Here is a 72,089-nt window from a genome sequence, read left to right on the forward strand (position 1 = left end):
TAATATTTCCCCCCCGAGTAGGTTTATGAAGGCTATGCACCAACTCTTGAGTTAGAGTAATATTATAAAAAATGCTCCTCCCTAGAATAAAGGCCCCTTGTTCCAAAGACACTAACCGTGGAAGAAGAGGAGAGAACCGAGTAACAATAATTTTCGAACAGATTTTATAAAACACCGAGCACAAACTAATAGGGTGAAATTTATCAAAACCTCTGGGAGCAATCACCTTCGGTATCAATACCAAAAAAGAAGCCGAGAAATTTCTTGGAAGAGAAGCAAAAAATCCTGCATTGCCTCAACAAGATCCTTGCTAACAATATACCAGCAAGCTTGGAAAAAACCAGAACCAAAGCCATCAGGACTCGGACTACTATCCACCGGAATGCCAAACAGGGCCTCTTTTACATTTTGGATTGAAGCAAGCTGCCCCAACATATTATTCTCCTCCTCTGTGATAATCGGCTGAATTAACTCAACTAAATTTGGGTCCTCCTCCACCTGTTTATGCTCCAGGAATTTCTTGAAGAATTCGACTGCCCCCTCATGCACCTCTTCCGGGCTCTTAAGCCATGTACCATCATGCAGCTTCATTTCACTAACCCCCTTGCTTCGTTTACAATTGAGAGATCGAAAAAATTGAGCCGAACCCTCCCCGTGTGCGAGCCAACTCTGTTTTGCTTGTTGGCGGATTCGCACTTCCTCACGATTGTTCCATACGTCGAGTTCAACCTTGGTAACCAGGAAATCTAATTCATCCTCCTCATTAGACCCTTCCTGTAGCTTGGACTTTAACCTGGCCAACCTCTCCTCCAGATGCTCAATCTGATTTTTAATATTTCCAAACACTTCACGATTCCAAACTCGGAGAATCGGTTTCAACCTTTTTAGCTTCCTGGCTAACTTCACCATGCCATGATCTTCAATATTATCCTCCCATGCCGCAGTAATACAGCTCAAGAAGGATTCATGAGTCACCCACATTTGATGAAATTTAAATGCCGGAAACCCATACAAACTCCGAGATTCCTCCAACCAAATCAAAAGAGGTGCATGATCCGAGGTACTACGAGAATGATACTGCATAATGGCACTGGGGAATATCTCCAGGAAGGCAGCATTAACCAAAGAACGATCCAGACGAGACCACCTACGAGCCAGCCCCTCATGACCATTGCACCAAGAAAACTGGTTGCCTTCATACCTCAGTTCATTTAAACCTGCAGAGTCAATAAACTCATTGAACTCATCCATCGCAGCAACCGGCCTAGGATTTCGCCCCCCCTCTCAGAGTCATATCTAATCACGTTGAAATCACTAGCAATTAACTAAGGCATCGCATCAACCGGCCCCTCTACCAGACACTGCCACAAAGCCCTCCTCTCAATAGGAGAACATTTTGCATAAACCAGTGAACAACACACCCTTCCCTCTCCATTAGACACATGCACAGAAATATGTTGCGATGATACGTCTAACACTGAAACCTGTAACCCAGAAGCCCACAAAACCTATAGCTTACCACCCACATTTTCATTAGACACACTACATGCCATATTTAATCTGCTCTGTAACACCCTCATGCGATTCGACGACAAAAATGGCTCCGCAATAGCTACAACACTTGGCAAAAGCTTTCTCACTAAAGCACTTAAATCTCTTTTGGAATGTAGTAACACCCCTCAAGTTCCAGAATAAGATGTTCGACATTACAAATTAATTTTTAAGGGCTTGCTCACACTTTCATTTTAAGGTTGCTCGGGCTTATATTTTCAGAATCCGAACTGCATGCTTTGCCTTTCCCTATATTCTCAACGCTCAAATTTATTTCTAAATTCGACTGCACTATCACATCATTTTCCAGGCCACCATTCTCCACCACACCATCCTTCGCTATCTCCTCTGTTGGCCCCAAAGAACTCTCCTCCACCTCAATATGCACTCCTGACCCCATACCATCACAGACCCCCCACCACCTAAAACCTGCCCTGCCTCTAGCTCTCCCTTTTCCCTCCCATTCTCATGCCCCTTGAATATACTAACACCAGCCCTATCCTCCTCCAAACCAGACCTCCCATTTATTCCTTCCACCTGCTGAAAACCACCTTGATCAACTTTATCCCCCTCCACTTGCACCACTGCTTCCGATTGCTCCACTGCTCCAATTGGTAAATCCTGCTCCAATTGCACCACTTTTGCCGATTGCACCACTACTCCAACTGGTGAATCCTGCTCCAATTGCACCACTGGTTCCGAACTAGCAGGACCAAAAACCACCAATTGTTTTTCTTCCACAACAAGTTTCGTCGGATCTTTGTTCTCACTCTCCTCCAAACTGATCATAGCCTCCTTCATCGGCTCCTAGGTTGGTTGGACCTCAGACGTACCCACCTCTTTGCTACATCCAGCCTTGCCATCTATTTTTTTATCCTTTCTGCCCCAGATCTTCCGCAACTTACCATCCCCTCCTTGAATTTTCGTACGCTCCCTAGAACACATTTTCAAATTATGTCCTTGCATGCAACAATGCATACAAAACTGAGGAAGCTTTTCAAAAACCACAGCCTGCAACCAGCTTGACGGCTGATTAGGGACACCAATCCAGAATTCGTCCATAGGAGGTTTAGAGATATCCATTTTAATGCATACCCGTGCACCATCCGTCCTCGTAGCACAACGAGTGCAATTATCTCGTCGGATAAACTGACCTAGTGGTAACGTAATATTCCTTAAGAACGATTCATGATAGTAATTCGGAGGAAGCCCAAGAAGAAAAATCCATACCGGAACGAAAGCCAGTTCTTGCTCTTCAACATATTCAGGGGACCAATGGAATACACGATATGGGACACCGTCAATTTCAAAAGCTTCACGTGAAAATCCTTTTATAAAATCCTCTTCATTTGACAAACAAACAAAAACTGATCTAGGATTAGCCATCGCCGAAATCACTGGTTGAAAAACCAGCCCCCAATGCCACCAACAAAATGCTCTAATATTGTCCAGTGATGGCCGCCTACGCAGAAACTTCAAAACTAAAAAAAACTTAAAAGGCTGGGCAGAGCGATCTATCTCTTCCTTCGTAAAGGAAACGTAAGGCACTCCTTCAAACATCTTCAAAGGACGAAGAGGCACCTCCACCTCAGGAATGGGCTGCGGTGTTTGCGCCACCAAATCAGCATACGAACGGGGACGAGCCGGGGCACCCACGGCAGCCCCGGCGGCATCCATGCAGCGAAGATTCAAAGAAAATAAACCCTAGCAGAGCCTACAGGACACGTCAGCAAAACACCAAAATGTCTTGAAGAATTAATCATTATGATATACTAATTACGTGCTTAATAGACTTTTGTCATTTCAAAATTAAAATGGCTTGAAGAAAATCTGGCCTCCAACATAGTTTGGAAAATATTATATTCTTCCAAAAATGTTTCAGTTAGGTTTGGTTAAGCCAAAAATCTTTGCATGTGCCAAAAGTACTTTGGAATATTAAAAATGACTAAAAAAAACAGCTGAGAAAAGTAATATCTAATTTTTTTCCTATAATTTTTCATATATAAAGATATATATCGTACTTTTTGGCTGGTATTTTACAAGAAAATTTTTTAAGAATCCATGACTTTGATGATCTCTACCATTTATCTACGATAATATGCAATTATTATGAATGTGCCAGATTGAATGATTTTCATGGTCTATAAATATTTTTTTTTCTGATAGAATAAATATTCTTCATTGATAAATCAAACAGTTACAAATTTATCCACCCATACAATTTGCGTTAAAAATTCTAGACAAGAATTCCACTAGATTGCAATGTCTTCGATATGCCTTTGAGCTGCTGCATTCCCCATTCTTCAAACAGAGGCCAGGCCTCTTCACCATGTGGCAGCTGTGTTACCATTGCTAATGAATCACTTTCTAATATGAGTTCCTCAATGCCCAAGGCACAACTGTAGACCACTCACCATAGCCAACAACTCTACTTCTATCGGGTCATTAACTTCATTTTCCTTTTAACTAGCAACTAGTAATATTTCACCTGTTTCATCCCTGAGTATAATTCCCACCCCTGCTCTGTACTGATTTGGGAGAATGGCTCCAGCCACATTTATCTTCAGCACTTTTGGTGGTGGTTTTGCCCATCCAAGTGTGGAAGTTTTGTTCTTCTCAGGTTTCGTCTTCATATTCTGATGTACCTTTAGCAATGATAAGGCCAGCTCTAAACACTGCTCTGTAGCTTAGTAGCTGTTATCTTGCCCTCATGTACGTGCTGATTCCTTCTATACCAAAAACTCCATGCCATCATCACAAAGGCTTCCAGCTCCTCTTTTTTGCGTGTTCCATTTATCTGTGAGGTAATCTCCATAAAACTCTTACTACTCATTATGTCCTTGACATATGGGGCTAGTGGGGATATATTCCAGCATTCTACTAGTTGCTGATAGGAAACTAAAGCATGTGAAACACCCTCAGGTTCTTGGAAATAGATTGACAACAATGATCCACCAACACCTTTCTCTTCTTCAGATTGCATCTTGTAGGTAAGCTCTCCTTACATGCTCTCCATGCAAAAATTTTTATTCTATGAGGCAGTCTCATCTACCATAAGGCCTTCCACACGCTCTTAAATAAATAAGTGCATCAAGAGACCCACCATAAGTAATCTTGTAGGACCTAGATCTGCACATATTTGCACATATCTCTTCAGATTCAGATTCAGATTCAGCTTAGGTGGCATGATTAGAATGTTTGATTTTTCTTCCATTCCTTTACATTTACATCTTGTGGTTCCTCTTAGTATAAGTGCAGTGCAATTTTCACCAAATTTGGCTATGATTTTGCCAAGACTGGTTTTGGATAGTCTGCAAAGTGATTTGACAATCGACTAAACTGGATGCTACATCGAGTGTTACCATTCACTTCAAAAAATACAAAATTAAACATTTCACCATAAAATGATAAATAATCATACGAACCTAATGGTACAATTCGTTTCATAAAATTCAACTCCTAAGTGCTCCAAATAAAATCAATAGATCTTCATGCTTAAGCACTAAAGCTAATTCTACATGCACGACGTTACACTTGCCACTTGGATGGTGTCGAGCGGTGGAATATATTGTTGCTCCTGTTAACAAATTAAACTTCTTATTCACAGTGGCAATTTTGAATTTAGCTAAAATTTTAAAATTCTTCTTTATATTCAGGTCAATAATGACGGAAACACATGATTGCATACATTTTAGCGCAATGAGAAAGTTACTTTTTAATTTAATGAAATGATATTCATAAGAAAAATCAGTTTTGAAAATTTCTTGAAAGAAATATAGGATAAAAATTTAGGATAGGATACTAATACAATTACTCTCTATATATATTTATTTTTTTGAAAAAAAAAAACTAGGCAAGCCACAAATAAAACTGATCATCAATTATTTCTAATTGAGTTTGTGAATTTTTTTGAAAAATGTTTAAAATCGTTTAAAAAAATTTTGAAACAAAAATTTGCACGTTTAGTAAGAACGACATTCGATGGCTTTCCTCGAGTAGCGTTACCTCTATTATTTAATTATATTCTTATTTAAAATTCCAAATTCGAGTAAAGAAAAAAAAAAAAAAAAACCAATCGTAATGCTCATACAAATGAACTTTGGAAAGAAAAGATAAAAGGGATTGACCGACCACTTGCTACTTTGTGTTTTTTGGCGTATGGCAAACAAGCTTTTCAGAGCTAGATGTGGAGTGAGAGCAGATTTACATGCCAGCTTGGATGATCTCTTTTCAATTCGGATACTAATATTTGAATAAAATTTTTTTATAACAGTAAAATAATATTATAATAATAATAAAATAGTTTAAAAATATTTGAAAACAATTTATATTTTCCAAACGTAACCTTAAATGTATTTTAGAAGCCATTTAGAACCGATCAACCCAATTATAACCTAAAGTTTCTTACAATTGACTTTGAAACTTTGAGTTTATAAACAAAAGTTGTAAAAAATTATAACAGTGTTAAGTCCATAAAAATACACAATAGACTAAAAGAATATATTTTCTCAGAATTTTAAATTCAAATTCAATAGATAAATTATTTTTAGCAACTATTTATCAAAATATATCTCAACGGGAGGGGGAGTTTAAAAAATTAGGAGGGCCGAATACTGACTTTGTATACAGTCCACCTTATAAAAAATAGCATTTCAAAATTCAATTTTTATCCGAATCCGAAAATTGAATTTAGCAGTTCCGCCCCTGCATTACATATTCTATGACTAGGTGATGTAACGAATGCCGAATGGTTGAACTTCTCAAGTTTCATTCTAACTACATACAAAGAAATACAAGGCCTGGTTAACTCCAGTTCAATAAATATATATTTATATATATATATATATATATATATATATATATATATATATTTATATATAAAGAGGGGAATACTTGCACAAATGTATATTACAAATTAAACTGATACAAAATTTGCACATTCTAAAGAATTTCACCAAGAACTGCAAATATTATATTCATGCAGGAACCTTTCTGCAATAAAAATAAAAAATAAGAAAGTCAAAAATTATATATTTTTAATCTTCAAGAATAATTAATTGTTTAAATAAAATCTATTTATAAAAATTGGCATTTCTACACTCACCGAGGATGTAGCCCGAGACATTCTCCTTGATAAGGCCATTTGGTGTTTTTATTATATATATTCTTAAATATCTTTTAAAAAAAATGCACAATACCATTAAAAAATATTTTCTTAGTCACTAAATTTAAGAAAAAAAAAATGAATTATCGAAAATATATCGATGGCCCAGGCGTTTTCCTCTGAGAAAAGGTGTTCCAGTGAGCCAAAAGATTAGAGGACTGATAGGTGCACCGGATCCCGTGCCCCAAGTATCCAAATTCCAAATCCTACGTGTAATTATTAATTTCGTTAATTTCCTCAAAATGTGAAAAAAAGATACAAATTTATGATTGCTACTTAATTTACTAGAGTGGCTCTAGAGCCACACATGGGATTCCAATCGGGTTCTTGACATAGCAAAATTTCTCTTTCTTTTTTTTTTTTTGTTTTTTTTTTCATGTATCACTTTTAAATATTTTTTTAAAAAAAATTCACAACATTATTAAAAATATTTCTTTAATTACTAAATAAAAATAAATAAAACCCTTTCGATTTCCTCGTCGGGATCCTCCATCTAAAAGAGTAGCAATTCTCTTTACTAAAAGTGTCCAAATTTAGAATATTACAATATTTTTACCATGGCATGTTTTGGGAGGATTATGAATTAGAAATCAAATTAGTGGTGCTGAAAATATGAAACATGTAAAATAATATACTTGCCTTTCTTTGAATAGATTGCTGGCAATCAAACTTGTTTGTTCTTCCAAAGCGAATGTATGGTGCTATTCAGGTTATTCTTCCAATCGGTATGTGATTTCTCTCCTCTTGTTGTTGCTTGGACACCTTTTAGCTTTGGTGTGCTTAGGACTCCGTGACTGAAAGTTTTCATCACAGGGCATTCTCCTACAAATACTTCTTCCAAATACGGGAACATAATAGAATAACTTTCCGAGCAAAAGCTTGTGAAGTTTGGTAAGCAATCAAATTTTAAGCAAGTCAATTTGCTGAATGTAATCACCACTTTGGCTTGATCATTCCCCTTCGCCATAATTTCTGTTATTCCTTCGCATGAGCTTACACTCATTTTTTTGAGCTGCACCAAGCTTTTGGCTGTTGGGTATGTTATTAAATGGATCAATCCATTACAACTCAATATCTCAAGATCTGTCAAATTGTGGAAACATACCGAGGATGGCACTAAACTTTTCAATTTGTGACATTCTGACACTGCTAGAATTTCCAGTACTTTATGAAAAACTAGAGATTCCTGGATGTCTTCTTTCCACAAATGTGTCAGCATTCGTGCTTTAGACACCCTAAGCTCTTTTAGTTGTGGGAGTAACATGGCATGATTTCCTGGCCCAATAAATTCTTCAAATGGGAATATTTCATGCCAATCATTACAGCTCACAACAAGTTTCTCCAGATTCTGCAAACTTTTTAGTAAATTAGATGGAAAAATAGCTGATGTATCATGGTTGCATTGCACCTCTAGAACTTTTAAGTTGCAGGACTCTATAAACAGCTGGTCATGCCATGTGGTCATGTCATGAAGATCCGAACTCAAGACCTCCAATTTTGGAAATGTACCCTGTAAAAGATCAATCAAAGTTAGCATTCATTTTTCTCGAGAACTGTGTATTATGGAACTATTTTTCTCGAAGGAGGGAAGAATACAATATGACTCATGCTATTTCAAAAATTTAATTGATTGGCATCTTACCTCTTCAACCAAGAAAAGAGGATGTTGAATGGAACTCTCAAGTAGACACTGTTGACTTATTTCTTGAAATCTTGAGAATTTAGAAGCAAATATGCTAACTTGGTCACATCCCCACGCTCTCAATTCTTTCAACACTGGCAATTCTAAATTATGAGCCCCGGGGGAAATCCACTTGAGTTTTCGCAATGCCTCGAGTGCCAGAAAAGTTAGTTTAGGGAACACAAGTCTCCCTTCTGCTTCTTCCATATCAACAATGACCTCAACCCCGCAACCCAATACCACAAGAGATTCCAATTCCGTGAGAGTTCTGGCCATGGAAGCTGGAAAGAGACATTCCATGCTCTCGCACCCGATGACACGTACACGACGTAGATTTTGAAAGCTCAAAATATCACGAGGATCCTTATTCGATATGTGCTTCAACTTGGGCAGATGATCCAAATATAAGTGCTTCAATTGTGTGACTGTTATAACATTTGTTTCTTGAAAACTTGGCCCTTGTAGGTCAAACACTTGTTTTAGAGAACTGCAATGGACTACATTCAGCAACTCTAGACTCTGGAAGACTTTAAACATATGAAATGGAAAGATGCTATTAAGATTTGCACAATATTCAACACCCATATTCTGAAGTTTGCAAAAGGAACCTTCTACAAATTGGGTATTCCATATAACTTTCATGTCATCCATGTGGGTGATTATCAGTATTTCCAAACTAGGGAATGCGACCTGTTGGAGTAGAATTCATCCAATAAGAGTAAAAAAAGTGACAAATCTAAGCATGCATCATAACTTCACATAAATCAATATATATATATATATATATATATATATATATATGTATATATATATATATATAACATGACTAGTTGAGGCTATATTACTTGATCTTGATCAACCAAGAAAAGGGGTTGGTGACTTGAGATATTGCTTTGTCGACTTTTTTCAAGTGCCTCTTGAAAGCTCATGTATTCTGAAGCAAATATCTCAATTTTTTGACATCCTCCCACCCATATCACTTTCAATAATGGCCATTCTGAAGTGTGCACTCCTGGATAAAACCACTTGAGTTTTTCCAGCCCATCAAGATGTAGTATACTCATACGAGGGAACACAAACCTTGGTGTTTCTTCTTGATCTCCTCCTCTTGTGACAATCTCCTCAATCCCACAATTGCATATCTTAAGAATCTTCAATTGCGTGAGACTTGTAGCCACCAAGACTGCTGGAAATAAACTTTTCAAGCTCTCACAAAATGTAACCTCAAGTAATTGAATATTGCAAAAGGAATCTGCTGTGACTTGGTCGTGCCATATGGTTATCAAGTTATCCATATGTGAAATTGTTAACGTCTCCAAGCTTGGGAATGCTATCTGTGAATTCAACCCAATTAATGTGTTAACATATTATATATTCTCATCCACCAAAGCATCTATTTGATTAATTTTGATCTCTTTTAGCCATGACATCCAAATTAACAAGAAACTGAAGTGTTGCAATCCAAAATAAAATGCCAAACAGAAACTCAATAAATCCAAACTAGAGAATGCGACCTGTAGGAGTAGGATTCATCCAATAGGTGTCAAAATAATGACGAATCTAAGCATGCATCATAACTTTACATAAATCAATATAACATACCGAGTTAAAATGGCAAAAGATTTAGAAGTTTATAATCACTTCTGGAGTTTTTCATCCACAAAAAGACATTATTCTAGTTGAGAGGCTATTACATCTACTACTCAAATGTGAACATCTTAAAGGACTTGTTGAGAGGCTATAATTACCTTATCTTGATCAACCAAGAAAAGGGGTTGGTCACTTGAGATCTTGCTCTGTTGACTTTTTTCAAGTGCCTCTTGAAAGCTTATATATTATGAAGCAAATATATCAACTTTTTTACATCCATCCACCCGCATCGTTTTCAATGATGGCCATTCAGTTAATTTTTACATGAAGCGAACTCTTTTTTCCACACTGTTTCTTGATGATTTGATCGGTATTCAGGCAAACACAACCCAAGTTATGGAGTGGTCAAGCATTCTTATCTCTGTTAGCTGAAAATTTCTTTGGAAAAACCCACCCGAAAACTAAGACAGGTTTGGAGTGTATACATGCTGTTGATACAAAGAGTGGAGACTATACTGTCAATAGTGCTTATAAATTCTTCGGAGGTGTGGAATATGATGCCGGACATACTGAGTCTTCAGCTACAATAGCTCAAAAGAATTTATGGAGAGAAATATGGAGACTCAACATTCCTAGCAAGGTCAAGGTTTTTAGTTGGCGTGCTTGCAAGAATGGCTTACCTACAAAGGTCAACTTGAAGCAAAGACATGTGAGGCAGAAACTGCATGAGGCTGTGATTACAGATGACATATGCAGTTTTTGCCTCACATCAGCAGAAGATGTGGTTCATGCCCTCTGTAAGTGTCCCAGGTTGCAACAATGTTGGGAAAGTCATGAGTTATAGTCTATGTTGGAAGCGGACTTCAATGGTTTTGAAGATTTGGTCTATTTTATTCAGGCTAAATGCAGTTCTACAGTTGTGGAAAAAAATTTTCTTATGGCATGGGGCTTTTCGTATAGCAAAAACCAAAAACTCTTTGAGGCCAAGGAAGTGTAGCCTATCATAGCTGCTCACAATGCTCTTGCCTTGGGTTCTGATTTCCATCGTAGGAAGGGAGACAAGAGAAAGCCATCTAGTATTTGGTTGTATGGGAAGGGTCCATTCTCGATTGAGTGAAGTCTATTGTCTGGTTAGACAAACAAGGGCTGTAATGTGTTCTTTCATTTTTACTGAAGTTCATTCTTCTTATAAAAAAAAAATGCACTTTTATAAATGCATTAAAAAACATGTAAGTAATTTATTGATATTTATTCATTTAATTTATACAAAATAATCAAATTTGAGTATTCTTTAATAATGATTAATATTGTAATTAAATTTATTGTTCGTAAAGACTAGTTAATTAAATTTATCAACTTAAGGAGGGATCAAAATGATTTTATAATATTGGGATGCAAATGTGAAAATATTAGTCTCTTTACCTCATCATCATCCACCAAGAAAAGGGATTGTTGAATGGACATCTTAGACCGCCACTCTTCAACTGTTTCTTGAAAGCTCACAAGTCTTGAAGCAAATATCTCCACTTTCTCGCATCCTTCAATCCACATATTTTTCAACATGGGCCATTTTGAAGCATACACTTCTTTGTAAAACCACTTGAATCTCTTTAAATTTATAAGATTCAAATTAGTTACTTGAGGGAACACCAACATCCTTGCTACTGGCTCTCCTCCTCCGCCTGCAACAATTTCCTCCACCCCACAATTCACCATAGACATTCTTTTCAAGCTAGGGAAGGCAGCCTGTAGAATTAAATTATTTGTATCAATTAAAAACTCCAAATATTTCTACATATGCTTCGACTTTGAAAATATGAATAATTAAAATGGGGGAAAGAGTGTAAAATGGCACAAATTTGGGAACAATGGTCCCTTTGAAAATATTATTTGCCATGCTACATAACACTTAACAAAAATATGCCAAATTTCATATTTATGCTTACGCAATGAGCTTTTTTTTATTTCAAAATCCTTTTAGAAAAGTCCCATGATCTTATGTTTTCAAATCTAACTTTTATGACCCAAGACAAAGGTGTCTTCAACCAAAACCTCAATAGAGGCATGCAATTATAATTTGGCGGCAAGGGATGCCTATTGGTCCGTAGGCCACTGGCGTTAGGAATGTATATGATTGATACGGAATATATGCTTTGTCGACACATTTATATGGACTCGTGTCAGTGTGTGAAATCTTTTGTGAGTAAGTACTATCTGATATACCTGATGGTGTAGAAGTGGCATGTGAACATCCCGGTTACCCTCCTTAATGATTTCTCCGCAATCAGTCATGATTGAACTTTTTGTGCTTAAGAAGCTTACGAGCTTTGGAAGGTCCTTCAGTATCAAGGTTTGCAGTCGATTGACCAATATCATATGATCTCCATATTCTATTACATCTTCTTCTTCTTCCACAATTATCGCACCCATGTTGTCACACCCACATACTTGCAATTCTTCAAGTAGTGAAAGGCCACTTGCTATGGATGATGAGAAGACGAATCTTAATTTCTCACAATTTTCCACCTTCAGAACTCTCAAGTGTTTAAAGGATTCCGAGGGAAGTTTTTCATGACATATTTCTTCCAAACTAATTGGTGTCCTCAGGTTATGAATATGCTTAATCTCTCCATTATTTTGGATCTGGAGATGCTTCAATTGTTGAAAACCTTCTACATTTAGTCTAGGTATAACACTCTTAACACCATTCAACTCATCTAAATGAAAAACTTCCACACTCTTCAATAGCATTTTGATCCAACTTAACTCCAACTGAAAGCTTGACTTCAGCTTGAGCGTTCTTGAGGATTGAGCACCATCAATCCAGTGCCAAACATCTCCTATGCATATCTCCAACTTTTTAATATTGAAGTCTTTCGGTAGTTTGCTGACGTCTGGAATTTGTATCTCTAAAGTGTTCAGAAGTGACAAATCCTTTAACTCAGCAAGGTTGGCATTTTTTCTTTCATCAATGAGACCTTCAGACTCCCATTGAACAAAGCTGTTTCCCATATACAACTCTTCTAATTTGACCAAGCTTGATATGACATTTGGAGGAATCATTTTAAGGTTAGAACAATTACTCAAGTCTAACAACCGCAAATGAACCAATGACCCTATTTCTCTTGGCAATTTTGAAATATTAGAGTCAAGAAGACTAAGAACAACTAAATTCTTGAGTTCTCCAATACCAGATATGTCTTCCAACATACTACATTGATCCAGACATAATGTTTGTAGGTTTCCAAGGAGAAGAAGAGACGAAGGAAGTGATAAAAGTTGCATTTTCCTCAAATCTAAAACTTTGAGCTTGTCCATACCTTGGAACAATGTATCCGGGATTTCCAAAGAATGACCTTTCTCGATTTCTCCACCAAGAACAGAGAATGCCTCATATCTTTTGAGTGAATCTTCATCTGGCCATGCTTTTAGTCCACCATTGTCTCTCATGACAAACATCTTACCATCCTTTGATCCAATCATTGTAGCGACATAACGTACAACATCATGCATGGAAAATTCCCTGGTGCTATCCGAACTTTCAAGTAGCAAACAAGAGTCTTGTAGAGTACTAAGTAAACTATTTAGTCTATGTCTTGCTTCTTCCAATGTGACAATGCCTTCGAATAAACCCAAACCGAAACCATATTTCAACAAGTCCTCGTAGAGAATATAGTGGCCTAGTAGAGCACAAAGCAAAAAGATGGATTTTTGCTCCTCTGTAGCAAGCTGATCATAACTCAGCTTTATGCAAGAAAATGCGGGTGACAGTATTTCTGGGGGGGTGTCTGCAGGAGGGGGTCTTTTTAGTCGCAACTCCGCATCCTTCCATATAGTCAAGCTCTTACCTTTCAATGCCTTAGAAACTGCTGTAAGTGCAATGGGAAGACCTGCACACTCTTTAGCTACCCTAATTGCTACTTCTGACACAGCAGGATCCTTGAAGGAATCACCCGCCGTGTTTATAAATAACTTCCACGCCTCTACTTCTACTAAACTCTTGAGTTCAAAATTCTTTTTGGTGCCCATCTCACGAACTAATACATCTCGATTTCTCGATGTCAATACTACTTTGCATCCTTCAGAAGGAATTCCTATGTCTTCCAATCCAAGTTGCTCCCATATATCATCTAGGATAACAAGTAACTTCGTCGTGTCTTTTGTTGAACTCTCTTGTTGTAGATCTGCTCTTCTGATTTCAGTTTGTTGACAATGAAGCTGATAATCCAGGGTAACAGGTAACTTCGTCGCGTCTTTTGTTGAACTCTCTTGTTGTAGATCTGCACTTCTGATTTCAGTTTGTTGACGAAAAAGCTGAACTTGATGTCGCATGACCGCAATTTCTCCTCGAATTCGACTAAGCTCTGATCTCTCCTTTACAACCTCCAGAATAACCCCATTGAAGAGCTTTTCTTCCTTTGCTCGCCTCACAATTTCTTTCATCAATGTACTCTTTCCAACTCCAGGCATCCCCCACACACCAATCTTTTTTACATTAGCATCTCTCAGTGCCTCTATAATTTCGTTCGCAACTGACTTTCTCGACTCTAAGGTCACGTAATTCTTGTCTCTTGTAGTCACAATATGGTCTTGTGAGGCAGGAAGATAAGAAACTCCATTGAAGTTTCCATTTTCAAGATGTTTAACTATATTTCTAGTTATCTTATTTACTTCTTGGCTCAATTGATGTCGTTGCTTCAAGTTCAGGCATGTCGCATGAGAGCTCCTCGTCTTTGCTTCTTCTTCATGTTTGCGAAGTATCCTAGTGGCCAATGTTGTAATTTCACAAACCTCTTTCAACCACTTGTTAACATCAGAATAAATTTTCTCACCCTTTCTTAAAGCATCATTAACGGACTGATTCACTCTTTCTTGAGCATGTTGCAGCTTCTCTTCCTGTTTCTTCAGATTCTCTATGTTGCTGTTGTAGTGAAATGAATAGCATAGCCACTGTCCAACAAGTGCAACAGTGTACTCTACTATTTTCGCTGCAATTGAAATAATGATCTCCATTCTTGTTCCAATGGTTTTTGGATTTTTGTGCAAGTAGAAAAGCAACCAAAAAACTATTGTACCAATGAGAGATAAGAAAAGCAAAGATGAAGAGAAGAGAGAATGGGAAAATCAAGATAGATCGGATTTTGGCAGTGAGAGTACTTCAAAGGAAAATGCATGAGTCCAACAGAAACAGCCTAAGTAGGGGCGAGGCTTTCATTCCACAAGATGATGAGTGAATATTTGTAGCAAGCAATACACCTTCAGGAAGAATAAAGAAATGATGTGGTCGCCCAAAATCAGGGACAGATCCTCCAGGTAGTACATTGTGTGCTGAGAATTCAAATTTGTGTACACATTAGGAGCTGGTAAGATTATAAAAGTCTTCACTACAATAAATTTTGAAAACCAAATTGGAAATATAACTGACAGATAATGGTGGAAAAATCAAACCTTTACAACCAATAAATAAAGAAAAAAATACAGCTCAAAAGGAAGCATCAAAGACGAGAAATGATAACGACCCACCAAATTAAGGTCTTTTTAGACAGCAAAACTATATTAACTTATTTTATTTAATCGTTATAATTTTTTTAAACTTTTAAACAAAATACAATATACAATTCAATTTTTTAAATTTTAAAATAAAAATAATATTAATAAATAATATTCAAATAATATTTTATTCAAATTTCATCTCAACTCACTATTTAAACTAGACCAAAATGAGTTTTGATTTGATTTTTCACTATCACAAGTCGTTGGTGTCCATCGTTGGCATCATTGTGGTCCTTGTGAATGTCATGCTATTTGATAAAGAAAATTCTACTCATCATCTTCACATCACACACTGTACATAATTTTTTTTTTTCATTTTTTTCTCTTATCAAATGTGTGATGTATGGATGATGAGTAGAAAAAATCACTTAGTTTATAAAAAATAAAACTAAAAATAAAAAATAAAAAAATTTAGAAAAATAAAAATAAGTGTAGTGTGTGGTGTGTAGGGATGATTTTCCTTCTTACACAAAGTTTTGCTACTCATTATTCACATACACCACACATATCACTTATTTTATTTTAATTTTTTTAATATCAAAAAAAGAGTTCTAATTTTTTCTAATGTCTACACACCACAAGTAGTAATATCTAATTTTTTCTATAATTTCTCATATATAAATATATAATGTGTGTGTATATATATACAAAATTGTTATTCGTTTGTCTCACTGTATTTTTTTACCTTTTACTTTTATGAAGCAAATATATCGTATTTTTTGGCTGATTTTTTTAGAGGACTATATTTTAAGAATCCATCACTTTGACCTCAAATGTCCAATCATAAATTAACTCAACTTTACTGTTGGCTCGAGGGAAAAATCAACGCACTTAAAAACATAGTTTCATGGGTCGTATGATTTATTTCAAGCCTTTTTGCACTCTAGATGACCGTTAGGAAAGCTGTTAGAAACTTAGAAAGAAACTCATAAACATAATCATCAATCCTAGCTTGCTTTTTTTTTTTTTTTTATAAGTAAAATAATTATATTATCAAGAGAAGGCAAAAGCCTGATAAAAAGATTGGTGACTAGTTCTAGGTTTGATCAATGGATATAAGGAATTCATGTAACCCCAATCCATTGAAGTCAACCGCTATGGTCGGAGTACAAAGAGTTCTAAAGAAAATAATTATATTATTTTGAAGTCAACCCCAATCCTAGCTTTTTGGAGTAATAATACACTTGTTAATATATAATTGCATACTTTAATATATATTGTATTTAGTATGGCTCTACTTTTTTATGATAGTATTAATTTTTGTAATTATTTAGAGTTCTTCTTCTTCCTCTACAATGAATTCTAAAGAGATATATCGTGTGCGGATCTAGAAACTACTTACAAGATTTCATATTGGTCATGATCCATGTGTAAACCTTTATCACTATTTTGATGGGTCTCATGACCCTTATTTTTATCATTTGGTCACTCTTTTTTCCGCCCTACTTGATTAGATGCAGATATCTGAGAAGCCAAACTAATTGATATTATTTAAAAAAACAATACCCACAAGACATTAAGATGAGACGATGATAATAGATTATGATATAAATTAGTTAACAAGGGTCAGGAGCAGCATGAGTACGCTAAAATTCTCTCGCTCTCCGACAACCTTTTCCTCTCCTGTTCTAACATGGTAGTTTTGACCGATGATCCACCTAATAATCTAGTACTCTTTTCTAAAGACTAAGCCACCAGTGTACATAACAGCATCCATCATCATTCCAATTCTCAGAGTAGAACATCTATGAAAACTTATCAGATTATAATCAAACAAGAAACATTCACAACATACATACAACATAGCCTGCTGTTCGGATGCAGACCAGGTAAAATTAATTTCAAACCAAAGAAACTTCATTAAACGCTCCAACGGACCAAGCATAAAGACGTGCAGAAGTGAGAAGCATTTACAAAGTAGATGTTACTCATACCGAGTTATCAGCTGATCCACTAACGGAAATGGGTAAAGTCGGGTGCCAATCAACAGTTAATGTTATAGCAGCACTGTGTGGAAGAGTTCTCAACCCACTTCTTTGACAACGAACCTGAGCCAAAAAATAGAAACAAAAACTCAGATTAGAACAGGAGCACCACACCAGACAACGAAAATGATCAATACAGCTTCCATCTACTTTTGTTTTTCCCAATAATCACACCTAGTACTGTTCCCGCCAACCCAAAAAAAATTTTAATCGACGATCTACCACACAAACCCTACCTAGCATCTCATAAAATCAACCCGGCCACCTAATCAGATAAAATCACAGAGTATTGTCCCTTACTGTTGCTCGGTGCTTGTAGAAAAAGATTCCACGATCCAATCTAGCACAGAGAGCAAGCGATCGAGAGAGTCTGAGTCTGAGAGAGAGAGAGAGAGAGAGAGAGAGAGAGAGAGAGAGAGAGAGAGAGAGAGAGAGCAAGAGAGAGAGTGAGTTCTAAGAGATAGCTGAGAGGGTCGAGAGAGTGAGACAGAGAGAGAGAGAGCGACGAGAGAGAGACGAGTATGAGAGTTCTGAAGGGATCACCAGATTTAATACATGACGAGTCCTAATTATAGAGATGGACACAACTAGAAGCACCTACGTACGTACCTCTCGATGCCCAACCACGATTGATCCATTACCAATCATATTATTATTATGGCATGGTATAATAAATTGACAATATCATATTATTTGTACATTGAGAATAATATAATATTATTTGTACATTGAGAATAATATATAAGTAGTCAAAATACATAAACGGTTAAAATAAGAGAACAAAATAAAAATACATAATGGCATTATTCTTTGCCCAAAACTTACGATAATTAGACATTTACGGAGACTTGTACAAGACAGAAATGCATATCTAATTTAAAAGCACCAATGTTGTGCTTGTTAGGATGCTTTGACTTAAAAACTTTTCTTTTATTGGATCTGATGCTAAAGACTTTGCTTTTTTATTTTTTTTTAAATGGAGAAAGCAGCTTCACTAATCTTATGGGTAGGCATTTTTTCTTCCTTCAACGACTGCACGCCGTGGCATTAGATTCCAACGTTAGATTCGAGATATTAGTGGCATGCACTTCATAAGATGTGACACTGACCAATAAAAATTTGCTCCTTTATAAGATTCGATTCTTAATTCAAATCGAAGAACACGTGGTCCAGAATTGATGCCTTTTCTTGTATCATGTAATTTATGTCTATTCAATATTCCCAAAATTTTTTACTCCCTATCGGTGCATATTATTCTCCACAACTTAAGATAATTGTGTTACTTTTAAAGAAAATTATTAAATAATCTCAATGATGATATTGTCAATTTATTATAACATGCTATAATAATATGATATGGCCGAGTTTGAGACCTGATGAGATGGAACATGATGCTCTAAAATGTGAAGCAAGCTCTTAAAGCTTATCTGGATACCCTTCTTAATCGATGCATTACCAAGGGTTGAGATCGGACGAACGTGTTCTAAAAGCACTACGCTAATTCTACATGCACCATGAATTAAACTGTGTCGGTGGAATATATCGTTGCTGCTGTTAAACAACTCTAAGAAATAATCACGAAATTTCTTATTTACATTGGGCTTTTTGAATTTAGCTAAATCTTTAGTATTCAGCTTGTTTATGTTCGGGTGATCAATAGTGAAGAAAACACATTACATACATACATTAATTTTAGCACAATGACAAAGTTATTTTTAATGTAATGAAATCTGCATATTCATAAGAAAAATCAGTTTGAAAATTCCTAAAACAAAAATATTGGAGAAAATTTTAGGATAGTGATACAATTACTCTCTATATGTGTTTATTCTTTTCAAAACAATCACTATAAAGTCAATAAACATGGTTACTCTTTATCTTAAACGTTTTTATACTTAATCATATAAAATAATATGATAAATTTTAAATAATTTTATAAATTAAGCATTTACATTAAAATTATTTAAAATTCTAAATGTGATCAAAGGAAATAATATTTGAAAAAAAAAATGAACGGCAGTCTAGCATGACTTTATTTTGGAAGCCATTTAGAAGCAATCAGCACCAAGTGTCACTTTCCTAAATATATTTTCTAAATTTCTTCCTCTTGTGTTCTTCCACCACCCCCCCTCTTTCTTGGTTTTGATGTTGCAAAACCCAGGGTCTTAATGGACCACATTTTATTTCTTTTCTCACTTAAACCAAGGCACAGAGGCCTCTGAACTTCTACTAATTAAATATAGAGAATTTGGAGAAAGAATCGAAATCTTGCATGTAATTTTAACTTATTTCCACAAAAGTGGGGATAGATACAAATTTACTTTTGCATCTTAATTTACTAGAAGTGGCCAAATTGAGAATATTACAATTTTTTTATTTTTTATTTTTTTTGTATAGGACAATATTTTTATAGGCAAGTTTTCGGTAAAGGTGTAAATGTGGATTTATAATGCGATCAGGGTACCTGTATCGATTAACCCAGTTATAAAAATCGTTATCCGAATATTTGGCTTTGTAAAAAAAAAAAAAAAAAAAAAAGACCTTAAAGATGAGGACTAGAAATGCAAAACTATGTTATTTTATCTATAAGATCATTTAAAAAAAAAATATATAATCCGGTTATGAGCATTGGGTTTTAATTTCGAACTTGCATTATATAACCGTACCCGTATCTAAATAGAGAGACAAATACGAAATCTAGATACCTGCCCGGGTTCCAAACCTAAGTAAGAAGAAAAATAGCTTGGATGCACAGGCCTGGTTTTAGGAGGATTATAGATTAGAAATCAAATTAGTGGTGCTGGAAATATGAAATGTCTTAAATAATAAATGACTTGCCTTTCACCTAATAAACTGCTGACCATCAACTAGTTTGTCCTCCCAAAGCCAATATATGGTGGTATTCAGGTCATGCTTCTAATGGACATATGCTTTATCTCCTCTCATTGTTTGTACATTTTCTAGCTTTGGTGTGCTTAGGACTTCATCACTGAAATTTTCATCTCAGGACATTCTCTCACGATTATTTAAAAAAAAAATAGACAGTATCCCTAATTTTATTAATAGCACTCACTTTCGGCGAAAGAATACCGTGAACAAAGCAAGAACTTGGGGTTACAAAAATCCCAAACCAAGTTCTAAACAAATTATAAACTATATTAACTATCAATACAATATTAAAATATAAACTACAACAACCAAGGTAATAGGTATCAATACAATACAAGAATATCTATATTAAGAGCTATAAAACAAGACACTAAGATGTAAAGTACAGGAGTAACAACAATCTAATAAAGCACATGGAAATTAATAGCAACTACAATCTATGTCAAGATTTAGACAAACAGTTAGATCCAATTTTAATTTACCCCATCACATACACTTCGTTTAAAAGCCATTTAGAACCAATCAGCGCAAGTGTCACCTTCCTAAAGTTTCTTGATTTTGAAGCTTTCCTGTTTGTTAAAAAATAATTGTAACTATGTTAAAGTCCATGAAAATGTTAATGCACAATAGATTAAAAATGCACAACCAAAATGATCAATACAGCTTCCATATTTTTTTGTTTTTTCCAATAATCAGACCTAGTACTGATCCTGCCAACCCAAAAAAACTATTTAATCGATGATCTAAAACGAGTACAAACCCTACAATGGTTAGGATAAAGCTGTAGTATTAAAAATGGTCGGTGGTACATGTTATGAAAGTAGATCAAATTAATGAAGATAGGCACATCCTCATTGGTTACACATTTCAGATGATAAGAGATGAGATGTTTTGTTGAAAGTTGAATAAAATATTATTATAATATTATTTTTATTTTGAGATTTGAAAAAGTCGAACTGTTTATTATATTTTGTATGGAAATTTAAAAAAATTATAATGACAAGATGAAATAAGATAATTTAAGTTTTGGTAAACAAATGGCATTATGACACTGACACCGGATAGTTCAAATATGACACTGATGTTGTCTGCAAAGAGGGTGGATTGAGGATATAAGAGGAAAAGGCACTTGTGTATAGTCAATAAAAAAGGAAAAATGATAAGATTACTACTATTTTACTACCTATTTACTACTCATTTTATATATTTTTTTTAATTTTTTATTTTACTTAATGATTAAGGAAGTGACTATTAGTAAAATTATATATTTTTTTAATTTGTTCTTAATGGCTAAGGATGTTAAAAATAATACTTAAAAGAAAATGATAAAAAAATAAAAAATTCCTAATACCTTATAAGTAGTAAATGGGTAGTGATAGGGTAGTAAGTCTATCACTATTCGTAAAAAAATAGGGTGAAAAAATGAGTGACAAAATGATAAAAATAAGTGTGTCATGTGATCCAGCAGTTTGCACATAGATCACGACCAATAAAAATAAGCTGGTGTTGATAATGAACAAACTATTTATTTAGTACAATTTGATTTAAATAAAAAAAATCTTAAAATCTGAATCTAATAATTTAAATAATATATATAGATAGTGTATTTTATATATTGATAAATTAAAATAGTTTAATATTTTAAAATAAAAATAAAGTTGAATCAATAAAAAATATATATGTTTGGTAATCATACAAACATGTTATGTTTGTTTGAAAATAAATTAAAAATGTGATTTCTGATTTAGAAATGAAGATTATTTAAATTTTTAAAAATTTTGTCCATATTCTTGAAAATTTAAAAATTATAATTATCTTAAAGTTGTATAATTTTCCAAGCGTAGCCTTAAAGTTATTTTAGAAGTCATTTAGAACCTATCAGCAGCAATTATAACCTAAAGTTTGTTGCAATTGATTTTAAAACTTTGAGTTTATAAAAACAAAGTTGTAAAAAATTATAACCGTACGTGTTAATTCCCCATGTGGGACCCTTTTGTAAAACGTCAATTTTTTCATTGAGTCACAAATGTGTGCCTTTCTTTTTCAAATGATCTGTATAGATTTATTCTCCCTAAAACTACTAATTTATAGTATTCTTCAAAGGATTAACTACACTTTATAAGATCTAATTTGCTTAAATTGCCTGTTGGCTCAAGCAGTGGCAGCAACCCCGAAATCACAATATTTCCGAACCATTTTTTTCTTTCCCGCTCTACTAGGAAAAATTACAAACTTACCTATATTCAATGAAACCCATCGAACAAGTCAAAATTCAAAAACAAGTGCATGTACACATGAGGGGATGAACCAGAAAATTATCTGGTTGGGGGTTGGGGGGAGGGGGTGTTAAAAAAATTAGGAGGGCCAACCACGATTGATCCATTACCAATGATATTATTATGGCATGTTATAATAAATTGAGAATATCATATTATTCGTACATTGAGAATAATACATAAGCGGTCAAAATACACTAACGATCAAAATGGGATAAAAAAAAAAATGGAAGGACATATCAGCATTATTCCATCAACGACTGCACCCCGTGGAATGTCATCATTCTGACCAATTATATGCTACTCTCCAACATTAATAGATTCGAGATATTAGTGGCATGCACTTCATAAGATGTGACACTGACCAATAAAAGTTTACTCCTTCATATGATTCGATTCTTAATTCAAATTGAAGAGCACGTGGTCCAGAATGGAGGCCTTTTTCTTGTAATATAGAATTTATGTCTATTCAAATATTCCCAAAAACTTTTACTCCCTATGGGTGCATATTATTCTCCGCATATAACAATCAGGTATCGGTCAAATATCAGATTATATGCGGAATGGTTCAGTTATAATACGGTCAGTTATGTTTCTGATTTAAAGCCTAAACAGGTCGAGTCTAAAAAACAGAGTAGGTTCGGTAAGTGACTTTTTTGTTCATCTTATTAATACGTAGTAAGAAAGAAGAGCGATACTAAATATAGTATTAAAATATACAAATCTTTAACAAATATATTGTTACATCATAAATGATAATGATAATGTGATCGAATGACCGTTGTCAACTCTTATGCTTAATTTGTTTAAAGAATAAAAAATTCTTATGCTTAATGTCTCGGGATAGTTTGGATACTATAGTATTTTGAGAATAACTCTATTACTAAATATTTATTATTTTATTATTATTTTTCATTACTTTTTAATACCATTTAATATTTCATCATTATTCTTTTATTAATATTCATAAAATATCTGAGATTACCACACTACTCAAACGCAACCAAAACTTTAAACTCTCTCTACTCTTTAATTTCTCGAAGGGATTAAAAGATTAGGATAAAATTGTGGTATTAAAAATGGTCGGCGGAACACGTTATGAAAGTCAATCAAATTAATGAAGATAAGGTTTGCACATAGATCATGACCAATATGGAATCTTATAGGTAGGACCTATGTCTGCGCATATATCTCTTCAAAAGACATTATAGAGTTTGGAAATATTATATGAAAAATTTATAAATAATAATAAAATATTTTGTATATAATAGTAATATAGTTTAAATTAAGATATTTTATGAGTATTTAAGAATGGATAAAAAAAATTAAATTAAAATATTGTTGGAATATAATTTTTTTAATATTATTTTGTTTTGAGAAAAAAGTTGAATTATTTTTATGTTTTATTTGAAAGTTTAGAAAAGTTATAATCGTTAGGTAATGATTAGATGAACAAATTGATAATTTGAAATTAAAAAATATATGTTTAAATGATATTTGAATACTGACATGAGATAAAATTAGATGAAACCATCTCAACATCTATATTGGACTTGAAAATTTTCAACTATTTTTCCTACTAAAATTAGAGAAATGATACATCATAGAAAGTAAAGTACTAAATACGGTATCAGTAATCTTTAACAAATATATTATTACAATAGAAATAATAATGTGAATGAATGACGGATTCCCTTCTTGGCTCTTTTGCCTTTATTCCGAAGTTCCTTTTTGATGAGTTTTTCTATTGGCGTAATTTGTAGATTAAAATGAGTAGAAAGTTTTTATTTATAGTCGGTCATGATAATATACATACACAAATTTTTTATTTAGCATATTTAAATAAAATATTTTAAAATTTAAATCTTATAAATTAAATTATATAATTTAAATAATATATTTTATATATCGATAAATTGATATCTTTAACGTGATATATTAAACTTATTTAACAATAAAAACAAAGCCGAATCAATAAAAAGTACATACATCAAATAACAGAGCATCGAGCATCATAGTCTACAACGTCACCATCGGTCGAATCAATAATGGGAAGTAAAAAATATGACGACTCGGAGGAAAAAGCAAACACTTGCAACCAATAAAAAAAGTAAGACGGAGATTATAAAAAATTAAATTAAATTAAAAAGAATTTAAAAAAATAAAAAATAAAACAAAGCTAAAACAAGGGAAATGCTTATCCTACAGATCCGCCACCGCTTGAGTTTTTTTATTTTTATTTTTTTATTTAATAGTTAAGTAAATAATTTTTAATAAATTTGTAATTTTTATTTTTATTTTTTAAAAATATTTAATAAGTTTTAAAATGTGTTAAAAAGTTAAAAATTTTTGCCTATTCGATACTCTATCGGTGGCCTCTTTAGGAGTAGCACCACCCATCAAACAAAGCACGACAGATTAATCTGACTTTTCACTGTCACAATCCGTACCTGGTTGTCCAACTTGGTGGGTGTGTCATTTGACAAATATTAATACTTGTACAAAGTTTTCACATTGGAATTTATGAATTTTAGAAGAAATTAATTAAAATAATCTTCTTTCATATTTTAATTGTCCCTTTCATTCCGTTCAATATTGCTCATATGGACTTATTACAAGTTTTTGTTTTAAATAGGTAAAAGTTTTCCTCTAAATCCGCGGGTTGAGCATATAAGAAATACATGTCTTTTTTTATTAATTAAGGGGCAGGCACATATCAATTTCAGTTTTGATTATTAAAAACATATATTCTAATTATGTGCTTAATAGACTTGGGAATATTAAAAATTAAAAATGTTAACTATTGCTGCTGTGGGAACATTTGTAGATGGAAACTTCCTCCGAGGGGTTTTCTGAAACTAGGATTGGGATGATTTTAAGATATGGTAATGGAGAGGCAGTGATGGCAACTACAGTTTTAGAAAATTGTAGGTGGAACAAATTATGAAATTCGATCATAGACACAAGAACAGTAAATCAAATATTACAATAATGCTGTTCGGAAAATGGGTGGATAAAGAATCTCGGAGAAAAAAACACATATCTATAGCCAATCAATAAAGATAGGGGTGGGCAGCGGGGCCCCGCACCCCGCTATCCTGCCCCCGTTCGCCCTGCCCCCGCATGGCAGGGCTAGCAACACCGCCGCACCCCTCATCTAGTTCCCCTAGCGGGGGCAGGGGGCGGGGAGGGCCCAACCCCGCCCCACCCCCTACATATATATATATATATATATATATACAAAAGCATAAATATATGTTTATCTATATAAATATAAATATATTTTTATATTTTACAAATTGTGTATATATAAATATATATATATATATATATTACAATTTATTAGACTTGTTTACAAAGTATACATTAGCAAATTTAAAAACTATATAGTTTAAAACTATTACACTACAACTCACATAAAATATGCACTAGTAAATTTAAAAACTACATAATTTTTAAATTATAGTCATATTTACAAAATTTAAATTTACAATTTGGATCTAAAAATATATTTTTGATCACTTTTATATCTAGAAATAATTTTTAAATATAAAAAAAAAGTAATAATTTTTTAAAATGAAAATGAGACGAGGCGGGGCGGGGAGGGGACTACCCCGCACCATATAGTGTGGGTAGCACCCCTAAATAAAAATGGGCGGAAAAATTAGTATCCAAATGACAAAAATAAGTGCATCATGAGACCCACCAAAAGTAGTCTTGATTGCGCAAGTGTTGCATAATTATTTTTAAAAAAGTGAATAAATACGAGATCCATATTAAAAAAAATTAATTTTTTAACAGTGAATCTCACTATTTTTCAAAACGATTATACGATAGTTACGCATTCTACGACTGTACGTAACATTACTCTTAACCAAATTGATCAATCAGTGATAATTCAATATTTTCAATTTTGTCAAATTTTGAAGAGATATTGAGGATGGCACTAGATTTTTTAATTTGGGACATCGTGAAAAACGTATTTCCAACTATTGAAGTTCGTTGCTAAACATGTCTCTCTCTAGCATCATTTGACAATATTTTTGCGGCCAAATTTAAATAATAAAATTTGTTATTAAAAAGTGTACAATTTGATTGAAAATTTAAATAGTAAGACTCACATATTTTTTAAATATTATCTCATCTTATTTTATTATTTAAACACATATATTTTTTTTATAAATTATATCATCTTATTTTAATTTAAAAATTTTATTACTATTTAAAATATCTAATTTTATAAAATTTGCATGGTTTATTCAAACGAGTTCGCTTTAGCGCCTAAAAAGCAAAAGTTTTTTTTTTTTTTTTGTCAAAAAGTAAAAGGCATTTAATAATTGGGCGCTGCTACAGGGGACTGTATTGCAGTCCCAGCATGGGAAATGGCCATACTATCCCCACTTTTGAGCATAAATTTACAGTATTACCCTTACCTAAATCTAAAAGTGGGCATTTGAAATACATGTGCGTGACTGACTCTGGACCCGTTTCCCTCTCCCCTGTGCGTGATTGAATCTGGACCCGTTTGTTGAAGGCAATACACCATCGATGGAACCACCACCTGCTCCACCATCGTTTGCCGATAACTTCCTTGGTAAAAATGTAGTTTCCTGCTGTTTTACTATTTTACATTGTAATAATTTGTCATTCTTGTAATGTTTTTTACTAACCTAAACTCTCAACATCTTTTTTCTTCTTCTTCTTACTTTTTATTTTTTTTATTTTTTATTTTTTTGGGAGAGGGTGGGAGGCAGTGGCTAAAGTTTGGTTCTTAAAACTTGGGTGTTTGCATGAATCTGCGTTTGGTTATTGAATGTAGTGGTTGAGTATGTATGGCACAAGAGGTGGTGGCTGGGTTAGTGGGTTGGGTAAAATAGAAGCCTAAAGGTAATGGTAGATGTATAAAAAAGTAGGAATGTTGTATAGGCTTTGCTTTGAATGTTGTATAGGCTTTCTATTTGCCATTTTTCTAGTCGATTGTCTCATAGTTGGTTTGTCAAACTTACGGTACTAGTGTTTGTGCATAGATGATGTGTATTCTCATCTTTGAAGAAAGGAAATTTTATGCTTATATATTCGGCATAATGGGAGGAGCAAGCAACAAATTATTTATATTTTTTCACAATAACAACATATTCTAAAAATTTGCTTCATTTCTACTAATGCATAGTAGGTTATGTGTTTTTCTTCCTTTGTTGTTTTTGCAATTCTTATACTGGTGATTCTTTTGAGGGTTGTTATATATATTCTTTTATATGTGTATACACAGTGTATACATGATTGTGTATTAAGCTTGGTTAATGAGATTGGATATGTGGTCACGATATGTCATGAAGTTCATAAAATAGACATTTATTTTCCTTTTGAATTCTAATGATTTTAAATGTTGTGGAGAACTCTAATTTTTTTTATTTTGATTTTTTCATTTTCATGTTGTGCTTAAATACTCCCAGATTGTTCTTGATGGAGAAAGGGGAAGAATGCACTTCTGCTAGGCGACCTCTGTTTTTTGTGGAAAACAGTAATTATATGGATACGCCAACGCCGGGAGATGATGAGGTAGTGATTGATAATCATGGTGTAGTGTTGGGGAAGGATGATGATGTGGTGGTTTTAGAGTCAACGCCGGGAAATGATAATGATGGTATTTCAGAGCCAACCTCAGGAAATGATGATGATGGGGTTTTAGAACCAACGCCGGAAAATGATGATGATGGGATTTCAGTTCCAACGCTGGGAAATGATGATGGTGATGGTGGGGTTTCAGAGCCAACGCCGGGGATGTTTTTTAAAACTGAGAAAGAACTCATTTACTACTACAAGCAAAATGGGAGACAGGCTGGATTCGGCATAATGACACAAATAAGTAAAAGGGAAGATGATGGGAGTGTTATATATGTAACACTTGGTTGTGCTCGTGGTGGTAAGGCCAGAAAAAGTATTACCAACATTTCTAAATCCCGTCCAACAACAAAGACTGATTGTAAGGCAAGAATTAATGCAGTTTTGACTGATGGTGTCTTACGTATAACTACTGTCTGCAATGCACATAACCATGGGTTAAGTCCACAAAAGGCAAGATTTTTTAGATGTAATCGCGCAATTGATGATTCCGTAAAGAGGCAATTAGATATTAACGACAAGGCAGGCATAGGTATGTCCAAAAGTTTTAACGCATTGGTTGTCGAGACTGGTGGTTTTGAGAAACTTCCATTTATTGAAAAAGATGCCCGGAATTATATTGACAAAGCTCGACACCTTAGACTTGGCAAAGGAGGTGCTGATGCACTTCATGGTTATTTTGAGAGAATGCAGTATAAGAATGATGGGTTTTACTCATCGATGGATTTGGATGATGATGGTCGATTAAAAAATGTCTTCTGGGCCGATGCACGCAGCAGAGCAGCGTATGAGTATTTTGGGGTTGTTGTGACATTTGATACAACATACCTGACAAATAGATATGGTATGCCATTTGTCCTGTTTGTTGGTGTTAACCACCATGGTCAGTCAATACTTTTGGGAGCGGGTTTGATATCAAGTGAAAATACTGAAACATTTGTTCGGTTATTTGACACTTGGTTGAAATGTATGGATGGGAGGGCGCCAAAAGCTATCATTACTGATCAAGACAGGGCCATGAAAAATGCTATAGTAATAGTCTTTCCAAATACTCGACATAGATACTGTTTGTGGCACATAATGAGAAAACTACCAGAGAAGTTGGGTTCACATGCTGAATTTAAGTCTGGTTTAAAAAGTGGATTGCAGAGATGTGTTTATGATTCTCAGACTTCTGACGAGTTTGAGAAGTCTTGGGAGGTATTTACTGATACCTACAATTTGAAGGAAAATGCATGGCTTCAAAGTCTCTATAGTGAGCGAATGTATTGGGTTCCTGTATACCTGAAAAATACATTTTGGGCCGAGATGAGCACAACTCAGATGAGTGAGAGCATGAATGCCTTCTTTGATGGATATGTACATTCAGGGACTACATTGAAAGAATTCGTCGATCAATTTGACAATGCACTGAGGAAGAAAGTAGAAAATGAGATGACAGCGGATTTTCACTCATTCAATGCCACAGTACCTTGTATATCTCATTTACCCTTGGAGAAAAAATTTCAGGCAGTGTACACGAATTCGAAATTTAAGGAAGTGCAGTCAGAGGTAATGGGGATTATCTACTCTCACTGTGTTATCATAAAAACAGAAGAGGCTATTACCACGTATCAAGTAAATGACAGTAGAGAGGTTGAAGACGGCATCAAGAAGTCAACTGTGCAGGCGTACTTTAATGAAGAGGAGTGTGAGGCGAAGTGCATGTGTGGGTTATTTGAGATGAGAGGAATTATATGTAGGCACATGCTTTCAATATTCGCCGTAAGGGATGTCCAAGTGTTGCCAGAGAAGTACATTATGGAGAGGTGGAGGAAGGACATTAAACGTAGATATGTTCTCATTCGAAGCAGTTACGATGACTTGAGTGGTAAACCAGCCGCTACTCGGTACTCTGGATTGATAAAAATATGTTACAAAGTAGCTACAAATGCATGTGAAAGCGAAGAAAATTCCCTGGATATGACAGAGAATTCCCTCCCTTTTTTGCTTTCTCTTTTTCTACCTTTTCTCTTTCTCTTTTCATCATCTAGTTTTGAGCTTAACAAAAGTGATTATTTCATTCCTAGTTATTTAAAGTTCAGTGCTTTAAGATATATTTTATAGTCTGCACAATATTGTGAGACCAGCTTTTAATCATCCACATTCCTTTACGTCTAGAGAGAGAGAGAGCGAGAGGCAAAGCTGCATCACATGCAGTCCACTTTCACATGCAAAGCACACAAGGACAAAATTTCCCTCACTAACAAGAAAAGCATAAACCCACATCCCATAATATCTGACACAAAGCCTCTTCATGAGTCTCCTCAACCGAAATATAAACCAGATAACTAGTTCCTCATTATATTGCTACCTTCACCTAGTCGCCTAGCTCCCTCAACAATGTTTTAATGCATTTTTTTTTCTCTCTATCCAAATTAAACATATTAATAATGAAATCACAAAATATTCAGAAACTCCTAGGTGTTTGACTGAGAAATTCAGGCCAAAGTCAGATTAAAAATTGTAGTTGCAAGGTCTCTGTTGGGTGCCATCTCTAAAGGCAAGATAACATCATTTTGAAAAAAAATATGTTCAAAATGTTCAAAGCCCCCCACCACCAAAAAAGAAAAAAAAATACCAAAACCTTAATTATGAAACCACTAAAATACAAGTACTCCTTAATTGGCACATTTAGGAAATACGCCCTAAACAATTAATACTTTCTAGTCAACATTAATGTAATTAGATATAAACATATTCATGGGAATGATAAATACATATATGTATACACACACACGAGGATCGATCTTTATGTACACATGCATGCATTAATTAGCATTATCAAAAGGAGTCGAATATTATACTCATACTCTATCATGAGGTTATAATAATTACGTATACAAGTCACCATATACAAGTCATTGTATGTAGCAGCGCCCCATCATTTTATCTCTTCCACTGTAACAAACCCAGCTGGATTGAGAAAAAGTCTCTCTACTAAGCATTTACACAAACAGTTGGCATGCATTACGGGTAACATTTTGGGCTACATTGTTTCAGCAGTCTCTAATCACCCATTATACAACAATGTCCAACTGTTTCTAGAATAGCATAGCTTAACAATACACAAAATCTACAAATTTTGTTAAATATACTCATAGATTTCGAAATTTTTTTGAAACCAAAGGGATAGTATCACACAGATTCAAATTCAATACCAAAATCAGAGGAATGGGAAGGGAAGGGATACTCGAAAGGATTTACCGTATTTTCAAACCCTTAGCAAACGGAAACCGACGTACCAGGTGGCGACGGCGACGAGCGAAATCTGGGCAGTGCCGTGATGGGGCTAGGGAGGGCCGGGGTTCGTTTGATGTGCAGTGATAAATATGAATTGTTGCATGATTTTCCTAGCTATAACCATTGTCTTATTCAGGACCTACGTTCTTGGAGGGTGATTGTGATGGGTGAGCAGCAAGCTGGATTATATTACCTCCTGCAGGATTTGGATTTTTCAACAAACTCTAAGGTTACCACAACACTTTCTCATGTCATTCATAATGTTTCTAGCCACTATCCTTTTAACTTGTGGCATTATATATTAGGTCATCTTTCTAGTTCAAGATTGTTAGTTCTGAGTAAAGATGTATCTGAAATAAAGGCTTCGAGTTCTTTTCCTTGTACAATATGACCTTTGGCTAAACAACACAAACTTCATTTTCCTTTAAGCCAAAGCGTGTCCTTTTCTCCTTTTGAAATAATACATTGGGACATTTGGGGACCTTTTTCAGTACCCTCCCTCTCTTGATGGATCCAAATATTTTCTTACGATAGTTGACGATTTCTCTAAATGTAGTTGGCTTTATCTCGTGCATGACAAAGGGCAGACCTGACAATTAGCTCATTTTTCTCCCTCATTGAAACACAATTCAACAAAAGGATCAAAACTCTTATGTAACAGCCCGCTAGAAATTCAATTGTGGAATTTCTATTGATTTTAGGAACCTCGTGAAGACTTTATAAGTTTTCACGAATCCATTAATCATATAGGTTTTTGTCTAACTACATAGTTAGTGTTATTATTTACTATAGTGTGTTTTTGATTATTGGAGATAGTTAGAAGTGTCAAAATGTATTATAGTTTGTGCCATTAGACTCGGAGGGTTATTTAAGGTCTTATGGCGCAATAACATTTTTTCATAATTTCGGGCGAAACGTCTGTTCAAAACTGTAGATATTATTGGATAAAAATATCTTAAGCTAATTTTGTGGATATTATTGGATAAAAATATTTTAAGCTAATTTCGTGGATATTATTGGGTAAAAATATCTTGAGTTGATTTTTGTAGATATTATTAGGTAAGAGAGTCCTACACTCCACTCTCACTCCGGTAAGAGAGTCCTACACTTAACTCTCACTTCGGGTAAGAGAGTCCTACACTTAACTCTCACTTCAGCCTCATCTCTTCCATATCTCATCCACAAGTATCTCCAGCTACCCCTCCCCACGAAATTATCTTCATTTACGCTTTCCATTGAAAGAATATCAAACACTCTCTCTCGGACAGCTTTTAGGAGTTCTTTTGCACACCCATTTCGAAGCTTTTGTAAGTGTTTTATCATAAAGTCTCCTTCATATAAGTTGTTCCTCTTTGAGTCTAGTTTCCGTAGATGTATTTTTCGTATCATTCCATGGTCATTTGGTCAGTCAAAAGTATTTTTAACCATGGAAAGGTCATTCTGGGCGTGAATCTGGAGAGTATGTCATAGTTTGGAGTTTTTGACCAAGCTAATGGATAGATATTGGTCCGAAATTTTTATGGAGTATTGTTAACATGTGTATATGATTATTGGTTGATGATTTTTGCATGATTAAAGGTTTTGATGAAGGATTTTCTTAGATTTAGAAACTTAGAAACTGGAAGAGGAAAAACAGTTTCTGTTTTGAGAAAGTTTAACTCTTTGGTGGTCTAAACCTATTCCAATGACTTTGATAATTTTATTGGAGGATCATAAGCATCTTATATACATGTTATATTATTATTTTGAAAATATTTGATGTTAGTTTCAAAGATATGAAATTTTATGCAAAGAGATATTCAAATAAGCCAAAGTGTGGATGTTCTTGACTAAATTTATGATTTGGTTAATTTTTAACCATGTGATTTTGAATTAGAAGCTTATATATGTTTTAGGACATCTTTTTAAACCATGTGATGGTTTGGTTTGAAGATCACATATTTATAAGTCATAGATCAAAAGGTTGATCAAAACAAGTTGGAAACAAAAATCAATGGAAATAGCATATGGGAATTTCGGCCCTATGGAGTTTTAATGGTTGTGATTAGTTTTAAATTTTTCTAAATTGATATTTGAGTTTAGGATAAAATTTACATGAGGAATGTAAATTTTGGTGACTTTTGGAATTAGTGTGCAAAATCCTTAAGTTATGGGTAAAACGGTCATTTTCCTACATGTAGAGAGTAAAATAGAAATTTTACTCTTTAAGTTAGTATTTTCCATATTTCAATTTATTAGTGATTTAGTGCTAACTTTTAGAATCACTAATTACAGTTCCTCGTGATCGCACTTGAAGTTTTATAAGAAACGCAGAGATCGAGGTAAGTTAGCTTTTAACTTACTAGCAGTCTACTGTGTATGTGTGCTAAGTAAAGGAACTACAATGTATGTATATGTGTTATTATATATGTCATGCCATGCTAAGTTATCACGTAATTGTCTGTTATACAGAATTTATTCTGTCATCAGTTTTTATCTGTTACATAATATATTCTGTCATGTATTATTGTACGTTACAAGTACGTCATGCTAAGTATGCCATCTATTACATGTATGTCAAGTCATGTAATATTCACTGTTGCAAGTATGTCATGTTAAATATGTTGTTTATTATATGTTATGTCATGTTACGAAATGTTTCTATCTCAAATTGGTCATGTCTTTCAAGTCATGCTAAGTCAACTTTATGTAGAATACATGGGGCCACAACAACTGTGGAGTATGTATTTAACTGCATTGAGTTTGTGTAGAATACATGGGGCCACAACAACTGTGGAGTATGTATTTACACGTAAAATACATGGGGCCACAACAACTGTGGAGTATGTATTTTTCATGTTAAGTCAAGTTTATGTAGAATACATGGGGCCACAACAACTGTGGAGTATGTATTTAACTGCATAGTGATGTGTAGAATACATGGGGCCACAACAACTGTGGAGTATGTATTTAAGTGCATTGAGTTTGTGTAGAATACATGGGGCCACAACAACTGTGGAGTATGTATTTACACGTAAAATACATGGGGCCACAACAACTGTGGAGTATGTATTTTTCATGTTAAGTCAAGTTTATGTAGAATACATGGGGCCACAACAACTGTGGAGTATGTATTTAACTGCATTGTGATGTGTAGAATGCATGGGGCCACAACAACTGTGGAGTATGTATTTACACATAGAATACATGGGGCCACAACAACTGTGGAGTATGTATTTTTCATGTTAATTCAAGTTTCAGAGCAAGTTCATGCTAAGTCAAGTTTCAGATCAAGTTCATGTCAAGTCAAGTTCAGTTCATGTTTCAATTTAAGTTATGTCAATTATGCTATGTTGTACGCTAAGTTATGTTTTAACTACTTATGAATTTGATTATGCATTTATACTTTTACTGTCATCCATGCATCATTAGCGTGTGTGGAAGTTTTTTGTTAACTTGCTGAGATTTGTAATCAAATCTCACTGTGGTAGTCCCAACTACCATTCCCCCCGAATGGTATATCTTGATACAGGAGCTGAAGGAGGATCGGAAGCTGACCAACTAGACACAGTCGACTGAACAACGGTGCGTCGTTAATGTTAATATAGTAGTTAAATTACTACTTGTACGATGGAGTTGCATCTCCAGTACTTTTGGATCATAACTACTTTGGACTAGTGCTGTGATCTTAGTTATTCAATGGATCTTTATGTATGAAGTATGTTTTAAGCATTTGGGATATTTTCAATTTGGTGCATAGTATTGCTAAAGAAAAAAATTATCCGCTGCGAATATTGCATAATGTTAGATGCATGTTAGGAACATTGCATCTTATATGTCATGAACGGGGGCAGGTAACCTTGTGTTGCATGTCTCGACGCTTCAAATGTCCGTCCGATCCCAAACGGAATTTGGGGGCGTCACAGGGTGGTATCAGAGCAATACGTCTCTGGGCAGTAAATCCACATGTCCTTAGGAAATGCACCAAATATTAGGCTTGAAATTTTTAGTCGTCAGTAGGCTGAATTTTTTAAGGTATGAAAAGTAGTATGTGGTTTTAATACATATACTCGTGTGTGTCAAGAAGGGACACATGACTCGTGGTAGAATACCTCGGAATCCTAAGGGAAATAACAATCAAGAGGATCAAAATTTCCCAATGGATGAAGAATTAGCTGAGGTGGTAAATTTGCTGACCAACGTGTTTAGACATCCACAATTACGGCAAGTGCACATACCCATTAGAGTATATGATGTCACTCAGATAGACGTAGATACTGGCGCCCCAGGAACTGCAAGAGCTGGCATCGTCACTGGTATTTTACTAGGACCTATGTGTGGTTAAACATAGTTAAGGTTGAATTGATTGCAATTGATGGTAGTATTGCATTATTGTTATTTTGGAGTATGTCAAGTCATTGGGGTTAGTAAATTGTACACTGTTTGGTTCAAACGAATCCCTGTTTCTAGTAATTGTGGTAGTTCTTGAGAATTCAGCTTAGAAGCTAAATTGTTACCCTAGTGGTAAGAGTAACAATTTTCATTAGAAGTATTATTGTTCATACCAATGTAGATATAGAATACCTTTTAGTAATATGAGAAAGGATATTTAGGATTGATGAATGGTATTCCACATATTTGGAGAATTGTTTTGATTCTGAGAATACGATGGAAATTGTGTTTGGAAGAGTAATTTGATTAGAAGAAGCTTTAGCCTTAGTAGGATTCATTTATGATAATAGTATTACCACGCCGCCAGTAAATGATTTCTGGCAAAGCACTATCTTTATGGATACATAGACCGATCTTCTTTTGGAGACTATTATATGGAGAGTAAAATCTTAATCTTGAGGATTTATGTGAACAATAGGAATAAATCATTTGGAGTTAGAATAAGTGATAACTCATGATGGATAGAAGAGTTATGACAATCATAAGAGATAAAGTCTCAAGTTTAAGTCATTAATTGGTTAGTTATCAAAGTACCACCTAGGAAGAGGACTGATTGTTGCGATTATAAAGAAGTAAGTTAGTCCTAGACCAGTAGAACTCCTTGAGGTTTTTATTAACTTGAAGATTACCGAGAGTTTGGATATGCATGATTAAATGCATATTTATATGAGTCATTGGATCATGTCATATATATGAAAATCCCTGAAAGAAATAAAATGGAGCACATAAAACATCTACCAGAAAATAGAAACACAAATATGAATTTTGTGAAGTTTTATTTTATTATCTCAAAGCAAAATTACAGAAATTTGAGGCTCTTTGCCTCAATCCTTAAACGCTCTTGCTCTTCAAAAATCTGCATGCCTTTCCTATCTAAAGGAGTAGCCACTCGAAAAGAAGATTTAAGCAAGGATTTTAAATCTCTGTTATCTCGCTTTAGTGCTTCTATCTTCATGTTGGACTCCATAAGAAGCCGTTGAAGGATAGCAATATTCTCATGGAGTTTGTCAACCCCACCAGTCCTGGATTGTAGTCGCTGAGAATATGCGACAATGGCTGATGAGTATCGAGTACCGAGACTCACAAGCTCGTAGATAAGTTTATTTTCTGACTTATTAGTCAGATCATTATTAGATTGCATAATAGCACCTACGGAAGAAGCAGAAATAACTGGTGAACGAGGTGCAGAATACCTCATGTATTGGTAATGAGAAGATTGCTGAGCCATTGCAAAATGAGAAAGCAGAAAGAGATTGCAGAGTAAGAATGCAGACTAATTTCAGAAAAGTGAAGAAGATGAGATGCGAAAGAAGATGAACTGAATAATTCTTTTATAGGGAAAATTATGACGAATCATCTCTCGTGAAGCATTTCTCTACAAGAGACAAGAGCAATGTAGTATCATAGCTGCGGTGCCTGACAACTACAGAAGAACAAAGTAGTGTCATAGCTATGCAGCATCTGACAACTACAGAAGAGCAATGTAGTATCATAGCTGCGGCGCCTGACAACTACAGAAGAGCAAAGTAGTGTCATAGCTATCCGGCGCCTGACAGCTACAGAAGACCTATAAAAATCATGCGGATCAGAGTTGTCTGGTCTAAAACAGAGGGCCACCGATTTTAAAAAAAAAAAAGAGAGAGAAAGAGAGAAAGGATAACGGCTTAATTTTGATGAATTCTCTACTAACTTTGGTATTTACAAGAACACTTAAAGTATATGGCCTATGTTTTTCTAAAGAAGAGTTTCGGAAGATTATTTAATTGAAGTTTTAGGTTTGGAGAGTGTGTCAATACAACTTGGCCAATCTTGTGGAAAGAGGTATAATATAATTGTTGGTTAAAGTAAGAGAGTTTAAAAAAAAAAATGGCATAATCTCAAAGGTAGATATATACGGGATAGACAGCAGGTTGGTAAGCAATACCTATTCCTTAACTTGTTATTTCTTACTTACTTCGATTTCGAGGACGAAATCTTTTTTTTTAGGAGGGGAGATTGTAACAGCCCGCTAGAAATTCAATTGTGGAATTTCTATTGACTTTAGGAACCTCGTGAAGACTCTATAAGTTTTCACGAATCCATTAATCATATAGGTTTTTGTCTAACTACATAGTTAGTGTTATTATTTACTATAGTGTGTTTTTGATTATTGGAGATAGTTAGAAGTGTCAAAATGTATTATGGTTTGTGCCATTAGACTCGGAGGGTTATTTAAGGTCTTATGGCGCAATAACATTTTTTCATAATTTCGGGCGAAACGTCTGTTCAAAACTGTAGATATTATTGGATAAAAATATCTTAAGCTAATTTTGTGGATATTATTGGATAAAAATATTTTAAGCTAATTTCGTGGATATTATTGGGTAAAAATATCTTGAGTTGATTTTTGTAGATATTATTAGGTAAGAGAGTCCTACACTCCACTCTCACTCCGGTAAGAGAGTCCTACACTTAACTCTCACTTCGGGTAAGAGAGTCCTACACTTAACTCTTACTCCAGCCTCATCTCTTCCATATCTCATCCACAAGTATCTCCAGCTATTCCTCCCCAAGAAATTATCTTCATTTACGCTTTCCATTGAAAGAATATCAAACACTCTCTCTCGGACAGCTTTTAGGAGTTCTTTTGTACACCCATTTCGAAGCTTTTTTAAGTGTTTTATCATAAAGTCTCCTTCATATAAGTTGTTCCTCTTTGAGTCTAGTTTCCGTAGATGTATTTTTCGTATCATTCCATGGTCATTTGGTCAGTCAAAAGTATTTTTAACCATGGAAAGGTCATTCTGGGCGTGAATCTGGAGAGTATGTCATAGTTTGGAGTTTTTGACCAAGCTAATGGATAGATATTGGTCCGAAATTTTTATGGAGTATTGTTAACATGTGTATATGATTATTGGTTGATGATTTTTGCATGATTAAAGGTTTTGATGAAGGATTTTCTTAGATTTAGAAACTTAGAAACTGGAAGAGGAAAAACAGTTTCTGTTTTGAGAAAGTTTAACTCTTTGGTGGTCTAAACCTATTCCAATGACTTTGATAATTTTATTGGAGGATCCTAAGCATCTTATATACATGTTATATTATTATTTTGAAAATATTTGATGTTAGTTTCAAAGATATGAAATTTTATGCAAAGAGATATTCAAATAAGCCAAAGTGTGGATGTTCTTGACTAAATTTATGATTTGGTTAATTTTTAACCATGTGATTTTGAATTAGAAGCTTATATATGTTTTAGGACATCTTTTTAAACCATGTGATGGTTTGGTTTGAAGATCACATATTTATAAGTCATAGATCAAAAGGTTGATCAAAACAAGTTGGAAACAAAAATCAATGGAAATAGCATATGGGAATTTCGGCCCTATGGAGTTTTAATGGTTGTGATTAGTTTTAAATTTTTCTAAATTGATATTTGAGTTTAGGATAAAATTTACATGAGGAATGTAAATTTTGGTGACTTTTGGAGTTAGTGTGCAAAATCCTTAAGTTATGGGTAAAACGGTCATTTTCCTACATGTAGAGAGTAAAATAGAAATTTTACTCTTTAAGTTAGTATTTTCCATATTTCAATTTATTAGTGATTTAGTGCTAACTTTTAAAATCACTAATTACAGTTCCTCGTGATCGCACTTGAAGTTTTATAAGAAACGCGGAGATCGAGGTAAGTTAGCTTTTAACTTACTAGCAGTCTACTGTGTATGTGTGCTATGTAAAGGAACTACAGTGTATGTATATGTGTTATTATATATGTCATGTCATGCTAAGTTATCACGTAATTGTCTGTTATACAGAATTTATTCTGTCATCAGTTTTTATCTGTTACATAATATATTCTGTCATATATTATTGTACGTTACAAGTACGTCATGCTAAGTATGCCATCTATTACATGTATGTCAAGTCATGTAATATTCATTGTTGCAAGTATGTCATGTTAAATATGTTGTTTATTATATGTTATGTCATGTTACGAAATGTTTCTATCTCAAATTGGTCATGTCTTTCAAGTCATGCTAAGTCAACTTTATGTAGAATACATGGGGCCACAACAACTGTGGAGTATGTATTTAACTGCATTGAGTTTGTGTAGAATACATGGGGCCACAACAACTGTGGAGTATGTATTTACACGTAAAATACATGGGGCCACAACAACTGTGGAGTATGTATTTTTCATGTTAAGTCAAGTTTATGTAGAATACATGGGGCCACAACAACTGTGGAGTATGTATTTAACTGCATAGTGATGTGTAGAATACATGGGGCCACAACAACTGTGGAGTATGTATTTACACATAGAATACATGGGGCCACAACAACTGTGGAGTATGTATTTAACTGCATTGAGTTTGTGTAGAATACATGGGGCCACAACAACTGTGGAGTATGTATTTTTCATGTTAAGTCAAGTTTATGTAGAATACATGGGGCCACAACAACTGTGGAGTATGTATTTAACTGCATTGTGATGTGTAGAATGCATGGGGCCACAACAACTGTGGAGTATATATTTACACATAGAATACATGGGGCCACAACAACTGTGGAGTATGTATTTTTCATGTTAATTCAAGTTTCAGAGCAAGTTCATGCTAAGTCAAGTTTCAGATCAAGTTCATGTCAAGTCAAGTTCAAATCATGTTTCAATTTAAGTTATGTCAATTATGCTATGTTGTACGCTAAGTTATGTTTTAACTACTTATGAATTTGATTATGCATTTATGGTTTTACTGTCATCCATGCATCATTAGCGTGTGTGGAAGTTTTTTGTTAACTTGCTGAGATTTGTAATCAAATCTCACTGTGGTAGTCCCAACTACCATTCCCCCCGAATGGTAGATCTTGATACAGGAGCTGAAGGAGGATCGGGAGCTGACCAACTAGACACAGTCGACTGAACAACGGTGCGTCGTTAATGTTAATATAGTAGTTAAATTACTACTTGTACGATGGAGTTGCATCTCCAGTACTTTTGGATCATAACTATTTTGGACTAGTGCTGTGATCTTAGTTATTCAATGGATCTTTATGTATGAAGTATGTTTTGCATTTGGGATATTTTCAAGTTGGTGCATAGTATTGCTAAAGAAAAAAATTATCCGCTGCGAATATTGCATAATGTTAGATGCATGTTAGGAACATTGCATCTTATATGTCATGAACGGGGGCATGTAACCTTGTGTTGCATGTCTCGACGCTTCAAATGTCCGTCCGATCTCAAACGGAATTTGGGGGCGTCACATCTTATATCTGACAATGGCATTGAATTTCACATGCCTGACTTCTATGCCTCCAAAGGTGTTGTTTATCAAAAATTATGCGTTGAGACACCTCAACAAAATGGAGTAGTTGAAAGAAAACATCAACACAACCTGAATGTGGGGTGAATGTATTCTCACAGCAGCCCCGACCCCACTTTTATACAAAAAATCACCCTATGATGCCCTATTTTCCAAACTCCTCACATATTCTCACCTCAAAGTCTTTGACTGCCTATATTTTGCTTCCACTCTCTCTCAAAATTGCCATAAATTCGATTATCAAATGAGAAAATGCCTCTTTCTTGGATACCCTTTCGGAATAAGAAGGAACAAGGTCTTTGATCTTGAAAACCACTCTTTCTGTCTCACGAGATGTAGTAGTCTTTAAGAGCATTTTTTTTTTCCAAACATCATCCAACCCTAGTTCTTCAGAATCCTCATACCCCATTCTTCCCCATTCAATTTCTAAAATTTTTCCTCCCTCCAACCTTTATCCTCCAGTTCATTCAGGTATGCCTCCTTCCTCATCCTCATCTTCCAATACCCAAGAACCTCGTTGCTCTTCTTCTCTTGCACCAACTCCTTTAGTTGCTGTTCGGCACTCATCTCGAGCTCGCAAAGCACCCACTTACCTGCAGGATTAGCAATGCAAGCTAGCTACTGCCCATGTTGTCTCAGATCCTTCAGATCAAGGTGCTGGTAAGTCTGCTACCTCTCATTCTATCTCCAAATCTCTCTCTTACCAGAAACTATCTCTTTCCTATAAATCAATTGTTTTATCTGTTTTACACATCCTAAACCCCAAACCTTCAAGCAAGCTATCCAACACCCCATTGGCACGTCGCCATGGCTGCTAAAATCAAAGCCTTAGAACTCAATCATACTTGGAATCTCACCTCTTTACCTTATGGAAAACAACTTATTGGCTATAAACGAGTTTACAAAATTAAATATAACTCTGATAGTAGTATTGAAAGATACAAAGCGAGACTAGTTGCAATAAAGTTATACACAAGTTGAAGGTCTTGATTTTCAAGAAACCTTCTCTCCTGTGGCTAAACTAGTAACTGTGAGATGTCTTCTAGCTATGGCAGCCTCTCAAAACTAGTTTCTCCACCAGTTAGATGTGAATAATGTATTCCTTCATGGTGACTTGGAAGAGAAAGTGTATATGGAAATACTACCTGGTTTTTCCCATGAGGGGGAGCATCAAGTATGCAAACTGAACAAGTCCTTATATGGGCTTAAACAAGCCTCTCATAAATGGTTTTCCAAACTCTCCTCAGCTCTCTCCTCTTATGGCTTCATTCAATTTCAAGCTGATCATTCCCTATTCACCTTACATGATTCAGAGCACTTTAACATACTTTTGATTTATGTCGATGATATCATTCAGGCTGGCATTCACCTTCTCTCTATTAAAAATTTAAAAGTGTTTCTTGATCAGATGTTCAAAATCAAAGATCTTGGAGACTTAAAATTCTTTCTTGGTTTGGAAGTGGCTCGGTCTGGCAAGGGTATTGCCCTTAATCAACTTTCTTGAGGACTCAAGGTTTCTTGGTTCCAAGCCTTTTAATTTTCCAATGCAACAAAATCTGAAACTCAACAAGGACGATGGCCCCCTTTTACAAGATGTTTCTGAATATTGCAGACTCATTGGACAATTGATTAACTTGACTATCACTAGACCTGATTTGGCCTAATCAATTCAGGTCCTAAGCCAGTTCATGGATAAGCCTCGGCAACCCCATTTAGATGATGTTCATCACATAATACAATATCTCAACTCTACTCCTTGCCAAGGTTTATTATTTCCAGCAACCATCACTCTTCATCTCAAGGCTTTTACCAATTTTGATTGGGCTGGTTGCACTAATTCAGTGTGTTTTGTCACAAGCTATCTTATTTTTCTTGGTGACATTCTCATTTCTTGGAAGTCCAAAAAGCAGCAGACTATCTCTCGGTCTTCAGCTGAAGCTGAATATAGGGCCATGGCCTCCACCACCTGTGAAATCAATTGGCTCCTTTCTATCCTTTGAGACCTTCACATCTCTCATCCACAACTTGCTCTCTTGTTCTGTGACAACCAGGTTGCCCTCCATATTGCTGCGATTCTACGAATCCAGTATTTTACGAAAAAACTAAACATATTAAGACTGATTGTCACATTGTTCAAGAGAAATTACAAGCTGGCATTATAAAACCTCTTCATGTGTCTAGCTCTCATCAACTCAGTGATATTTTGACAAAGCCTCTTGGTGCAACTCAATTTCATTTCCTCTTACACAAGATGGATGTTATTGATTTATACGCTCCATCCTGAGTGGACTATTAGTTTTCTATATCAGCTTCTTAGACGACGATGCCGTTTTACACACATATAAATACTACATGTAAAACACTATAGAATATCATTCTAAGAGAAAAGAGATGCCCTAGCCTTCTCTTTTCTTCAACCATGACAATGCAAGTTTTATCATAAAAAAAAATGATCATAGAGTACTGTTTAAATAGTTTTAAATGCTCATAATGTATTCAATGACTGACGTGCATGGATGGATATTATAAGGTTTATATGGAGAATTAATTTATAGAAAAATGAGCATATTTTAATACAATAGAATGATTTATACAGTTATTGGATGCACAAATCCCATGCACTCATTTTAAAAAAAGTGGTAAGTGTTGGGCCCATACGAAAAATCTCATTTTTTAATAGTGGATTCCACTATTTTTTAAAAGGAATGCGCATGACTTTCATGCTTTAAAATTATATATGATATTACTAATTATCATATTGGAAGCTAAAAAAGAGTTTTACCAAATATAATCAATTTTCTGTATTTTTTGTGCACTTCACTAATGTGATTGACCAAATCAGTGATTTTATATTAAAAAAAGCGACACAGCCATTCACATCAGTAGAATGTGTAAAGAATATACAAAAGTAACTAAATATAAAATTTTTGTATTGGTATTTGAGGCTAAGAAAATATTGCATTAAGAGGGCCGAAGCTCTCATTGCATTAACAGTACCATCAACGTTGAGCTAAGAAATGGACAACCAAAGCCGGTGCAACCATATATTTTTAGCAAACACCCAAAAAATGTTTTTAAGATGCAAACATAGGTTTTTTAGTATTTTCGAGGGTCAATACGTTATCCGGCTTACGAGTTGTGGGGTTAAATTTCATAATCTTCTACGAACATTGAAAAGTCGATAGTAAACGAAGCCCTAACCCTTTTAAAATCAAGCCTATACGTCTCATTAATTCAAGCCTACTCCACCATGGGCTTTACTTCTAATATCCAGTCATTTTCAGACATAGTTTTTGGGCCATCCTTGAGTACTTTTTCCGACATATTTTCCTTACTTATCCATAGAAAAATAATATATTTATCCCTCCGATTAACAAGCTTAACTTGTCGAGATATGATGTACCAATTAGATTGTAGAAGATAGGATAAATTGCAAAAAGAGTATTAGATGTCTGAATATTTGTAAAAGAAGCATTCTTATGAAAATGTAATTACAATCTTGTTTTCACACCAAACTCTAAGAAATTAAATTTTCATTTTAATATATTTATATATGTGTAAGTAAAATATTTTGAATTTTCATAGATGCATATTAATTTTGAGAAGTGCTATAACTATAAAGATATATTTCAAAAATAAACTTATAAAATGATATGAGTTCATATGATACATTATATTTATTTTTTAATAAAAGTAATTTTAAAATCTAATGTATGACATTAAAATAGTTGGTTTATGAATTTATTTTTGTAAATTTTTTTTTGTGGCTAAAACATTTTTCATTAATTTTTGAGTGAGATTTTCTTTTTGAAATATAACGGAAATGATAACAAAAACTCTATATATAATCACTTTTACATACTCCATTAATGTAATTGTCTGCGTCACTTTTTTTAATATAAAATAACTATTTTGACTAATCACATTAATGGAATATGTAAGAAGTACGTAAAAGTGATTGTATGTAGTAAAACCCTCAACTCAATATTTCTTAAAAGGATAATTGTAACTTTTATGGAATATAATTATCCAATTTTTGCCAATGAATTTACATTAATTTGCTTGGTAAGTGAGATGAAAATTTTGAGTTTAAGATGAAATATTTTAATATTATTATTATTTTAAAATTTGAAAGAATTAAGAAAAAGTTGAATTATTTATTATATTTTGTATGAGGATTTGAGAAAGCTGTAATGATGAGATGAAAATTTTAAATTTGAGATTAGAATTTTTATTTACCAAACCGAACCTAATTTAACCTTACCTTTATTGGCCAAACACCTTAAGAAATTAACAACAAAATGCCAAAAAAAAATTTTCATTGGCTAAACTATTTCTGTTAAGGATGTGTTCCACCATTACCTATGCAATCGCTCACTTGCAAAATACTCTGGTGTGGTCTACCTGAGAATACTCCGATACTTGAGTCTGTACAATACTCTAAAAAATCTAGAAATCAGAACCTCCCATTGTTTTTAGAATTACCTGGTATATATAGGGAATGTTTGTTGGACTAGATCAGCACTATACGAGATTATCTTAACGTGATGTTTATCTTGTGCTGTGTTTATCGATTTAGATTATCTATATATAACTAAAACAGTCATGTATGTGCATGGATTTGCTTCTTTCCAAATAAAGTGGCGTGTAGTGTGCAGATCCTTGTTGTGCCTTTCAATTCGAGCTTGCTTATAGATGAATTTTATACTGGGCTTAAATACGAAATGAGCCCTCCAATTTCTGTTACCCATTTTTGGATTTCAAGACTTACCATGAATACTAAATTCTATTATATACAAATTGGTATGTATATATACAATTTATTTTAAGATATTAGCTATAAAAAAAATAAAACATAAATGCTTTTTAGGTTAGTTGATGTGATAGATTTTCATATCAAATTTTATTTAATGTGTAAATAAATAAAATTAAATAATCTTCATTGATTTGTCATTTAAAAGAAAAGGGACTAAAATCCATCTATTTGGTAAGACGAAAGACGATGGGTGTTACCTCTGAAGCACCGACCGACGTCGTTTCAGAATATGTCACCACCGACTCCAAAGAGACCGCGAAATATCGACCACTCCGATTCCTAAAGCTATTCCCGTGAATCTTCAAAGAGTAGATGCCACGTTGGCGATTCGCGTGAGTGCCCTCTCAGCCAATCAACTTGTGCTCTCACCGTCCATATAAATCCAACCCCGTCTTCCCCACGCTCCAAGTCTCACATCACACAGGAAAAATTTGGCGGAAGTGGTAGGGTTTGGGGGCTATTTGGGCACCACTTTCGCCGATTCGTGAGGTCCATTTGGAGTTCGATTAATCAGCATAGAGATGAGTTCGACGGGTGGAGGTGTGTTAAAGAGAGTGTGCCTACAGAAAAATCAAACAATACAGCTGCAGGACAATTCGCATGGCATGATGAAGGAGAGCACGTTACAGCTGCAGAACAAGGACAATCCGCATGGCATGATGAAGGAAAGCACAAAGGGTTAAAATATTGTTGTAACAGAAAGTTATTCTGCAGAGACACGTGTCAATAGATTAGGATGAGAGTTGGTTGTGGCTTGAATGTATAAATACATGTAAAGGCCGAAAGGCAACTGTAGCAAAGACAGAGGCTCTGCTGTTTGCTCAATACACACAGCCCACAGAGGCATTTTTACAAATAGGTTTCGATCACCTTTATTTGCTTTAACATGGTATCACGAGACCAGTAAGACTCACAGTCTTTCTCAGTGCCATGGCGTCCTCCCTCTCTTCCGACTCCCCTCCTTTACCCCCTCCAACCCCCACCAACAACACATCTAACTTTAACTCAGCCGGACAGTTTGTCAATATTAAACTAAATATTGACAATTATTTGTTATGGAAAACCCAAATGGTTCCTTTTCTAAAAGGATACCAACTCTATGATCATGTGGATGGCACTTCTACTATGCCAGACCCCATGATCAACGGTTCCGTCAATCCAGAATTCACCAAATGGTCCTCACTTGATCAACGCATAATCTCTATACTCACCTCCTCATTATCTGAACATGTATTGGCACAGGTCATGGATTGCTCCACTTCGCGCGAAGTCTGGACCACTCTTGAGGGTCTCTTCACAGCACAGTCCTCAGCGCACACGATGCAAACCCATCTTCAGCTCACAACTCTCAAAAAGGGCTCTGCCACCATCACAGAATATTATCACAAGGTCAAGTCTCTTTCCGCCTCCTTGAGTGCGGCAGGTCAACCATTAAAACCCAGTGAGTTCACTGTTTACCTTTTAGCTGGCTTAGGCTCGGATTATGAGTCTTTAGTAACCTCCCTCACCACCCGAGTTGAACCTTTATCTCCTCAGCAGATCTACAGTTTTTTACTAAATCATGAATCTCGTATAAATCACCAAACTCAATCTCTCTTGTCAAGCAACCCATTGTCTGCCAATCTCTCTACAGCCAAGCCAAACACTTTTTCTTCTCAGTCCTCTTTCAACTATCGAGGTAGAGGTAACCGTGGTCGGCGAGGTCGAGGGGCTGGGCGTGGTCCTCCGAATCACTTTGCAAATAGAACTGATCCCAGACCCACATGCCAGGTCTGTCATAGACCTGGCCACACGGCTATGTCTTGTTACCATAGATTTGACCATGCGTATCAAAATGCACCCCCTCCATCTCTGTCAGCCCATCTTACCACTACTTACCCCTCAGCTCCCCCATCTCAGTCCAACCCATGGTTTCCAGATAGTGCGGCAACAAATCATTTTACAGGAGACTACAATAATCTCAACCTAGACTCCATATCCTATCAAGGCTCGGAACAGGTCAGCATTGGAGATGGCTCTACCATTCCCATCCAGCACTCGGCTCATCTTCATACCCCGAATGGCAAATTTCTCTTAACTCAGCTTTTGCATGTTCCAGCTATGTCAAAAAATTTACTGTCTGTACGACAATTTTGTTTAGATAATTCTGTGTTTTTTGAGTTTTTCTCCACTGGTTTTTGTGTGAAGGATTTACAAACACGGGAGGTTCGACTTCAGGGCACCGTTAAGGATGGCATTTACGTTCTACCTTCCAACATTTCCACCTCAACACCAACTCCCTCACAACCTCAAGCTCTCATTGGAACCCGAACCTCATCTCACAATTGGCACAACAGATTGGGTCACACCTCACCAAGAATCACTGCTTTTGTTATCAAAAAATTTCAGTTACCTTTAGATTCTAAGTCTACCTCAGTCACTTGTACAGCTTGTTTACAAGCTAAAGCTCATACTCTCCCACATCCCCTCTCTCCCTCCACCTCCACATCTCCCTTTCAATTATTGTTTCTTGATGTCTGGGGTCCGGCACCGGTACTATCCACTACGGGGTGCCGCTTCTATCTTGCTATCGTTGATGATTTTACAAAATATTGTTGGCTTTTTCCATTACAATCCAAGTCAGATATTTCGACTATTTTTATTGCATTTCTTCGCTATGTGAGCAATCAATTTTCTACCAATGTTCATACCATTCAAACCGATGGAGGGGGAGAATTTTGACCCCTCCAACGGATTTTACAAAATTTTGGTATTGGACATCGTCTAACGTGTCCATACTCACATGCTCAAAATGGTAGCGTTGAGAGACGTCATCGACATATTGTCGAGACGGGTCTCTCTCTTCTTGCTCAATCTTCCATGCCTTCCAAATATTGGGCATATGCGTTCCAAACTGCAGTATATTTAATCAACCGCATGCCAACAACAATTTTGCAAAATCAATCGCCTTTTCAAAAATTATTTGGTCACACGCCGGATTATAAATTTCTTCGAACCTTTGGCTCCGCGTGCTGGCCACATCTTCGCCCTTTAAATAAACACAAAATGGATTTAAGGTCAAAAATGTGTGTTTTTATAGGTTACAGTCCCGATCATAAAGGGTACTGTTGCCTTCATCTTCCCTCGGCTCGAACCTACATCTCCCGGGATGTACAGTTTGATGAGGCCCACTTTCCTTTTCAATCTATTACACAGCTCCCTGGGTCACTAAATTCCAGCTTTGGGCCTACGGTTTCTCCCTTCCCATTTGGCAACCAAATCCTGAATAGCTTTCAGCCCAACCCACCTCACGAAAACACACTTACGGAAACAGCACCTCACGTGATCTCACCTACCTTGCAGCTACCTCACGGAACCATTTCAGCTACCCCACCCGTGCAGTCTAATCTCTTACCCACTGCCAGTCCACCTGTGTCGTCAGAAACTACCCCACCCAATATTTCATCTCCTTCCTCATCTCCGAACCCTAGAGGTTTCTCAGATAGTCACGCTGCACCTCTTCCTGCACCTTCTCCTGCATCCTCATCTTCTCCCCAACAAATTGTCACAAGGTCCAAACACAATATCCATTGTCCTCTGATTCGCACGGATGGAACCGTGCCTTGGCCCCCTCCCAAACCTTCCTGCTCTCTTACCCACTCCAAAACCTCAACAATCCCTGAAGAACCAAGCTCTTATACAGAAGCCACAAAGTATCCTGAGTGGAGACATGCAATGAAACTTGAATTTCAGGCCTTATTGCACAACTCCACTTGGGAGCTTGTTCCACCGTCGCACACCCTCAACATTTTGGGCCCAAAATGGATACTCAAAACCAAAAGAAAAGCTGATGGAACTCTAGAAAGACGCAAGGCTCGCCTTGTAGCTAAGGGTTTCCATCAACAACCTGGGGTGGATTACACAGAAACCTTCTCACCTGTTGTGAAACCTGTCACAATTCGTATACTCATCTCTCTGGCCGTATCTTCCAATTGGCCCCTCCATCAACTGGACGTTCAAAATGCTTTCCTACACGGTGATCTGGAGGAGGCAGTCTATATGCATCAACCTCCTGGATTTGTCAATCCCGATTATCCAAACCATGTGTGTAAGCTCAAAAAGGCTATCTATGGCCTCAAACAAGCACCAAGGGCTTGGTTCCACAAGTTAAGTACTCAACTTCTCTCCCTTGGCTTTCAAGAATCACGTTCAGATTCATCTTTATTTATGTTCAAAAATTCAGTGCATGTTATGTTTGTTTTGGTCTATGTAGATGACATTATTGTCACTGGCTCTAACTGTCAACTCATTTCAGATTTTATTGTTGCTCTTGGCATGCATTTCCCCGTAAAAGACTTAGGCCCTCTACATTACTTTCTGGGCATAGAGGTAAACCGAACTGCTCAAGGCCTTTTCTTAAGTCAATCTCGTTACATATCAGATCTGTTACATAGAACAAACATGCATCATGCTAAGTCAGTGTCAACTCCCATGGCTACTTCTACTAAATTAACCGCCCTTGATGGACCTTCCTTTGAGGATCCACATTTTTATAGAAGCGTGGTAGGGAGTTTACAATACCTGTCTTTTACTCGCCCTGACATTTCATTCTCAGTTAACAAAGTTTGTCAATTCATGCACAATCCCAAAACTTCTCATTGGCAAGCTGTCAAGCGTATATTACGCTATCTCCGTCTTACATGTTGTTTCGGACTCTTTTTTTCTAAACAAAATTCCTCTTCACTCACTGCCTACTCTGATGCTGACTGGGCTGGTTGTCCAGATGATAGGAAGTCTACAGGTGGTTTTTGTATATTTTTTGGTTCAAATCTGGTTTCCTGGGGCTCTAAAAAGCAGCCTACTGTAGCTCGATCCTCCACTGAGGCCGAATACAAAGCTGTGGCTAACACGGCTTGTGACCTCATCTGGATTCAGTCACTTCTCCAGGAACTTGGAATTTTCTTACAAAAACCCCCGACCTTGTGGTGTGACAATTTAGGGGCCACCTATCTTTCAGTTAATCCCATTCTGCACTCCCGTACCAAACATGTGGACTTGGACTATCACTTTGTAAGGGATCGCGTTGCATCCAAGACTCTACTTGTCTCCTTTGTTTCAAGCAAAGATCAAGTAGCTGATATATTGACTAAGCCACTTTCTAGTGCAAGATTTGCCTCACTTCGATCAAGCCTCACTCTAACTCAAGTGCCGCTTGACTCGAGGGGGGCTGTTAAAGAGAGTGTGCCTACAGAAAAATCAAACAATACAGCTGCAGGACAATTCGCATGGCATGATGAAGGAGAGCACGTTACAGCTGCAGAACAAGGACAATCCGCATGGCATGATGAAGGAAAGCACAAAGGGTTAAAATATTGTTGTAACAGAAAGTTATTCTGCAGAGACACGTGTCAATAGATTAGGATGAGAGTTGGTTGTGGCTTGAATGTATAAATACATGTAAAGGCCGAAAGGCAACTGTAGCAAAGACAGAGGCTCTGCTGTTTGCTCAATACACACAGCCCACAGAGGCATTTTTACAAATAGGTTTCGATCACCTTTATTTGCTTTAACAAGGTGGGTCGACCAAGGGTGGGAGGGGCAAGCCAAAGGCCTCGAAGTCGGTGTCTAGGTCGCAGAAGGCTGGACTTCAGTTCCCGGTGGGGCGAATCGCTAGATTTCTCTAGGCTGGCAAGTATGCTGAGCGTGTCGGTGCCGGGGCTCCCGTCTACCTCTCGGCCGTGCTCGAATACCTCGCCGCTGAGGTCCGTTTCTTCTTTTTGGTTCTGATTTCTTTTGGTTTTGATGGCTGGGCCAAAATATGCTCGTGTATGATTTTAGGGTTTGTTTGAGTTCTGATGTTTTACGTTTGGAATTGGTTTTTGGGATTTTAATTTAGTGATTTTTGTTGGGATTGGGTTTTGAAATTAGATAATCAAATGGTTTTTACTCTCCTTTGTGGACTTATCTTCATTGGTCGATCTTCTCTTAAACTCAATTGGGTTATCACTTTTGATGCGAGTCTAATTATGGCGTTTGATGCATGTTCAGGTGTTGGAGCTTGCTGGTAACGCGGCGAGAGACAACAAGAAGAACAGAATTGTGCCGAGGCACATCCAACTTGCAGTGAGAAACGATGAGGAGCTGAGCAAGCTTTTGGGCTCTGTTACCATTGCGAATGGAGGCGTACTGCCTAATATTCACCAGACTCTTCTGCCCAAGAAGGTTGGGAAAGGGAAGGGTGAGATTGGATCTGCTTCTCAGGAGTTCTAGGGCTAGCTTAGTTGTTTCACATTGTGTAATGTACATCTGCATTGCAATTTCCTCCTTTTGTCATATGAAATTTGATGGTACCTTTTTGTCAATGAAAAGAATCTATCGACTTTTGTAACTGTTCAGACCGCGTCTGTATCTTTACCAATTCTGAACAGATTTCCTCAACCAAGTATTTATAGGGTGACACACTGGATACAAGTATATCCATTTGAGAGAGTGGTTTTGATGTAGTTGAGAGAGGTTTACTAGATGAAGTTCGTCGTCAGCTGTTTGGCGATCTCGTGATTTTTGCTATGCGTTTTCCATCTTTTCTTGAATAGGCCTTTTGAGTTACTGTGCTATATGAGTATGGCGTGCGAGGAAGTTTTTTCCCATCTTCCCAGCCTTTAAACCTTCGAGAATGGTGATTGCAAAACACAATGGTAGTCTAGCTACTCAATCAGCAGAACTGTTGTAATGGGATTTGGCATCTGACCATAACTGCGTATTATCCTGTGTTGTTTTCGTTGTTTGAGGTTTGCACTCGGGGGAATGGCGGGCGAGGCGCTACAAGTTGGCTATAAATAAAAATAATTGTGCGGAATGTGGACGGTGCTACTAGTCTTGATATTGTTTCGTGGCGGCGATGCTGATGAATGTTGACAGTGCTTTAAGCCGAAGCAACATACTGCGTTAATTTCTTCTCCTTGAATGCTGTGTCTATGCAAAATAAACTAAACTGTCCATTGCCATGCATCGGTTTGCCCTCATTTAGCTCTTCCTGATGACTACTCAAAATGCTGTACCTTACATATATATAAAATGCTGTATTCAGTGCAGCACATCTCACTTGAGTTTCGGACTCGACCTTTGTGAATCCCAAAATCTGTTTGTACATGGTCCAGACTCCACCTGAAACATAATGCGAAAAAATAAAAAAAAACAGCGGTTAGTAACCTAAGTAATTCATTGTAACATTATTAACAACACAATGAAATAATGTTAAAATCAGGCATGAAGTCTGTTGGAAGAAAAGCAGACTATTGGAAAAATAGTCCGAGAATCGAAGCCATTGCTGAGGCAACTCTCAATATATTTAAAATTTGATGTTTTGATGGGCTTCCATTTTTAACGTAAAGATAAAAATTCATGTGAATATTTTTTTAAATTTTATGGGTGGGATATTAAGTATGAACTGATATTTTCTTTTTCAAGCTGGAGTCGTTAAAATATATATATATATATATATATATCTAGGCTCTTATTCTTCTCTCATTATTGATTTTATCGCATCTCTGTCCACATTTTTTCTCGTCAAAGATCTAGGCTCACTTTATTTTTTTTAGGTATCCATGTCTATCGCACACCTAAAGATCTTTTTTTTTTTTTTTTAAATTTATTTTTTATCTCAGTCTTGTTACATCTCTAACCTCTTAAAGAAGACTAATATGCATGAGTCTAAATTTGTGTCAACACCGATGTCAACATCTACTACACTTTCAGCTCTTGATGGTTGAGGATCCTCAGCTTTATCACAATGTCGTTGGTAGTCTCCAACATCTATCATTCACTCGTCCAGATATCTCGTTTGTAGTCAATAAAGTTTGTCAATACATGCATTGTCCCCGTCATTCTCACTGGCAAGCCGTCAAACGTATATTGCGTTATCTCAAACTCACCATCTCTCTTGGTCTATTTTTCTCCTCAATCTCTCCCCTTAAACTAACAGCATTTTCAAATGCTAATTGGGTTGGTTGCCTGGATGATTGGAAATTGACTGGTGGTTTCTGTGTCTATGTTAGGTCTCACTTAGTGTCTTGAGGCTTCAAGAAACAATCAACAATAACTCACTCCTCAACTGAAGCAGAATATAAATCAGTTGCAAATACTGCTTGTGAACTTCTATGGATACAAGCATTGTTAAAAGAATTGAGAATTTTTATTTCTACAGCACCCCATTTGTTATGTGATAATATTGGTGCCACCTATATTTCGGCTAATCCTGTTTTACACTCAAGGACTAAACATGTGGACTTTGATTATTATTTTGTACGTGATCGTGTTGCTAACAAAACTCTTATTGTTTCCTTTGTCTCAAGTAAAGAACAAATTGTAGATATTTTTACTAAACCACTCTCCTCGGCCCGTTTTGTACTCTTACGTTCAAGCCTCACCATCCTACCGGTGTTGCTTGAATCGTAGGAGGATATTAGAACAGGTGTACCTGCCTTAGAGGATACCACCTCACAAGACATGTCCACTACATCCGTAGCATCCCCCTCAACAGAATGCCATCTCCATTTCAGCATAATAACCGACTCTGCTCCATATGGAATATTGTAGATTCTTCTAGATTGATTCTCTTGTAAACTTATATTTCTGCTATAAATATGAGTGCTACTGTAATGAGGAATACATAGACGAGAAATACTTTTATTCAAATACAATTATTCTTTGATGCATTTTTACAAACTCTTGGCCTGCACTAGTTTTCCCACTGGTTTCAACAATAAGTGAGTTGTTCATAGTACATACTAGTAGTTATGGCCTTGTGGCTAACACTTGATTAATTTGACTGTGCCAGAAGTCTCAAATGGAAAACAGAACTTGTTTTTGAATCTCGGGCTAGTAAGGGTATTATTATCCGTTACATCGGATCTACCTTAATTAGAATTTCCAAATTAAATAATCATTTAAAAATCTTATGAACACACGTCATAAATAGATAATTGGAAAAATGCAACTCTCAATATATTTAAAATTTGATGTTTTGATGGGCACGTAAAGATAAAAATTCATATGAGTATTTTTTTTTTTAATTTTCTGGGTGGGATATTAACTGATATTTTCTTTTTCAAGCTGGAGTCGAAAAAAAAAAAAAAAAAAGACGAAGCAGAGCATGGGGGTCCGTTTCTTTACTTATAGAAAATAATCTTAATATTTTTATAAATGCATTATTTTTCATATGAATAGATAGACCAATAATTCAATCCATTTCATTTTGTATTGGATTAAGTTATATTTCTGGAATGAAATTGCTGAATCCATTGAATACATCATTTGCTCTATATAATTATTTTCTGGTTAAATTTCAATTTAGTCAAATATATGTTATTCACTGTATAATGGGATTCTTTATAAATATGAAGATACACACACACACACACACACATATATATATATATATTAATTTGTATTTTTTTTTTATTTCATGACGTAAATGATATATCCTTTTATTTTTTACGGGTGGTTGAGAACGAGGACTGCAAACAATGTCTTAAACATGCTGGGTGATGTAATGAATTCACTTTTTTAAGTTTTATTTGGATGGGAACTATGGCCTATCATGCTGGTTTGTCATGTCGGCCGCAACTGAGACTCACAACATTCGGTATCATATGCTCGTCTCAGGTTGGTGTCTCGAGGCGACAGGCTTTGGAGCAACTGGATAAGAAGCTGGCCGAGGACGACGACAGGGCAGCACTCTCACTTGCTAAGGATTTGCAAGGCAAGCCTGGGGGGCTTCAATGCTTTGGGGGTGCTAGACAGGTCTGTGAGAGTTAGTTCCTTGGTTGTTGTTTTGGATGAATTTTGAGAAATTGCGTTGGCAAAGGAAGTTTTTAAGTTTCTGCAACGTTAATTTGCTTAGCAGAATCATCTTGATGTAAAATAGAGGAAAATTGTCTTTGCAATCTTGGATGAGTCTAGCTGCAAATTGGCAAAGATGTAGTCTGATTTATGATTTGGAAATAGAATTGTAATTCGTTGTTATAGGTTTTTATGTATCTATATCGCTAGTAGATAGTTGTTCTCCCTGTGTACTTGTCCAAAGTTGATAAAGATTGGTTCTTCATCATACAAGGGAGTCAATGATGCAGGTGCCCCAAAGACTTTATTCCTTGGATGAATTGAGGCTGAATGGAATGGAAGCATCGTCTCTTTTATCACCGGTGGATGTAACACTTGGTTCAATAGAAAGAAACCTGCAACTTGCTGCTGCTCTGGGAGGGCTTGCTGCCTGGAGTGTGCTTGGCTTTAGCCCACAACAAGTTCTATATTTTTCTCTGGGGCTGCTGTTTCAATGGACACTGGATTCAGTAATTCCGTTCTCTCTCTCTCTCTCTCTCTCTCTCTCTCTCTCTCTCTCTCTCTACCCAAGACCCTTTTCCGAAACTACGTGCCAAGGACTTGTTTTATTCTGAAATTGCGTGTTTTTGGCTGGGTACTAATATGTTGTGTTATTCTTGGAGGCACTTAAAATTATTTCATTGGCCGACTCACACACTCACGTGTTGCTTAAATCACTAACAGTGGAGACAAGGTCGAATTTTCTTTAACATACTAATACTAGAATTTTAACAATATTGGTTGTTTCTAGGTCTCTTTTGATGGAGGTGTTGGTAGCTTGGTTCTTGATACAATTGGGCACACATTTAGTCAGAAGTACCACAATAGGGTTATTCAAGTAAGATACCTCTCTCTCATTGTGTGGCAGTGCATTGCATTTGTTCATTATGTTTTTATAGGAATAACTATCCAATAACACTATGCTGAGACCATTCTACATTTATTTGGTGATGACATTCATGCTATGTTCTTGTTTCAAAGGCCATAACATGTTCAGTGTTGCTTTGTTCTGTAAGATTATCGTGTTGTATGTTCATTACAGTATTACCTATCTTCTGATAAGTTTTAGAACTTTTTGTTATGTCAATATGGACCCCATGTGCAGCATGAAGCTGGCCATTTCTTAATCGCTTACTTAGTGGGCATTCTTCCCAAAGGATACACACTAACTAGTTTGGAAGCTTTGAAGAAGGAAGGATCTCTAAATGTTCAAGCTGGGACTGCTTTTGTGGATTTTGAATTTGTTGAAGAAGTGAGTTTGTTTTCTTTAATCTGATTTTAATTACATAATTTCTTCAATTCCTATTCTATTTTCTGTCTCGCTGCTGTTTTTGGTTCTATTAAGTTACATACTTATTTTATGGAAGGTCAGGTTTCATTTCATGTTCCTTCACAAGTTCACAACTAAAGGCACCTGATGATGCCATGGCTCTGCTGCTTTTATCCAGAACCAATTGCTATGAATCGGATTTGACTTTGTAGCAGATCTCAAAGCTCTTTTGGGTCTTGTCACAAGTCGACTTGAGGGAGTTATTGTCTATTGTCTTTGTTGTCATTGGTTAAACCTGTGGCAACTGTCGGCAGGTTGAGTCTGCTACTCAACTCGTTAACTTTGTCGACACAAAGTTATATGATAACATCCAGTCTTTCCATTTTGGCAATTTCATTTATAATTTATCATGTATGGGCGTTGATAAGATCTTGTAGCCATCGAGGTAATGGAGTTGTGTCCCTTACAAAATTGGTGGTATACCTAAAAGTAACAAGTATGTTGGATGCTGTCATGGTATCATTGATCAAACAATAAATAATAGAACTTTAGATATAGAGATTGTGGCATTTTGCTAGAATAAATTATTTGGGATTAGTTGATCCATTGACTTGATGCATAGGACCTGTTGATGCTTAGATTTAATCAAGCATGGCTAAACAATAGCAGCTTAACCTTTGATAAGGGAAGTGGTCTATGTAAAAGTGGAATTCAAAAGGTTTCATTGGAGGGGGTTCAGTTAGTTCTAAAGGGCAAACTGAATGCTGCTATATACAAACTTATAACTTGATAGGCGCTATATTTTTAAAAGATATATAAAAAAGAAATCTTTATTACCAATATAAACAGTGTTTTGCCTTCTTGTTACTGAATGTTACCTCCCCTTCCATGTCATGCAGGTTAATGCAGGAAAAGTATCTGCTACAGTATGTCACAGCATTCTTACAGCTTATATATATATAGACATGCCTGTAACATATTTCATTTAATGTTACTCTTAAAAATATTTAGTCTTTTTGATTGAAAATAATGAGTTTTATCTCCCTGGAAACAAATCCTTTTGTTTTTCAGACACTGAACAGATTCTCATGTATAGCACTGGCGGGTGTGGCGGCTGAGTATCTTTTATATGGAATTGCTGAGGGAGGCCTTGCTGACATTAACAAGGTTTGTACTAGTTCTTACTTATTTGACATAGTAAGCAAATTATACATATTATTAATTGAACTTGATCGTCAATGATGGAACAGTTGGACATGCTACTCAAAAGCTTGGCCTTCACACAGAAGAAAGCGGATTCCCAAGTCAGATGGTCTGTACTGAATACAGTCCTACTTTTGCGGCGCCATGAATAAGCACGAGCTAAGCTTGCAGAGGCCATGTCCATGGGAAAGTCTGTAGGAACTTGCATTGGCATTATAGAGGAGACCATAGATGATTCCAACATCCAGCTTCAACTGGGTTGAAGTGGAGGCTGAAGAATTCAAGCTCCATTAACATTTTTTTCCTTCTAATTTTCTCTTAGGTGGTGAATTTGAAAAGGGTAGAACAAGTGAAAGATTTGTGATACAAGAAGAAGGCAGTAACTCAATGCACGAATTTATTTGAAATTTTTTATGTTCTGAAGGACCATGTGTCCAATTACCAAACTCAAACTCAAATATGCATCAATTCATCGTTTCTGAAGGGATAAATATACATTTTATATCTTAAAAAAGGCACCTAAAACTTTTGACCCTTTTTTGGCTCTTAATTCAATCCGACCCGCTAATTAGGGCTTACTATATATTATATTAAACATTGTACAATTGTCACACTGTATCTTTTTATTATCATTTGAATAAAATTTTTTGTTGTTCCATAGATGTGGACGTAAATATATTTTCTAATTACGTAAACTTTTTGTTGTGTGATTGATTCTAATTTTTTTTCTCTACTCTTTTTTTTTTTTTAATTTTTTTTATTGTTCCCAAAAAGGCACACTAGGTAGAAAATCAAGTTTGATCGACTTTTTTTCTTTTGGGTAAGCAAGTTTGATCAACTTATTAACACGAAAAGCCCACCAAACCTAATATATATATGAAAAAATCTTCACAACCTTCCAACACTCCACACTCCACATTTTTTTTAATTTTTATTATTTTATCTTTTATCAAATATTTAATATATAAATAATGAATAAAAGAATTAAATTAATTTAAAAAGAATAAATTCAAAAAAAATATTAAAAAAATATTAAAAAATTAAAAAAAGTGGAGTGTGGAGTGTTGGGAAGTTGTGTAACATTCCTCTATATATATAAATACAACTCGTACTCCAAAACTGGTTCGTAATTTGATTGTGCAAATCGAGACATTGCACAATGCCACAATCAAATAAATATAAAGTTAAACGATGCAACATCTTTTAATATATGAGAATCAAGACTATCTTGTACTACAAATTGAATAAGAGCTGTTAGTCGAATATGGGGGAAGACTTGTTAATTTCCGAAGTCGACAAAGATAAGGGTGTGCTACACACGTACAGTCTTTGCAGGTTGGCTTTGTTCTTCTTTCATTTGGAATATTATGCCATGCCAATACAGATGTAAAAACCCTCTCCATTCATGTTCTACTTAGGCCATGTCCTCCCCCTGTCTACAAAAGCCTTGTCTCTCCGGCAAATCTCTTTCATTCTCTTTTTCTCCTCCCATGCGACTGGATGGTGTCCCTCCATCTCCTGATCCTTCACTCTCGTGAACATTTTTTTCCCATCTAGAACCAAATAGCTTCAATCTAATGCTTATATATACCTCAAACTCACACATATCCTATAGTGAAATTTATTGGTTGTTGATAAGGTTGCAAATCTGGATAGGCATTTTTTTTCTTCTTTTTCTGGAAATTTGGCGGGTATTCGCTCGAATTGGACCCGAGCAAGTAGATTATTATTCTATGTGCTGGATATTGGTTATTGACCCATATATCCATAACTGACTTTAACTTAAATGAATTTTAAGTAGGCAATTAGGCATATGCGACCGTAGCTCGAGGTTGTTTAATCCCCTTCCCCAAATGTCAGAGAAAACAAAATGAATTTCCTCTCAGACTCAATTTATCACTCACTCTCTCTCTCTCTCTCTCTCTCTCTCTCTCTCTCTCTCTCTCTCTCTCTCTCTCTCTCTCTCTCTCTCTCTCTCTCTCTCTCTCTCTCTCTCTCTCTCTCTCTCTCTCTCTCTCCGTGAAACCTTAGCATCCTTAAAATCAATTCATCACCACCGATAACTAGCAGTGGCTGCCGTCTATTAACGTCACTCTCTCTCTCTCTCTCTCTCTCTCTCTCTCTCTCTCTCTCTCTCTCTCTCTCTCTCGTCCACTTTGGCTAGATATGAGTTTCTATGTTTGTATATCACTTTCCTCTCTCGTTGGTCATTGCCCACTTTGGCTATATTTGAGTTTTTGTATTTGTAGATATGAGTATCTATGTTTGTAGATCTCATTTTCTATGTTTGTAGACCTAAATTTCTGTATTTGTAGATCTGCCTTTTTGGGTTTCTTTATTTTTAAAATCTTCAAGTAAAAACTTAGTGTTTTTTTCATGCATCCAGTTATTTCTTCTATTCTACGCGTCCAAGCATCAAAGATCCATAAATAAAAGTTATGTTAGAATGAAGTGAGGATGGAGAGGACTATAAAAGGAGTGAAGGAAGTACAAATGGTCCACTTTTGTTTGGAGAGTAAGAAGTTTAGTTTTCATTTTTGTTCTTAGACAAAAGACAAATTTTATTTCTTAAGATTTTCAGTGTTCGTTTTACAAATAAAGGCTGATCCTTTCAAAATATAGATGGTGGCTTGACTACCAACAAGCTGTTTATCATAACTAAACCTTGGATGACCCCATTGATTGATATGATTATGGGGTATGATGCGGATGCAAGCCAAGTATTTTTTGTTTTTCTATATAATTTCCTTCTTCAAAATTTCTCTTCCAAGGTGTTTCTAGTTTTTTTCCCCCTAATGAATTCTTGCGTGTTTTTTTCAATTAGATTATACCCAATGCAAAGACCTGATCCACAATACAAAGAAAAACAAATCAACATCATTATCCAAGAAGTAATTGAAAAGATAAGGGTATAATCTAATTGAAAAGGTGATAAATTATAATCAACCTCAAGTACTTGTTTAGATCTTTGAAGAAGCCATGTCTGTCATCTTTTGGTGTGCATTCGGCACGCAAAATTGCTTGCACCTAGCAGAACTGAATCTAGTGCTAATTAAAGATGACCTATTGCTGTTGTTGTAGATGTACGTACTCAACATGGATGAGATTGATGTGTTTTAATATTTTGCTTTGGATGAATGGTTTAATTATTTAGATTATGCTGTCTCGTAGGTTTATAGTTTTTCAAAAATAGAGTCCCAAAATCATCATTTATTAAAGGAAAATAGGTATTCCAATTTCAAGTAGGCACTTTAACAAACTAGGACCTTTAATTTATAACATCCTAATTTGCTTTCTCCCAAAAACTTTAGGGTAGATTGATGATCAACTAGTCTTACGTCTAAAATAAGAAAAAGGAAATCATAAATCTTTTATTTGAGCTTAGCTCTTTGAACTCTAGATTGGGATTCTTGCAACCAAAAGGAAAAAGCCATGTGTACAATTATATGTAATAAGAGAAAAACTTGGTGTAAAAGCTCGCAGTCGAATAATATTGATACACTTACCAGTTTCTTTGAATATATGCTCCCTTTTTCAGGAAGAAATGATTACATTAGTAAAGAAAACATGAATACAACTTGAGGGGATGGGATATCCCCTCAATCACCCTAAAAAAACTGATAAAACAAGAAAATAAACACAACTCAAAAATTGGTATCAAATAATTAGTCTGGTCCCATAGTTGAAGAAAACCAATGAGGAGATAAAAGTTAAAGAATTGTAGGTATAGATCAGGTAGGGCCGTGAAGGGGAGAGTATGCTGTGTTGGTGTGGCGGTACATGAGGACCATGCATGTACAGACAACGGCACGTATGGCTCATGTGCGCATTGATCAAAACAGTAGAAGAGTGAGTCGTAAACTAAATGAGGAGACATTTGGGTGGTGCATGCATGGCTGCAATTGGAGCCTAGATTTGAAGATCAAACTTTTTGAAATAAAAGAAAAACAATTAAGAAAATAAGGAAAAAAATGCTAGTAAGCCAACCAGCGGCCAACTATAAGAGAGTGGCTTGACAAAAGGGCCAAAATCAATACCATAAGGGCAGCATGCATGTGGTAATTGTTACATGTGCTGCAAATGGCTTTTGACAACCACGCATAGGCGGAAGACTTCTTTTGGATGGTGGAAGAGGTCGATGAAGAACTGATGCTTCCATTGGTGGTGTGCAAGTGAGATTGTGGAATGGATGAAATACACTGTATCTAGCCTTTAATGGCTCACGTGGATTAAAAATAAAAACTTGGAGCAAAAGAAGAGACAAGCGTCAGTGGAAGAGGGAAGGGCTCTCGGTGGGGGTTTCTTTCCAGGGGGAGAGAGGGATGTTGAACAATCTCATATAACCTCCTATTTTGTTCTTGGCATTAAAACTATAACTCCTTGCCCACACCCACGAAGGAAAAAGGAAACAGTACCTACTTTCAGGTAGGTCAATCTATCGGTGGGATAGACTTCGAAAAACCTTGGCAGTTTATGTTGATCAATGGTATATATCATAATACCTTATTTGACCCTATCCAACCTTTGTGTGTGTCGACCTTTTGTGGAGTTGGTACATATACTCAACTACTAGACGCTTGGGCTTCATAGAGAGGGTGTGGCTTGATATCTCTACACCGCATGCACGTCAAAAACTGTCTTGGTAGATCTTCCAAAAGGGCCTGGACCACAAAAATATGCCCACCTACACATGGCACACAATGACTATGTTATAGTTGAAGTTAAATGATGGGGGTTCAAGCAAAAACAAAACAGCTGCAACAAGATAAAAGTAGAAGGAAACTGTTCATGCCATTTGATACAAAAGTCAATAGGCCCAAATAGATGATACAAACGTCAACGGAAAAATGAAGTTGAACTGACTTTTGGGTTGTAAATGAAGGAGCCAAGCTGTTTGGTGTTGGTCAACCTTGGTCGGTCAATGTTTAATCTATAAAGAGTTACAAAAAAAAACATGCAAAATGAAGGACCAAGACAGTGGTGCATGGCAACAGGAGTTCTTGCGTCAGACACAATTTCAGTGTTCAAACCCACCCTTTAATCCTTTCTTCACTCCAATGAATAATTATCTAACTAGGCATTGTAATCAATGATGTGGTTTTGTTGCTTTCTCTCTCCCACAAAAAAGCTCTTAATTGTCTCTAAAAAACTCTCCCTCCCAATCTCACGCTGCGAGGAACGAAGTGCGTCCCAACTTCTCCCTACCCTTTCCCTCCTTCCTTCCTCCCTCAATCTTCTCTCCAATCTAGATCTTCTCATTCCATTTCTCCAATTTTTTAAAAAATTTCCCCTCATCTTCTTCCTTCTTTTGTCTCTATTTTGTTAGGTCTTGGAGGTTAGTTCTACTGCTGTCCGATCGTTTCCAACCACCACAAGCCCACCATATATAGAATCCCCACCATTTGATCACCCATAGCCACCGCACTCAGGTACCAAACAACCACACATATTGCCACTCACCACCAACTACAAGCATCGGTGGCACTCGCCACCCCTCGCCTGCTCTCTTTTCGGCAGTTAACTCTTCTTTACTTGCATCTAAAGTCCCTAAAGTGTTTTCCAGTCATTTAATTTCGTTTTCACCTCCATTTTTCGCACCCTGGCACCATTTTGCTGGAAATCTAAACTCTTAATTTGTTTTTGTCAATCCACTTATGACCTCCACATGCCTTATCTTTGATTTGGCTACTGGCCGATCTACCATCCACCACCACAAGATCAATATTCTGATTGGTGCATGAGGCCCATGTGTCACCTTCCTCAACAGTTTCCTTCCTTTTTCGGGAAACAAACTCTCTTCTTATTTGCTAGAAGCAAACATTTGTTCTTGCTTATTATTCTGAGAATAGGGAAGATGTGAGCATGGGGACTCTCCCAACACTCCAAAGCAGTTAATTATGGTGCATCATTACCACCGTGGCTCTCAGTCACAAGACCACAAGCTCTTAGTTGAATTGCACCAAGAACAACCTTTTATGACAGTTTCCTCAATTTGGCAAAGAAACATGCATCTCGACCCAATTTTAGCTTCATATGTGCACGTGCCATTATGTACTTACCATGAACATCTTGCATTGGAACAAACTGTACAATGTCACGTGTAGCAACAAGATCTGTAGAGCTCTCTAATCGTTGTCCTTTATTAGCATCAAGGACTTGTTACAAAAACTTAAGTTAGATGACAGATTAACACGAGGGTAAGTTCAAGTTCTAGGAAAACAATGCCATACGTCCATTTGTCCAAAATCTGCACCTCCCACTCCCACTATAAGAATTGATAGTGGAAGATCAGATGCCTTCACCAAAGCGTCTTTCATTTCTTGAAGGTCTGTAAGGACTCCATCCTAGAAAAGGTGACAATTTATTTGATTACCAAATGAAGGACTGAAGGTGGAAAGAGACAACAAATGAAGTTAATTATTCTATTTACCGTAATAATGAGCAAGACAAAGTACTTTTTGCTGTTGTATGAAACAGATTGGCTTGCAATTTGAGCAGCTGTTTTAATCACTTGGCCAAACAACGTTGGTCCTGCCAAAGTAACATAATGTAGAGCACTTGCATAAGCATACATGATGCCTTCAACTCCTTCTACCTATTGAAAATTAGAAGCTAAATGCGTTACTTGAGGAGTAGGAACATGTAGTTTTCATTAGGATGATACTAATGCTATGCAACAATCACAAATCACTTGATTTCAATGTGAGTCTTATAACGGTAGGTATCATTTTTATTATGTTAACAATTGTACAAGGAAGAAAAAAAGCACCGTACATAGAGTGTAACATATAGCATTATGAAGAGTATTGGGTGATAACTCTGATAACTCGATCAATCCATTTGATTTTTGTCATTTTCATTTACTTCAAAAAAATTTTGAAGGACCATAAAGACTTTCTAAAATGATTGTATATATATAACAGTTTTGCATGTGTCATGGTTATCAACTAATGCTTTTACCAACTTCTTACTTAATTGGCTGACTATGACACTATTCATAACCAGAAGTGGTAGAGGAAGAAAAAAATCAAACAAAGCAAAAAAGATAAATATTAAATTTGTTAAGAACAGACAATGATGAGATACACAGGTTGAAACAAAAAAAAAATAGGGATTAACTACAGTATTGCAGGAGGGCAAACAAGATGGCGATAGTTCTGTGGAAACGCCAGTCGATGCAAACCAAAATGTTGCAATGTTGCATCAGAGACGAAGAAACAATAATTATAAAATGGGCTCCTCTCACCTCAAAGCTTCCTGCGATTCCATTCAGGTTGAAGCAATGTGAGATGGTTCCATCAAATGTTTTCCCACCGAAGCCCCAAGCAGGAAAGCGCCTATCAGAATCATAAAATTGAACAACCTCCCCAACCTCCATTATAGCCTGAAAAAAATTCGGTTATCAATCAGATAACAACTTCGCCCATCAACAATAATTTCCTTAAATACAGGCTAACAGAAGGCCCCCTTAACAAACCAGAACAAATAAACTTGTTTTTCTCAAACACTCAAGAAAGCAAATTGGATATTGAAAACATGCCACTTGATCAAACTGAGTTAAAGCAGAAATAAAAGAAAGCAATTTAGAAACATGTTTAGGGACCAAACTTCATAAATATATATATATATATATATATATATATATATATATGAACTAAATCAAGATAACAACTAATTTCCTAGGTCAGTGTTATATGTGGGGAGGTAAATTTGAGGGTCAATTTCATAATGAAAATACAACTCATGAGCTCATATAGGATAACTCGATATGGAGGAGAGGAAGGACATGCCAATCGATCCAAAGAATTTGCCTATACTAGTTTTGGAGTCAAAATAATACGCTGTCGAAAGCACCAGATCAGGATGCACAGACTCACCTTTTGATAAGAATTCAACTGGTCGGAAGGATCAATGTAGTGTAAAGAATCTGGGTTCCAAGGATTTCCATTAGAGGCTGGACCAATTAAAATTGAATATTCAAATTATGAATAAGACATTCGAGTGAAACATTTACAACCAGAAAAAAGAGAACAAAAAATAAAAAAATCAATTATCACGTGTATAAATAGTCCTCTAGAAATTACTTACCTGTAAAGTCAACCGCAACCATAAAGTTAAGCTCAAATCCACAAGAAACGTAATCAAGAAAGCTGTATTGTTCCTTCTCACAAAATTGATCCACATAGAGCTCTCCCTTCAAAACCTATATTGATGAATCATTGAACAAATGCAAATTCAAATAAAATGAATAAACCGAAATATTTTAAAAAATTCTACTGCAATTATGAATAAGTACCTTCTTGTGACCATGATGAGATGTTATAGTAAGATTTGCACCACTTCTACCTTCATGAATTTTTCCAGGTCGGCCACTGACTTCTGAAGTTTACTGATATGGTAAATTTAAGAACAGTATCTTCTTTAAAACCAGAGACTAAACTCAGATAACAAGGGAAACCAAGCAAAAATGAATCCGCAGATTATCAAAATTCCACTAACCCAATAAGCGAATGTTTGCCACTGCTATTGAAATCAAAGCACTCGATAGTCAATGGGTTATCCTGCAACGAGTCAAATTTCATGCACCACATGCATCTTCTTAATCGTCCAAATAGCAGAATATCCTATAATATAGTGTGACCAAATCATAAGGTGACAAGTTTACCTTACTTCCAAACTGCTGCATACTCAGGCATAGGGATTTCCATTTTGGATTTAAATTGTTGTTCACTACTTCAGCCTTGCATATTGGAATGGAGCCTCCACTCTCAACAACTCTAGATATTCTTAGAAAAGGGTCCTAGAATAAAGTGATGAATTTTAAGGATGAAACAAACAACGAATATACATGCATATGTAACATAAAGCTTTGCAAATACATACACTTTTAGAAAATATGTCCTTGTTATCCAAGTAAGAACAATGGAGCATCATCTCAACAACCCTCCTTGAAGCAATTGTTTCCTCTGCATGGATGGTGAGTACCCCTAAGTTCCTCAAACCCACATGCCCAATTTTACTACAAAGATTAAGGGTTAAACTCCGATGTTTTTTGGTAAGTACCTGCCATGGAAGAGGGGGGAAGGATTTGATATTCAGTAAGGTTAAAAATGGTAGCAATTGCAACATGCTCTTCAACTGCATCGATGGGAACCTAACATCTTAATATATCACTTAATTGGGGAAAAAGCTCTCACGATAGTCTTTCTGCTATTGAAGCTTTTAATACAAAAATTCTGAAAATTGATATAAATGTATACTCAATTTGCACCAGCTTAGTCAATATGCATATGCATTCTCAATGAGCTTGATTGATCCCAAGGCAGCATACCTCTGATAGAACACACGTGGCCTCTCCAAGAAAATCTTAATCCTTCAATTCCAGCGTCTGAAACACAGCAAAATAGATATATTTATAAGTGCAACAGAAAAATGGTTCATACAAATTTTCTTAAAATCACAGATCATATGGTAATAGTTTAACATTATGTTTTCCTCTGGTGTTTTGTCTCTGATCCAACTTAGATTTTATCTGCACTTCTCCCATAAGTTGGTTTCTTTTCTCACATGACTAAGATTAAAAACAGTGACAATCTTAGGCTGACATAAACATACAGTTGGCATCCAATAGTCATTTATTATTGTTCTCGAATTAATTTTTTTTGCCAATTCAATGCATATAACCATGTATAAACAAAAATACAACTGAATAGGCTAGTGAAACTATAATGTCATCTAACCAACACGTATTTTCTCAGAAAAACCAGTAAAAGAGTTCTAACTTGCAAATTGCAGTATTCAGCACTTAAAAAGTATTGGAAGAGATACTACAGAAACACTTAGCATGTACACTTTTTCTTGTATAATGTTGGTATAAATTATACCAACATTTAAAATATTAGATACTCGAGAGCAGAAACTATAAAAGCAACTAAGCATAATTTCCAGTCCATGCTAAGCATAGAAAATAGATAGGTGATGAAGGTGGACATTAGAGCAGCTAAACAAATGATTCGGCAAAGGAAAGACGCTAGTATAAACCCTCAATAAACATCACTATCAAACATATGGTTATGTTTAAAGGAATACCTTTGAAATGATGTCATGATCTCGTAAATTAATTGTGATAGGGATAACTGCAGCCCAGATTAAAATACATGAATACATTTTGAAAAAGCAAAACAAATGAGTTAATAGTACATACATAAATAAAAACAAACTAAAAACAAAAGAGCCACGCATGCAAATAAAATAACAATTCCATATTTTGAAATATCCTGTAATACTGATAACCGATCCCATCCCCTGTAAAATTTTTGTTAGGCAATATACTGCTTTGGAGCTTGCCGTTATTCCACTCATTTATTTCTAATAAGGGGTAACAGAACTAGGGGTGGCAATATGTTACACGACTCGTTAACCCAATACAAACACAACACGATAATAGCGGGTTAGGGTTTAGTCTTAACGGGTTCGGGTCAAAAAGGGTTGACCCGTTAAGACACGATTGCTTAACGGGTTGATAACGGGTCAACCCGTTATGACACGTTAAGAAAGTTAAAGTTACAATTATACCCTTCTACCCAAAAGTAAAATCGTTAGAATTTTAATTTCGATATTTTTATTGTTTAGATTGTAATTTTGGACTTGTAATTAGTTTTATAATTTTTATAGATATTGTGATTTTAACATTTATAGAAAATTATGTTAAATTTAATCAAGTCAAACAGATTAATTTCAGGCCTATTCAACCCATTTATATAAACAGTTTGAAACGGGTCGTATTGTTTCGTGTCAACCTATTTGGTAATATTCACTAATGGGTTAAAACGGGTTGACACGACACGACACGTTATGTTAATGGGTCGTGATAGGGTTTGAGATCTTGACACGATAAGCTTAAAGGGTCGGGTTAGGGTTTACCTATATAGTATAATATATATGCTTTGACACGATACGAACACGACCCGTTAACACGATTTGACACCCCTAAACAGAACTACACAATTTCCATCTGTTGAAGATGAAAGAAATGGCAGGTAACCCTTTTCAGGAATATAGGTGGCACTTCAACCTTTGGCACTTAAAAATGAGAAATATTCAACTCCTAAACAATACTAAAAGGCAACATGTCGCTTCATACAACCTCATTAGTCTCCAATTTACTAATATTCCGTTAAAATATCTAGCTTGACTAAAACGTTTACTGCAGTCTTAAATTTAAGAAGTTGGTTACTATGTGGGGTATCAATTTAGTGAATCAAAACATCATCGTTTATCTATACGCCAAAACACATGGCACCCCGACCATGCTATCCATTCCTGATTCTGAGAAACTAGTAATAGGCCAAACATTTAAATGATAGAATATCAGAGGCAACATTGCCCTGCATGCCCCACATGCTTCATTTATCAAGCGAAACTCATAGCTTTAAGAGCGTTAAGGATGTAGCATTTCAGAACCTTTGAAATACACACAAACCGATCCTCTACCATGCAACGAAAACTACTTCTTTGATAATTTTAAACATATATGTATTGAAAACAAAACAACAACACTAAACACGAATACAAAATATTTATTATTTTATTATTCACTCTTTCTGTATAACCTTTTTTTAATCAAGTTTTGTACCTTGCATTTGTATAAGAATAGTATTACAGGGAGTGAACAGTCACTACCTCGACTCGGGTGAAGCGTTGCTGGAGCCCCCGAGACCTATAGAAGAATTCAACAGCGTCGTTGTGGCCGGCATTGTTGTTGTTGGTAGCTATGGAGCTATGTTGGACCCCACCCACGGCTTGCTTTCTTCCTTCCAAATCCAAAAAGCAGTTCCCTATCTATCTCTGTCTCTCTCTCTCAAGCCCAAATGAGATTCCTTTTTTGTTTTTGTTTTGTCTTCTCTATTTAAAACCCTGGATAAATTATTTACTTATCCTCAACCTGTCCTTTGTATCAAACTCAACCTATCCTTTGTATCAAAACATACAGAAAGGAATATTTTTTATGTGTTTGGATCGCAACCCACTTTAGAGAGATCGTGTGTGTCGAGGATTGTGATTGTGGAGGATTGTCTCTATCTGCTCTGCTTTATTTATTATTAATGGAGAACAAGCAGTTTCCTACGAATACGATGGCATGTTTCCTTCCTCCCTTCCTTGCAGGAACCTATGAAATTGCAGCATCTTTTACAAAGTAGGAGGTGTTTTCTTCACAAACACAACAGTTGTTTCTTTCTTAGGACTCAACGAAACGCGGTTTCCTTGACAACTTTTTCCCCCCTTCTAGCAATTTCGCTTTAAAACCAAAACAGAGAAAACAAAACGAAGGACGAACCCAAAAGAAGAGTTCTGCTTTGGAACGGTCCGGCTAGTTTTGAGCGTTTAACAGCCCTCAATCAAAGGGCAACACGTCAGTAAGTTTACATTAAAGAAGATAAAATCAAAGCACTCGATAATTCCTTATTTCACTATCTTTGTTCATCCTCCATCGCCCATTCATCAAATCAACTAAAAGAAATTGGATTTTCACACAAAGCAACTCAAATCACAGACCCAAACATGCATCAAATAATCACAAAACCAATTAAAATCACCATTTGTTTTGAACAAAAAACCAGAGCATCAAAACAGCGATGCAACCTCACTGGAGTCTGAAGCCATTCAAGAACAACCACAACATCACTACTTCTCTCTCTCTCTCTCTCTCTCTCTCTCTCTCTCTCTCTCTCTCTCTCTCTCTCTCTCTCTCTCTCTCTCTCTCTCTCTCTCTCTCTCTCTCTCTCTCTCACCTCGAATCGATTCTGTCTGGGATTTTTTGAACACGACACTACATCCCATTGCTCGGCACCACCGGTGGCAAGCCGCGATTCACCACTTTGCACGGAACCCTCCAATTTTTTAAAGCAAACTAAGAGTCAATTCAATACAAATTGTGTATGAAAATTTGATACAAATATGATCAATAATAGGTGAAAATCATTAGAAGATATCAGAACAAAACTCGGTGAGAAAAATGCGATTGAAAACTGACATCTTCAGAATCAAAAGGCTGCTCTTCGTGTAATTGTAGAATCATTTTTGTGGTGTGGTGGGATATGTATAACCGGAGATGGTGGCTGACAGAACTGTTGGCACCGAAACTAGTGGCTGACGGAACTGGCGGCGACGGATCTGAAATTTGTGAGGGGTCGTTCGACTAGGTTGAGTTTCTGAAAGAGATCTACTTCACAGGGTGCGATCGACTGGAGTGCCATCGATGGGCTTAGCTCCACATGCATCACCTACCTCAATTTTTCAGTCGACACCGGGGTTGCGAAAGGGGAGAGGTTTGAGGAGCATCTTATGCTGGAAGAGGGGCTGGTGGGATGGGTTTGCCTCAGGGAGGTTCCGTGGGTGAGGGGTTCCAAGAGAGGGTGGGGGCAGGGCTCGACGCCAGTGTGAGGTGATGGAGGGAGGGCCCGACGCTAGTGCTGGGTGGTTGCGAGAGGGGGTGGAGGCGGAGAAGCATTTCGCCTGGAGAAGGGAAGAAGATTTCTAATGGGATAAAATTAGTCTGTGGTGCGGTTACAATGTTGATAAAATGGGACTCATACGTGTCATTTTTTCATTGAAG

At 35.9% G+C, this 72,089-nt stretch overlaps 3 protein-coding genes and 1 pseudogene across 10 annotated transcripts; 2 read left to right on the forward strand and 2 right to left on the reverse strand.

The window, feature by feature from the left end:
- Positions 1-2,358: 2,358 nt before the first annotated feature.
- Positions 2,359-3,228, reverse strand: LOC122274703. The gene has a single exon (XM_043083718.1). The coding sequence runs from the start codon at positions 3,226-3,228 to the stop codon at positions 2,359-2,361; it is 870 nt and encodes a 289-aa protein (XP_042939652.1).
- A 4,126-nt stretch (positions 3,229-7,354) lies between these two features.
- On the reverse strand, positions 7,355-18,225 carry LOC122319395 (probable disease resistance protein At1g58602). 6 transcript variants are annotated; one of them, XM_043137445.1, is made up of 7 exons: positions 17,825-18,225; positions 17,474-17,587; positions 12,210-15,314; positions 11,409-11,732; positions 9,242-9,730; positions 8,358-9,086; positions 7,355-8,225 (listed from the first exon to the last, which is right to left on the reverse strand). In XM_043137445.1, exons 3-7 carry the CDS (start codon positions 14,997-14,999, stop codon positions 7,380-7,382), a joined length of 5,178 nt encoding a protein of 1,725 aa, XP_042993379.1. In that variant the 5' UTR covers positions 15,000-15,314; positions 17,474-17,587; positions 17,825-18,225; the 3' UTR covers positions 7,355-7,379. The 6 variants fall into 6 exon arrangements, with proteins under 6 accessions (XP_042993379.1, XP_042993381.1, XP_042993380.1 ...); XM_043137447.1 differs by having other exon boundaries at positions 12,210-15,346; XM_043137446.1 differs by having other exon boundaries at positions 17,761-18,225.
- A 9,927-nt stretch (positions 18,226-28,152) lies between these two features.
- LOC122274704 lies at positions 28,153-52,689 on the forward strand (annotated as a pseudogene).
- Positions 52,690-55,626: 2,937 nt separating this feature from the next.
- Positions 55,627-58,920, forward strand: LOC122318508. Of its 3 annotated transcripts, XM_043135929.1 has the most exons (7): positions 55,632-55,923; positions 56,253-56,471; positions 56,753-56,839; positions 57,071-57,253; positions 58,171-58,197; positions 58,343-58,438; positions 58,522-58,920. In XM_043135929.1, the coding sequence occupies exons 1-7, from the start codon at positions 55,702-55,704 to the stop codon at positions 58,624-58,626; spliced, it is 939 nt and encodes a 312-aa protein (XP_042991863.1). In that variant the 5' UTR covers positions 55,632-55,701; the 3' UTR covers positions 58,627-58,920. The 3 variants fall into 3 exon arrangements, with proteins under 3 accessions (XP_042991864.1, XP_042991865.1, XP_042991863.1); XM_043135930.1 differs by lacking the exon at positions 58,171-58,197 and having other exon boundaries at positions 55,627-55,923; XM_043135931.1 differs by lacking the exon at positions 58,171-58,197 and having other exon boundaries at positions 55,630-55,923; positions 57,107-57,253.
- Positions 58,921-72,089: the final 13,169 nt, after the last annotated feature.

The sequence above is a fragment of the Carya illinoinensis genome, chromosome 8, assembly GCF_018687715.1.
Source record: "Carya illinoinensis cultivar Pawnee chromosome 8, C.illinoinensisPawnee_v1, whole genome shotgun sequence".
Classification (NCBI taxonomy): Eukaryota; Viridiplantae; Streptophyta; class Magnoliopsida; order Fagales; family Juglandaceae; genus Carya; species Carya illinoinensis.

Excerpts from the sequence above, each read along its gene's own strand:
- LOC122274703 (XM_043083718.1), bottom strand. The coding sequence starts at position 3,228 with ATGGATGCCGCCGGGGCTGCCGTGGGTGCCCCGGCTCGTCCCCGTTCG.
- LOC122318508 (XM_043135929.1), top strand. The coding sequence starts at position 55,702 with ATGGGAACTATGGCCTATCATGCTGGTTTGTCATGTCGGCCGCAACTG. Across the intron at positions 56,840-57,070 it reads ACCACAATAGGGTTATTCAA|AACTTTTTGTTATGTCAATA; the intron begins GTAAGATACCTC and ends GATAAGTTTTAG. Across the intron at positions 58,198-58,342 it reads CAGGAAAAGTATCTGCTACA|ACACTGAACAGATTCTCATG; the intron begins GTATGTCACAGC and ends TTTGTTTTTCAG.
- LOC122319395 (XM_043137445.1), bottom strand. The coding sequence starts at position 14,999 with ATGGAGATCATTATTTCAATTGCAGCGAAAATAGTAGAGTACACTGTT. Across the intron at positions 11,733-12,209 it reads TGCCACTTCTACACCATCAG|GCTGCCTTCCCTAGCTTGAA; the intron begins GTATATCAGATA and ends TTAATTCTACAG. Across the intron at positions 9,087-9,241 it reads TCTTGGTTGATCAAGATCAA|GTCGCATTCCCTAGTTTGGA; the intron begins GTAATATAGCCT and ends CTACTCCAACAG.